Source organism: Papio anubis, chromosome 10 (genome assembly GCF_008728515.1).
Source record: "Papio anubis isolate 15944 chromosome 10, Panubis1.0, whole genome shotgun sequence".
Classification (NCBI taxonomy): Eukaryota; Metazoa; Chordata; class Mammalia; order Primates; family Cercopithecidae; genus Papio; species Papio anubis.
The window spans coordinates 78,557,399-78,629,487 of record NC_044985.1 but is presented as its reverse complement, the minus strand read 5'-3'; the positions used below and the strand labels follow the sequence as shown (position 1 = coordinate 78,629,487).

The window sequence follows — 72,089 nt, the reverse complement described above, 5'->3', positions numbered from 1 at the left end:
TTTTGTTGTTGTTGCTTGTTTGTTTCTTTTTCTTTTTATCTTCTCCTTTTTTTGTTGTTACTGTTCAGTGGTTTACGTTCATGTATATTCTGTGTATCAGTCCCTTGTCAGATGAATAGTTTGCAAATATTTTCTCTCATTCTGTAGGCTGTGAGTTTATTCTTAATTATTTCTTTTGCTATGCAGAAGATTTTTAATTTAATTATGTCCCATTTGTCTATCTTTGTCATAAGCCTTTGCCTAGGCCAATTCCCAGAGTCATTCCTAGGTTTTCTTTTAGGATTTTTCTACTTCAGGTCTTGTGTTTAAGTCTTTAATCCATCTTGAGTTAATTTTTGTATATGGAGACATATAGGAGTCCAGTTTCATTCTTCTACCTGTGGCTAGTCAATTTTCCCAACACCATTTATCAAATATGGTGTTTTTTCACCACTGTTTATTTTTATTGACTTTGTCAATGATCAGTTGGTTGTAGGCATGTGACTTTATTTTTGGGTTCTCTATTATGTTTCATTGATGATATATCTTTTTTCACCCCTTTACTTTGAGTCTGTAGTGTTTTTAGCCAATAGGTGGGTCTCTTGTAGGCAGTAGATGGGTGAGTCTTGTTTTCTTAAAATACAGTTTGCCACTTATCATTTTAGTGGCACATTTAGGCCATTTATATTCAAGGTTATTGATATGTGAGGTTTGGTTCCTGCCATAGTGTTGTGTGTTGACTTGGGGTTGTAATTGTGTAACTGCTTTATAGGAACTGTGAGTCTTGTATTTATGTGCCCTTTTATGATGGTGAGTTATCATCATTTTGTTTTCCTATTTAGAACTCCTTTGAGTATTCCTTGTGGGATCAGTCTAGTGGTGATGAATTCCTTTAGGGTTTACTTGTCTGAGAAAGACTATTTCTCCTTCATTTATGATCTTTCATGTTGACCTTGAGTTTGATGACTGTGTGCCTCAGTTGTGTTCATCGTGTATAGTATCTTCCAGGTGTTCTTTGATTTTCTTGTATTTAGATGACTACATCTCTAACAAATATTAGGGAAAATATCCTACATTATTCTCTCAAACATGTTTTTCAAATGTCTTTTCTTCTTCTCTCTCAGGAATGCCTGAAAGTTGTAGGTTTGGTTGCTTTACATGATTCCATATTTCTCAAAAGCTTTGTTTATTTTTTAAAAATTCTTTTTTCTTTATTTTTGTCTGACTAGGTTAATCTGGAAGACTGGTCTTCAAGCTCTAAAATTCTTTCTTCTGCTTCGTGTAATCTATTGTTAAAGCTTTCAGCTATGTTTTGAAGTTCTTCAAGTGAATTTTTCATTTCTAGAAGTCCTGTTTTGTTTTTTTAAGATACCTCTCTTTTCCTTCATCTCCTGCATTGTGTTTGTGCTTTGTTTGTGTTAGCTTCTAATCTTCTCTGGGATCTCATTGAGCTTCCTTGCAATCCATACTTTGAATTCTTTATCTGTCATTTCCAAATTTTCATTTTTGTTAGGGTACATTGCTATAGAGCTTGTGTGATCCTTTGGAGGTATCACAACCTTCCGATTTTTCATGGTGCCATAATTCTTATACTGGTTTCTATTCATCTGGAGAAGCTGATACTTCCTTGTTTTCAATTTACTTTCGTTTGATTTTTTTTTTTTTTTCTATTTTTATCTTATCCCCACACCTCTTGAAGGTATGACTGTAGCGTGTGCTGGGTAGAGTTATTTGGCTTTGTTTCTGTAGCCCTGTGCACTTCTATTGGCAGGTTATATTGGGTTGTGTAGTTCAACCTCTAGACCAGTAGATGGCACTTATGGGTAAGATCTGACTAGCAAAAGCAGATGGGTATGTACTTGACCTCTGTTCATTGTGAGGCGCTCTCTGTTTCAGGTGATGGGCTGGACAGTGGAATGCCTGGTGCCCTGAGCTTCCTGTTCAGCAAGGGTTCGATTAGGGTAGGGTGAGAGGGACATAGCTGGGCAGACCTGGACCACATGGCTTGCCCATGAGTACCCCAGTGATGAGTACTGGCACCAGCCCTGACTGGGCAGCTGGGACATACCTGGTGAAATATGTCGAGGTCTCTCCAGGGGGTGAGGGGGCTGCACTACATTCACAGCCTAGATAGGCAGGAACATCATTTGTTTCCCTTTTTTACCCTTGCTCTGGGGCTCATGACTCTGGATTCAGATGCACACTTTTGTCAATCTCTAGACCACAGTGTAGCTGAGAGCCTTGGAATATGCCTGTCCTGTGGCTCTGCAGGAGTGGTTTGGGAGCAGAAGCTAATCACTTAGCCCAGTACAGACAGCGTTGTAGCTCACCTGTTCTTTCATGTAGTAATGCTGCTGCTTTTGGTAGAGAGGGGGATGGGTTCTTCTTTTCAGCATGTGCTGGTAGGTGTTGGCTGGTTGGGTCAACCCAACCTTAATCCTTGGAGGGAGTAGTCAGGTGCCAACATTGGTGGACCGTGCTAGGCAATCTTCCAATCCCCAGGCTCCTAGATAGCCCACTGGATGGAGTGTATGAGTCCTAATAGGGCTGGACCAGCACCAGACCAGCTGACTTGTTCTTGGGGCCCCAGAATTCTGATGTTGACTGTGATAGGAAGAAATGGTCTGGTCCCCAGATCACCGACAGAATTCTCAGGCAGGAGTAGGCAGAATGCTCAAGTGGTTGTCCGAACACTCAGGCAGTGGGAGCCTATGGGCAGATCACAGGCCTGTGGATGGGGCTTTCAGAAGAGCTCCAGGCCACAGCTGGAATGATCAGGCAGGGGCAGGGTGGCTGTGCTGTGGGCCTTTCACTGGAGAGGGCAGTCTGCATCAGTTAGGGCAATGGAGGCTGGCAACTCTGGAGCACATGACCCACTTGCACTTCCCTCTCACAGAAGCAGTGGTGGGGTTTGTTATTGGGGGTAGCCTGGCCTTCCCCCTCCCCCCACCCACCCAACCCGAGGACGGCAGGGGCAGAGGCAGCGGTGCCTGCAACTACTGTGGGAGACGAAGGGCTTCTTTACCCTCTGCGGGCCAGCTCTCAGAAGAATATCTGGCCAACCATAGTGCTCACATGGGGCAGGGCTGCACTTGGGGCCTATCACTGAAGCAGACAAGCCTCCTTTAGTGGGGGGCAGTAGAGGCAAGGAGTCAAGCTGTGCACAGTCCGCCTACTCCTCCATACCATGGCTGTGGGATCTGTCTTTGGGGTGCATGAAAATGCCTGGCCTCCTGGCTTCCTCCCTGGCCCAGGGGCAGCAGGGAAGGAGCCAGTGGTAGTGGTGACAGTGTCTGCTGCAGGGGCGGAAGGACTTTTTGGTGGCCTCTGAGGTTTGGACTCTGAGGAGAACACTGGGCTGTGGCTGTAGTGCTCACGCAGGGGCCGGGCAGCTGTGCCGGGGGCCTGATACCAAGGTGGGCAGGTCTTGTTTAGTGAAGGGCAGTAAAGGTTGAATAATCAGTCCATTCTCCATACCACAGCTGGAATATCTGTGATTGGATGTGTGAAAGTGCCTGGTCTCTTCACTCCCTACCTAGTGGGGACGTGGCACCTGTCACTGGGCTGCTCTGGAATCAAAAGCCTGTGGAATTGCACGTGGGTTCGAGCATTATCTCCACAGAGTCTCTAAGCAGCTCTCTCTTAATCTGGAGGCCTGGGAGTATTGAGGGGGTTCTCCCGTTATTAACATTGTAAAGGTTGGTGGCAGGGGTGTGAAACCCCAGAATTCTGTCACTCACTCGCCCCTTCCCCAAGTTAGGGATTTTCTCCTGGCTCCCTTCTGCTCCTTGCTCTGCAGGTTACTTGGTGGCTTTGCTCACCTCTGTTTTCTGTGATTCCTGTCCAGATTTCTCCCCCGCCCCCAACTGTTTCTGTAAATGTAATTGGTATTTTGGTAGAGATTGCACTGACTCTGTAGATTACTCTGGATAGTATGGTCATTTTATTTTATTTTTTATTTTTATTTTTGAGACGGAGTCTCTCTCTGTCGCCCAGGCTGGAGTGCAGTGGCCGGATCTCGGCTCACTGCAAGCTCCGCCTTCTGGGTTTACGCCATTCTCCTGCCTCAGCCTCCCGAGTAGCTGGGACTACAGGCGCCCGTCACCTCGCCCGGCTAGTTTTTTTGTTGTTGTTGTTGTTTTTTTTTGTATTTTTTAGTAGAGATGGGGTTTCACCGTGTTAGCCAGGATGGTCTCGATCTCCTGACCTCGTGATCCGCCCGTCTCGGCCTCCCAAAGTGCTGGGATTACAGGCCTGAGCCACCGCGCCTGGCTAGTATGGTCATTTTAACATTTAAACTTTTGGTTAATCTTTAGGATGCTAGAATAATATTTTCTATACCAAGCAGAATAATATTTTGTATATTCTGGATAATACAAAAATGAAACAATAGATTAATTCTTCTCTTGATTACAGATCCAAAATTCTAAATAGTACCCAAATGAATTTAGCAATTAAACAAACAAGACTGTATATTTATATATTATAACTAACATTTATATCAGGAATGCAAAGATTAGTAAATATTAGTAAAGCTATATAATATTCAATACTGACAGATAAAAACATAATTAATCATATAATGCTTTTAATATAGAAAAAGCATTCATATGATATATTAGGAATTATACATCAGTGAGTAAACGATCAATTTTTAGATAAGTGTTAATGGGACGACTGGTTTTCCATATGGGAAAGGTAAAATTAGATCCTAATTTTACTCCATACAGAAAAAAAATAACCTACAGATGGCTTAAGTATCTGAATGCAAAAAACAACTTTATAATTTTTTAGAAAGCATGAACAAATATTTTAATCAATTGTAGATATAGATGAATTTCTACAAGACACACAAAGAATAAATCATATGGAAAATGAATTATAAAATTGACATCAAAATTAAAACTTTGTGTAACAAAATATATCACAACAGTAGCTTATAGATATAAAACCAGTTGGGGAAGATAATTGCATTATATATGAAATTGGCATATAGAATACATAAAAATTCTTACAAATTAATAAAAGGAAGATGAACAGCCCAATTCAAAATGGATGTAGGTTAGAAATAGGAAATTCACAGAAGAGAACAGCCAGTTAGCCAACAAACATAGCAAAAAATGCTCAACTTCAATAATAGAAGATAAGCAAAATAATTTGGAAAGCCAACACCTCCTGTACACTTTTAGGGTCCTCTGTGAGCTCCCCTTTGGTAGTTCCTTCAGCTGTTATGGCTGTGCTTTCTCCCCATGCAAACCATGTTGGTGTGGCTTTGGTCTTTCTGAGGAGCCAATGGCATTTTAGATAACATAGTAATGCCAAAAGTCTCAATTCCTTTTGCACCAACCTAATATTAATATCATGAAGCCATGTTCTCATATTTCCCAAAACTCTATGGAACTTCTACCAAATCATGCATTCCGTTTCACATGTCTATCTGGTGGTTGGTAGTGGGAGGTAAGGACTAAAGACATTTATGCATTGCCTTTTTATACTTTCTATAGTCCCTCCTTAAATAGCCCCTCCTCCCAGCAAAATAAAGGCTTTTTCTTACTTTATTTATCCATACCACCCCCATCCCATGGAGGAGGAAGAGTTTGCATTAAACTAAATAATAAATGGAAAAAGAAGGACTAGTAACTAAAAGTAAAAGAATGAATAAGTGGGGCCGGGTGCAGTGGATCACACTTGTAATTCCAGTACTTTGGGAGGCTGAGGCGGGTGGATCACCTGAGGTCAGAAGTTCGAGACCAGCCTGGCCAACATGGTGAAACCCCATCTCTATTAAAAATACAAAAACTAGCCAGGTGTGGTGGTGCATGCCTGTAGTCCTAGCTACTCAAGAGGCTGAGGCATGAGAATTGCTTGAACCCAGGAGGCAGAGGTTGCAGTGAGCTGAGATCACACAACTGCATTCCAGCCTGGGCAACAGAATGAGACTTGGTCTCAAAAAAATAAAGAAAGAAAGAAAGAATGAAGAAGTGGATTATGTAATGAAGGATATCCAATATTACATTTATGCTTTGAGAAAAGCTCAGAGCAAGAGATGATATTGCCTCTTAACCTAATTATACTAGATGCTTACAAGAGTGAAGCTGTGTCTTGCTAAGATCAGTCCTTCTGTTGGAATCTGAAAAGATTGAGTGGATACCTGCAAACCTGGGTAGTATTGCTCTGGGAGATATTTGCATCATATGATATGATGGTGGCCTAGACTAATTGTTAACAACTTAATTTGATTCTAGTAATGGGTTAGCATGTTTTGATTCTAATTTTTAGGTTACATGTACTGCTATACTGTGACATACTGCTGTAACACTGGCATTGTTGGTATGGTTCTAATACTGATATTGATGGTCAAATGTGTTGATAAGGCACAACCTCTGATATGATTTGGTTTTGGTTCCCCACGCAAATCTCACCTTGAATTATAATAATCCCCAAGTGTCAAGGGTGGGACAAAGTGGAAATAGTTAAATCATGGGAGCGATTTCCCCCATGCTGTTCTTGTGAAAGTGAGTGGGCTCTCACAAGATCCGATCATTTTATAAGGGGCTTCCCCCTTCGCTTGCCACTCATTCTCTCTCCTGCTGCCTGTGAAGAGGTGCCTTCTGCCATGATTGTAAGTTTCCTGAAGCCTCCCCAGCTATGTGGAACTGTGAGTCAATTAAACTTCTTTTCTTTACAAATTACCCAGTCTCGGGTATTTCTTCATAGCAGCGTGAAAATGAACTAATGCAGTAAATTTGTACCAGGTAGCGGGGCACTGATGTAAACATATCCGAAAAGTGTGGAAGCAACTTTGGAACTGGGTAACAGGCAGAGGTTGGAACAGTTTGGAGGAGTCAGAAGAAGACAGGAAGATGTTGGAAAGTTGGAATCTCCTAGAAACTTAGTGAATGACTTTCACCAAAATGTTGATAGTGTTATAGACAATGAAGTTAGGCTGAGGTGGTCTCAAATGGAGATGAGGAACTTGTTGAGAACTGGAATAAAGGTGACTCTTGCTGTGCTTTAGCAAAGAGACTGGTGGCATTTTCTCCCTGCCCTGGAGATCTGTGGAACTTGAACTGGAGAGAGATGATTTAGGGTATCTTTTGGAGCAAATTTCTAAGTGGCAAAGTGTTCAAGAGGAAGTAGAGCATGAAAGTATGGTAAATTTGCAGCCTGACACAATGAGATAGAAAATAAAAACTCATATTCTGGGGAGAAATTCAAGCCAGCTGCAGAAATTTGTGTAAGTAATGAGGAGCCAAATGTTTTTCACCAAGACAATGGGGAAAATGTCTCCAGTGCGTGACAGAGACCTTCACAGAAGCCCCTCTCATCACAGGCCCAAAGGCCTAGGAGGGGAAAATGGTTTTGTGAGCCAGGCCCAGAGACCCCTGCTCTATGCAGCCTCGGGACATGGTGCCCTGAGTCTCAGCTGTTTCAGCGACAGCTATGGCTAAAAAGGTCCAAAGTACAGCTTGAGACATTGCTTCAGAGGGTGCAAGCACCAAGCTTTGGCAGCTTACACATGATGCTGGGCCTTCAGGTACACGGAAGTCAAGAATTGAGTTTGGGAACCTCCACCTGTATTTCAGAGAATGTATGGAAATGCCTGGATGCCCAGGCAGAAGTTTGCTGCAGGGGCAGAGCCCTCATGGAGAACCTCTGGTTGGGCAGTGCAGAAAAGAATTGTGGGGTTGGAGCCCCCACACAGAGTCCCTACTGGGGCACCACCTAGTGGAGCTGTGAGAAGAGAGCCACCACCCTCTACACCCCAGAATGGTAGATTCACTGACAGCTTGATCCATGTGCCTGGAAAAGCTACAGACACTCAATACCAGCCCGTGATAGCAGCCAGGAAGGGGATTGAATCCTGTAAAGCCACAGGGATGGAGCTGACCAAGGCTGTGGGAGCCCACCTCTTGCATTAACATGACATGGATGTGAGACATGGAGTCAAAGGAGATCATTTTGGAACTTTAAGGTTTAATGACTTCCTTATTGGATTTTGGACTTGCTTGGGGCCTGTAGCCTCTTTGTTTTGGCCCATTTGGAGTGGGTGTATTTACCCAATGCCTGTACCCCCATTGTATCTTCCAAGTAACTAACTTGCTCTCGATTTTACAGGCTCATAGGTAGACGGTACTTGCCTTATCTCATATGAGATTTTGGACTTGGGCTTTTAGGTTAATCCTGGAATGAACTAAGACACTGGGGTACTGTTGAAAGCCATGATTGTGTTTTGAAATGTGAGAACATGAGATTTGGGAGAGACCAGGGGCAGAATGATATGATTTGGCTCTGTGTCCCCACTGAAATCTCACCTTGAATTGTAATAATTCCCATGTCAAGGACAGGGCCAGGTGGAGATAATTGAATCATGGAAGTGGTCTCCCCTGTGTTGTTCTCCTGATAGTGAGTGACTTCTCACAAGATCTGATGGTTTTATAAAGGGCATCCCCCTTCACTCGGCACTCCTTATCTCTCCCGCCACCCTGTGAAGCAGTGTCTTCTGCCATGATTGTAAGTTTTCTGGGACCTCCCAAACCATGTGAAACTATGAGTCAATTAAACCTTTTTTCTTTATAAATTACCCAGTCTTGGTTATTTCTTCATAGCAGCTTGAGAATGGACTAATACAACCTGTTTCAGATGTAATACTGATAGAAAATGACTGGCATAAAAAAGGCATGGATTTATCTAACTATCAGCTAATTTCTATGCTAAATAGTACTGCAGAAGTTTCTCATAAGGTACAAATGGTGATACATCAAGGGAATGACTTTATAAGATGAATCAGTTGTTTGTTAACTCTTTTCCTACCCTACACTGGATTCTCCAAATATTAAGTGTATTTGCAATGATTTGATGTTTCTGACATATAAATGCCATACTAAATATGGATGCCCAGAGAAATATAGTCACATAGTTGTTCCTTCCTTCCTTCCTTCCTTCTTCTCTTTCTTTCTCTCTCTCTTCCTTTCTTTCCCCTTCCCTACCCTTCCCTTCCCTTCCTTCTTTCCTTCCTTCCTTTTTTTTCTTTCTTTGAGTTTCACTCTTGTTGCCCAGGCTGGAGTGCAATGGCATGATCTTGGCTCACTGCAACCTCAGCCTCTCGGGTTCAAGCAATTCTCCTGCCTCAGCCTCCTGAGTAGCTGGGATTGCAGGCATGCACCACCACACCCAACTAATTTTTGTATTTTTGGTAGACATGGGGTTTCCCCATGTTGGTCAGGCTGGTCTTGAACTCCTGACATCAGGTGATCCACCTGCCTTGGCCTCCCAAAGTGCTGAGATTACAGGTGTGAGCCACTGCATCTGGCCACATAGTTGTTAACTTTATATGAGAGCCTTGGACAAAAATTGGGGTGTGGCCTGTGAAATAAAAAATTTGACCTTGCCCAAAGAGAAGTTTGGTCTTTACCCTGGGCTTCTGGAAAGTAACTTATGCCTTTCTGATAGAAGTGTTTTTGTTGGGAGGGCGGAGCAAGATGGCGAATAAGACAGCTCCAGTCTCCAACTCCCAGCTGGCGACACAGAGAACCCGATTTCGGCATTTTCAACTGAGGTACTGGGTTCATCTCACTGAGAGTGCCAGACAATCGGTGCTGGTCAGCTGCTGCAGCCCAACCAGCGAGCTGGAAGCAGAGGCCGAGCATCTCCCTCACCTAAGGAAGCGCAAGGGGGAAGGAATCCCTTTTCCTAGCCAGGGAACTGAGACACACACAACACCCTGGAAAATCCGGGTAACTCCCACACTTTGTACTGCGCTTTAAGTAAACAGGCACACCAGGATCATATCCCACACACACCTGGGCGGGGAGGGTCCCCACACGTACAGACCTCCCCTCATTGCTAACACAGCAGTCTGTGATCTACCGGCTAGGGCAGCAGCAAGGCTGGGGGAGGCGCCAGCCATTGCTGAGGAGGAAGCAGTAGGTGAAACAAAGCTGCTGGGAAGCTCGAACTGGGTGGAGCTCACAGCTTGGCTTGGCTGCAGACTCCACCTCTGGGGACAGGGGCACAGTAGGCAATAAGCGCAGCAGAAGCCTCTGCAGGCGCCAAACGACTCTGTCTGAGCAGCTTTGAAGAGAGCAGTGGATCTCCCCAACGCGGAGGTTGAGAGATCTGAAGGGACAGACTCGCTTGCTCAAGTGGGTCCCTGACCCTGAGCCAGCCTAACTGGGAGACATCCCCACGGGGCAGTCAGCACCCACTCACAGGGTGGAGTGCCTGAGAGGAAGCTTCAAAACAAGAATGAACAGGTACACTTTCGCTGTTCCAGCAATATTCTATCTTCTACCACAGCCTCTGCTGCTGATACCCAAACCAAACAGGGTCTGGAGTGGACCTCAAGCAATCTCCAGCAGACCACCAGCTGAGGGTCCTACGACTGTTAAGAGAAAACTATCAGGAAGGACACTTTACACAAAACCCATCAGTACATCACCATCATCAAAGACCAGAAGGATAAAACCACAAAAGATGGGAAAAAGCAGGGCAGAAAGCTGGAAATTCAAAAAATAGAGTGCATCTCCCACCAAAAGGAGGCATGGCTCATGTCGCCTTGAGGATCAACTGAATGAGGAGAATGACTTTGTGAGATGAGAGAAGGCTTCAGTCCATCAAATTTCTCAAACTAAAGGAGGAACTTCGTGCAAGCATAAAACTAAAATCTTAACGAAAAAAAGTGGAAAAGAATTGATGGCTAGAGTAATTAATGCAGAGAAGGTCTAAGCGAAATGAAAGAGATGAAAACATGAAAATACGAAATCACGTGACAAAATGCACAAGCTTCAGTAACAGAGCTTCGATCAACTGGAAGAAAGAGTATCAGCCGATTGAGGGATCAAATATATAGATAAGAAATAAAGCGAGAAGAAAGAAACAAAAGAAAAAGAAATGAAAGCCTGCAAGTATGGGATTATGTAAAAAGACAAATCTCCGTCTGATTAGGGTGCCTGTGAAAATGAGGGGAAAAGGAACAAGTTGGAAAACACTTCAGGATATCATCAGGAGAACTTCCTGGCCTAGTAGGAGCAGACCAACATTCAAATCAAGGAGAAATACAGAGAATGCACCACAATTTACTCCTCGAGAAGAGCAACTCAAGACATATTGCACCAGATTCACAAAGAAGAAGAGTTAAAGAAATGAAGGAAAAATCTTAAGGGCAGCCAGAGAGAAAGGTCAGTTACCACAAAGGGAAACCCATCAGGGCAACAGCAGATCTGGCTGAAACTCCTACAAGCCAGAAGAGTGGGGGCCAATATTCAACATTCTTAAAGAAGAAAGAATTTTAAAGCCAAATTTCATATCCAGCCAAACTAAGTTTCATAAATTGAAGGAGAAATAAAAGTCTTTGCAGATAAACAAATGTGAGAGGATTTGTCACCACTAAGCCTTGCTAAAGAGACCCTGAAGGCTTACTCAACATGGAAAGGAACAACCCGGTACCAGCCATTGCAAAAACATGCCAAAATGTAAAGACATCAGGCTGCAGGAAGAAGCCTCAACTAGCGAGCAAAATAACCAGTTAATATCATAATGGCAGGATCAAGTTTATAACAATCTTAAACTTAAATGTAAATGGACTAAATGCTCCAAATTAAAAAGACACAAACTGGCAAACTGGATAAAGAGTCAAGACCCATCAGTCTGCTGTATTCAGGAGACCCATCCTGCAGAGACATACATGAGCTCAAAATAAAAGGGATGGAGGAAGGTTACCAAGCAAATGGAGAACAAAAGGGGTTGCAATCCTAGTCTCTGATAAAACAGACTTTAAACCATCAAAGATCAAAGAGACAAAGAAGGCCATTACATAATGAGTAGGGATCAATTCAACGGGAAGAGTAGCTTTAATACAAGCCATGTACCCAATGCAGGGCACTTAGATTCATAAGAAAGCAAGTCCTTGAGGGCTTTAAAAGAGACTTAGACTCCCATACAATAATAATGTGAGACTTCAACACTCCACTGTCAAGCATTAGACAGATCAGCATTGACAAGAAGGATTAACAAGGATATCCAGAGGTGAAGACTCATCTCTGCAACCGAGCAGGGCCTAATGGTATCTAGAACTCCTCCACCCCAAATCAACAGAATATACATTCTTCTCAGCACCACATCGATACTTACTCCCAAAAGAGTGACCACGTAATTGGAGTAAAACTCCTCAGCAAATGTTACAAGAACAAGAATTACCAACGAGCTATCTCTCAGACCACAGTGCAATCAAGCTGGGAACTCAGGACTAAGAAACTCAATCAAAACGGCTCAACTACTGGAAACTGAACAACCCTGCTCCTGAATGACTAATGGGTACATAACAAAATGAGGCAGAAATAAAGTATTCTTTGAAACCAATGAGAACAAAAGATACAACATACAGAATATCTGGGACACATTAAAACAGTGTGTAGAGGGAATTTATAGCACTAAATGCCCACAGAGAGAAAGCAGGAAAGATCCTAAAATTGGCCACTCCTAACATAGCAATTAAAAGAACTAAGAAGCAAGAGCAAACACATTGAAAGCTAGCAGAGGCAAGAAATAACTAAGATCCAGAGCAGAACTGAAGGAGATAGAGACACAAAAACCATCAAAAATCAATGAAATCCAGGAGTTGGTTTTGAAAGATCAACAAAATTGACAGACCACACAAGACTAATAAAAAGAAGAAAAGAGAGAAAAGAATCAAATCGATGCAATTAAAAGTAGTAAAAGGGGATATCACACCACAGAGCCCCACAAATACAAACTACCATCAGAGAATACTATAAACACCTCACATAAAATAAACTGGAAAACCTAGAGAAATGGATAATTTCCTGGACCTGCCCACACTCTTTTAAGACTAAACCAGGAAGAAGTTAGGAACCCTAGAATATAGACCAATAGTAGGCTCTGAGGTGAGGCAATAATTAATAGCCTACCAACCAAAAACAGTCCAGGACCAGATGGATTCACAGCTGAATTTTACCAGAGGTAGGAGGAGTTAGTACCATTCCTTCTGAAACTATTCCAATCAATAGAGAAAGCGAGGAATCCTCCCTAACTCATTTTATGAGGCCAGCATCATGTCACATTACGAAAGCCACAAGCAGAGACACAACAAAAAAAGAGAATTTTAGACCAATATCCCTGATGAACATCGTTAAAAATCCTCAATAAAAATACTGTAAAACCGGATTCAGCAACACATCAAAAGCTTACATCCACCATGATCAAGTGGAGCTGCATCCCTGGGATACAGAAAGGCTGGATTTCCAGCTGATACCAAATCCAATAAACATAATCCAGACATATAAACAGAGACAAAGACAAGAACCACAGCAGTTATCTCAATAGATGCAGAAAGGCTTTTGACAAAATTCAGCAGCCTTCATTAAAAGCTCAATAAATTCGGTGATGGGCGTGCAAAATAATGAGAGCTATTTATGACAAACCCACAGCCAATATCATACTGAAGCCAAAACTGGAAAATTCCCTTTGAAAACTGGCACAGGAACGAGGGATGATGCCCTCTCTCACCCTCCCTATTCAACATAGTGTTGGAAGTTCTAGCCAGAACCCAATCCAGGCAGAGAGAAATCAAGGGTATTCAGTTAGGAAGAAGTCAAATTGTCCCACAACAGTGACATGATTGTATATTTAGAAACCCCATTGTCACAGCCCAAAATCTCCTTAAGCTGATAAGCTTAACTTCAGCAAAGTCTCTCAGGATACACACCAAAATCAAGCAAAATCACAAGCATTCTTATACACCAGTAACACACAAACACAGAGCCAAATCATGAATGAACTCCCATTCACAATTGCTTCAAAAGATAAAATACCTAGGAATCCAACTTACGAGGTGTAAGGACCCCTTCAAGGAGAACTACAAACCACTCCCTGGTGAAATAAAAGAGGACACCAAACAAATGGAAGAACATACCATACTTCATGGTGGGAAGAATAATATTGTGAAAATGGCCATACTGCCCAAGGTAATTTATAGATTCAATGCCATCCCATTAAGCTACCAATGACTTTCTTCACAAATTGGAAAAACTGCTTTAAAGTTCATGTAAGGAACCAAAAAATTGCGCATCTCCAAGACAATCCTAAGTCAAAGGCGAGCTGGAGGCATCAGCTACCTGACTTTCAAACTATACTATGAGCCTATTAACCAAGCAGCATGAAAGACACTGGTACCAAAGCAGAGATATGGAACCAATGGAACAGACAAGTCCTCAGAAATAATACCACACATCTATAGCCATCTGAGTCTTTGAGCCAAACCTGAGAACAAAGATGGGGAAAGGATTCCCTATTTAATAAATGGTGCTGGGAGAATTGGCTAGCCATAAGTAGAAAGCTGAAACTGGATCCTTTCCTTACTCCTTATCGAGAAAGTGATGAAATTCAAGATGGATTAGAGACCGTATTGAGCCTAGCCACCATAAAGTCCCTGAAGAGGAGAGGAAACTAGGTAGTACCATTCCAGGACATAGGCACATGGGCAAGGACTTCATCACAAAAACCTCCAAAACAACAGCAGCAAAGCCAAAATTGACAAATGGGATCTAATTAAACTAAGAGCTGCACAGCAAAAGAAACTACCATCAGAGTGAACAGGCAACCTACAGAATGGGGAGAAAATTTTTTTAATCTACTCATCTGACAAAGGGCTACTATCCAGAACCTACAAAGAACTCAAACAAATTTACAAGAAAAGACAAACAACCCATGGGCAAAGGGATATGAACAGACATTTCTCAAAAGAGACATTCATACAGCCAACAGACACATGAAAAATCCCTCATCATCACTGGCCATCAGAGAAATGCAAATCAAAACCACAATGAGATACCATCTGACACCAGTTAGGGTAGCAATCATTAAAAGTCAGGAAACAACGTTGCTGGAAGGTGGAATAAGGAGCGGCACACACTGTTGGTGGGATTGTAAACTAGTTCAACCATTATGGAAAACAGTATGGCGATTCCTCAAGGATCTAGAACTAGATGTACCATATGACCCAACCATCTACTGGGGATGTACTCAAAGAGGATTATAAATTGTATGCTGCTACCTGCTGACACATGCACCGCATTATGTTTGTGCAGCACTTATTCTAATATAGGCACAGGAATCAACCCCAAATCCCATCAGTGACAAGATTGGATTAAAGGCATGTGGCACATATATACACCAAAATGGAATACTATGCAGCCATCAAAAGGATGAGTTTGTGTCCTTTGTAAGGGACATGGATGCAGCTGGAAACCATCATTCTTAGCAAACTATCACAGACGAAAACCAAACACCGCGTAATTTCTCACTCCTTGGGGTGGGAACTGAACAATGAGATCCCTTGGACTCAGGAGGCCCGAACATCACACGGGGCCTATCATGGGGGGAGGGAGAGGAGGATTGGAGTGGGAGTTATACCTGATGTAAATGATGAGTTGATGGGTGCAGCACAGCAACATGGCACAAATGCATACATATGTATTAACAAACCTGCACGTTATGCACATGTACCCTACAACTTAAAGTATAATAATAATAAATAAATTAAAAAAAAAAAAAAAAAGAAAGTGTTTTTGTTTAGGGTGAAGTCTGCCACTCCAGATCCTAGGGGAAGGGAAAGCAGCTTACTCAATAGTCTTATGATAGGCCATGACAAAAAGACAAATATTATGATTTAGGGTGGGAACTCTGAGTCACTCAGTATCAGCCAACCTGGAGAATGACTCCAATCACATGATCAATCAATCAATCAATCAATCACATATACACAAGGAAGCCCCAGTAGCAACTCTACACACTGAACTCAAGGGATCTTCTGGTTGGCACTACTTCATGTGTATTTTCATACACAGATGCCAAAAGAGTAATACCTCCTAATCCCATGAGGAGGGAATACCAGAAGCTCCACACTTGGAGCCCACTTGTACTTCCCCTTCTGCATTTCTTCTCTTAGCTGTTTTTAAAATTTTAACTTTTATGAATTCATAATAGTTCTTTGGCTGATTTTAATCTATATCACTTTCTGTAATAAACTGTAACCATAAGTATCTTACCTTTCAGTAAATTCTGTGAGTTCCCCTAGTGAATTATCAAACTGAGGGTAGTTTTGGGCACCTCCCAAAATTGCAGTTAGTGTCAAAAGTGAGGGAAGTGTTACCGAGGACTGTGCCCTCAAACTTTGCAGTTTTACTAACTCTAGGCACCTGCCTCCAGTGACAATAGTAGTTTATTTTTTTATTTGTACGGGGATAATTTGCACTATTTATTTCTGCATTTCCCTGTATAATGGTTCTTTTCACCATATTTATGAGACGAGACATTTTTACTTTTTGTGTTTTGTAACTGAAAGAGGTGATGATGTATAGTGACAATAAATTATGGAGTGGTAAATCAAGTGTAAAAATGGATTCCAAACATAGGTCTCTTGACTATAGTACCTACTATTCCCCATGTTATTCCTACCCTTGGATAGCAGAATATTGTGTTCATGCACTTGATGTATTTTCCCTTCAAAGTAAGAATGGTGAAATATTGCAGAACATTCTGTTCTCAAGTGTTTAACCTAAAAAAAAAAATGCCCTTTACATGATCAGTACAAAATCTTCAATTGATGTCTCAGGTTTTCTTAGCATTTTATATCTTACCATCTACATTTTTCAGAATTATAACACGTAGTTGGAACCCAAAGATATTGAGATAAAGGAAAGTTGAACAGGAGAGCTTAACTCTCTGCCCTTAGTGAGTTTAGACCTTTTTTCCTTTCTAGGCAAAACTCATTATCATCCCTTAATTCAGAGATAGTCTAACATGACTTATTTTAAAGTTCTATTCAGCAAGAAGCATTAAGATAAAGTGAAATTTTTCTCAAATGCTATACTCTTCTTAATCATGACTGTAGTAAGATTCTTAAAAATAGACTGAATTAATACAAATATTTACTAACTTCCTTATTCAATGGATATTATTTAACTATTTCAGAGAGGGACAATAGACCACATGCCTCTTTTTATTACTTGGATGTTTCTAGCCATGTTCAGTGTTTATTTATTTAGCTTAAGAGGTATTCATAGTTCCTAAAAAGATTTACCAAAAATATGTTAATTTTACTAATTTTATAATGAAAAGTGGACATTCCGTGTTCATTGTCATCTATGGTGACCTTTTTCTTCCTGTTTGTGCCATCCCATTATGACCTGACTATGTATGTTTTGCTTTTCAGACAACACACATATTTTATGGTCCAACTTAACATAGTTCAAGAAAGCTATGTAGTGATGAGACTTTATGAAGAAATACGAGCCTTAAAGTATTCTTAGGTAAACTGATCTTATCATCGTGTGTTTATTCTCCCACGAAGCTGATTGCAGAGAAAATGTGAGACTATATCAGACACACCTGGGAGCTATTTTATTATTTACAAAACTTAGGCATGACTATTGCATCTCTTTCCACTTGAAAACCTTTGGTCTAAATAATACTTATGCAAATGTGTTAGAGAAGTTCTGAATATCTTCTATATATGAAACCTCCAAAATTACTTAATTTGCAACATTTGCTTTTCTCTTTTAGTTACCATGATAATTCTTATCATCTGTTATTATTATGCTTTGTAACCTGCTTATGGCCTTCTGCAACAGTGTAGAATTGTAGCAATTTAATGGCATTTCAAAACTTTCTTATCTTTTATATACACTGTAAGATGGATTAAATGGCAACCCAAAGAGTCTGAGAAACAATAGCATTCATTAATTATAGTACCACTGAAGAGGAAGAAAGGAGGGAAGAAACAGGAAACCAGCAACAAATAGACTCAACAGGAAGAAGCCAGAAGATATAGAGTATAGCACTAAGAAGCTAGAATGAGGAATTAGATTCCATTGATCACTGGTGACATAAACCACTCTGTGTAATTGATAGATTGTGGGACTTAGTCAGACAGGTAAGCCTTCCAGGCTTCTAGGCTTCTTTCCAATTCTGCACCTGAGGAAACTGAAAAGCCTTTATTTTAATAGCTCAGTAAATGATAGTTATCTGGTATATTAGGCTCACAGGAGAGAGTTGCTATGGAGCTAAAAAGGATTATAATGGCACCCAGAGGAGGATGAGACTTATACTGTGGTACCCAAGTAACTGAATATGGGTCTTCCCTGACAGAAGTCTTTTAAATAAAGATCTGGATGTAATTGTATCTGACTAGATTAAAATAAAACTGAAGAGAAGTTTTGAGGTTCCTTGGTTAGCAACATATTCTTTTATCTCAAAATATTAGACAATACACTGTGTATTTAGACATGCTTGTAGTATATGAATATATATATATATCCTAAAACTACAATTTAAGCTAATGTTTCAAGGTGCAAAATAATACTGCATATGTCACTTGCATTTGTGCATACTTTTTAAAAAGCAAAGCCACAAAACAGTCTAATTTAAAAACAATTGCTACCAAATGTAGTCTTTAAAGACTATTTCCTGTTAGAAATCTTTGACTTTAAAAAATAGGACATTTGTGAGAATCAACCATCTTTCATTTATTTAGGCCTATAATTAAGATGGAAACATAATTCATATATATGCAGACATTGCAATAAAATGAATATTGCAATAAAGAGATAAATTATGAGAGAGTTGCACAAACTTTTTGGCTTCCCAATGAATATAAGATTTATATTTACACCATACTCCAGTCTAGTAAGTGTGCAATAGCATTATGTCAAAAAATGTACATAGCTTAATGAAAAATACTTTATTGATGAAAAATTGCTAACAATTATCTAAGCCCAGTGAGTTGTAACCTTTTTGCTGGTGGAGGGTCTTGCCTCGAGGTTGGTGGTTGCTGACTGATCAGGGTGATGGTTGCTAAAGATTGGGGTGGCTGCGGCAATTTCTTAAAAGAACAGTAAAGTTTGCCACTAGATTGACTGTTTTCTCACGGAAAAATTTCTGTGTAGCATGCAATGCAGTTTTATTGCACTTTGCCTACAGTGGAATTTCTTTTAAAATTGAAGTTAATCCTCTCAAACCCTGCCACTCCTCTATCAACTAAGTTTATGTAATATTCTAAATTGTTTGATGTCATTTCAATAATGTTCACAGCTTCTTCACCAGAAGTACATTCCACTTTGAGAAACTACTTTCTTTACTCATCTGTGAGAAGAAACTCCTCATTCGTTCAAGTTTTATCTTGAGATTACAGCAATTTAGTCACAGTTTTCAGGATTTCCTTCTAATTCTAGCTCTCTTGCTATTTCCAGCACATCTGCAGTGACTTCCATCCCTGAAGTCTTGAACCTCTCAAAGTCATCCATGAGGGTTGGAATCAACTTTTTCCAAATTCCTGTTGATGTTGAGATTTCGAACTCCTTTCATGAATCATGAATGTTCTTAATGGCGTCTAGAATGGTGAATCATTTCCAGAAAGTTTTCAATTTTCTTTGCCCAGATCCCTTGAAGGAATCACTGTCTATGGCAAGTATAGCTTTAAGAAATTTATTTCCTAAATGATAAGACTTGAAAGTCAAAACTTCTCCTGGATCCATGGGCTGCAGGATTGATGTTTTGTCAGCATTCATGAAAACAACATTAATCTTCTGTACATCTCTATCAGAGCTGTTGGGTGGATAGATGCATTGTCAATGAACAGTAACATTTTGACAGCAATCTTTTATTTCTGAGAAGTTGGTCTCAACAATGGGATCAAAATATTCAGTAAGTCATGGTATAAACATATATACTCTTATATAGGTCTTGTTTTTCCATTTATGGAGCATAGGCAGAGTAGATTTCACATAATTCATAAGAGCCTTACGATTTTCAGAATGATGAATGAGCATTGGTTTCACCTTAAAGTTATCAGTTGTGTTAGTCCGTAACAAGAGAGTCAGCCTGTCTATTGAAGCTTTGAAATCGGACATTAGCTTCTTTCTAACTATGAAAATTTTAGATGGAATCTTCTTCTAATAGAAGGCTGTTTCATCTACATTGGAAATCTATTGTTTCGTGTAGCCAGTTTCACTGGTTGTCTTAGCGAGCTCTTCTGGATAACTTGGTGCAACTTATACATCAGCATTTGTTGCTTCACCTTGTACTTTTGTGTATGGAGATGATTTCTTCCCTTAAACCTCATAAACCAACCTCTGCTACCTTCAAATTTCTTTTCTGTAGCTTCCTCCCCTTTCTTTGCCTTCATAGAATTGAAGAGCATTAGGACCTTTCTGTGGATTAGGCTTTGGCTTAGAAGAATGTTGTAATTGGTTTGATTTTCTATTTAGACCACTAAAACTTTCTCGGTACTAGGAATGAGACTGCTTCTTATCATTCATGTGTTCATTGGAATCGCTCTTTTAATTTTCTTCAAGAACTTTTTCTTTGCATTCATAATTTTGCCAACTATTTGGCACAAGAGGCCTAAATTTTGGGTTAACTCAGCTTTTGACATATCTTTCTCACAAACTTTAATCATTTCTAGCTTTTAATTTAAAGTGAGAGACTTCAATGTACAAAACTTCCTTTAATCTGAACACTTAGAGGCTATTGTAGAGTTATTAATTGACATAATGTTAATATTGTTGTGTCACAGTGAATAGGGAGGACAAGAAGAGGGAGAGAGATGGGAAATGGCTGATCGGTGGAGCAGTAAGAATGCACAACATATTTATTAACTTTGCCATCTTATATGGAAACTGTTCGGGGTGCACCCCACAAATTACAATAGTAACATTAAGAATCACTGATTAGCTGGGCATGGTGGCTCACACCTGTAATCCCAGCACTTTGGGAGGCCAAGGTGGGTGGATCGCCTGAGGTCAGGAGTTCGAAACCAGCATGACCAACATGGAGAAACCCCATCTCTACCAAAAAAAAAAAAAAAATTAGCCAGGTGTGGTGGCACACGCCTGTAATCCCAGCTACTCAGGAGGCTGAAGCAGGAGAATCTCTTGAACCTGGGAGGTGGAGGTTGCAGTGAGCCAAGATTACGCCACTGCACTCCAGCCTGGGCAACAAGAGCAAAACTCGGTCTCAAAAAAAAAAAAAAAAAAAAGAAGAAGAATAAATAAATAATAAAAACAACTGATCACAGGTTATTATACCAGATGTAATAGTAATGGAAAAGTTGAAATATTATGAGAATTACCAAATATGACACAGAGCTTTTAGAAAACGGCACCAATAGACTTGATCAACACTGGGTTGCCGCAAACTGTCAGTTTGTATAAAATGCAATCTGTGAAGTGCAATAAAGCAAAATGCAATAAAACAAGATATGCCTGTACATATATTTTATTTATATTTACAAATGTTCTAATGGCTAAGATAATCACTGGTGACCACAGTTGGCTATCACTTGCAGACTTGAGCAAACAAAGAATTAGTGTTTTTCCTATCTCACCATTAAAGTAGCCCGAAAGGACATTTGCAGTGAGGTAAGGAAGCAGGGCCCTAATTCTCAGGACAGCAATACCTGATAGGGTGAGGGGCATTTTCAAAAAACTAACTCAACTGCTAGAGCGGAGAGGTGAGGCATAGTCTGATGGAGAAATCCTATGTTCAAATATTTCAGCATTCTCTGGGTTATTTCTAAGTTAGAAAAGGCAAGATAAAGGTGAGGACCAGGCTGAAGAAATGTAGTTTGATAGATAGGATTCAAAAGGAAAGAGGGGTGGGGAAAACAGGTTAGAAACTCTGAAATCTATGTGTTCAGTATGGGGATGCTTTCCCAGGTGTATTGGGTCCTAACCATGCAGGTATCTCAGACAGGTTGCTGTCATTCAAAGGAGGTGGAGAGAGGGAGCTGATACTGTTTTGGCATCAGGCAATACTTTTTAGGACAAGTCTGTTACATAAGAACACATTGTGTCAATGAATTTAATCAGCACAGTTGCTTTCTGAGGCAATAAGGTTCAGAGATTTATTTAGAAGAAGAGGTATTCATAGTTCCTGAAAGGATTTACATGAAGATATGTTAATTTTACTAATTTTATAACAAAAGGTGGATATTCCATGTTCATTGTTATCTGTGGTGACCTTTTTCTTCCCGTTTGTGCTATCTCATTATGACCTGGCTATGTGTGCGTTGCTCTCCAGACAACACACATAATTTATGGTCACATTTAACATAGTCCAAGGAAGCTATGTAGATTGATGGGACTTTATTAAGAAATATGAGCCCTAAAGTATCTTTAGGTAAACCGCTCTTATCATGGTTTGTCTAGTCTCCAAAGGAGCTGGTTGCAGAGAAAGTGTAAGACCATATCAGACTCACTTGAGGAGCTATTTTATTATTTACAAAACCCATGCATGAATTTATTTTCTGTATCTTTCCACTTGAAAACCTTTGGCCTAAGTAATACTTATGCAAATGTGTTAGAGAAGTTCCTGAATATTCTTCTATATATGAAGACTCCAAAATCACTTAATTTGAAACATTTGCTTTTCTCTTTTAGCTACCATGATAATTCTTGTCACCTGTTATTATTATGCTTTGTAACCTGCTTATGGCCTTCTGCAATAGTGTAGAATTGTAGTAGTTTAATGGCATTTCAAAACTTTCTTATATTTTTTTTCCTTTCTTTTCTTTTCTTTTTTTTTTTTTGAGACAGAGTCTTGCTCTGTTGCCCAGGCTGGAGTGCAGTGGCCGGATCTCAGCTCACTGCAAGCCTCCCGGGTCCAAGCCATTCTCCTGCCTCAGCCTCCTGAGTAGCTGGGACTACAGGCACCCGCCACCTCGCCCGGCTAGTTTTTTGTATTTTTTTAGTAGAGACGGGGTTTCACTGTGTTAGCCAGGATGGTCTCCATCTCCTGACCTTGTGATCCGCCCGTCTCGGCCTCCCAAAGTGCTGGGATTACAGGCTTGAGCCACCACGCCCAGCCTTATATTTTCTATACAACATAAAATGATTAAATTTACTTAAATTCACATGACCAGTGCTATCTAGATTCTGACCAAGGTGTGTCCGCTACATATTCCTTTCTCCTCACTCTTTGTATAGATGACAGCTACACAAGTTGCTAAAGTTGCACGAGGGATAATAAAAAAAACTTAGGTCTATTGATATAAACTAGAAGAGTCCAGAAAAAGAGGAAAGGATATTGGCACTTGAGGGCAAAGCAGGAGGAGCATAATTAGCAGATCAAAGGGCAGCTCCTTGGAATGAAAAACTAATGTGGGAGACCTCATGAAAATGGGCTTTGGAATCCAGTGCCAGAATTGGATTATTCCTCCTTTCAGAGCTCAGAGTTAGCTTTGAGAACAGGGAGGAGGGCTTAGATTTCAGGTGGCAGTTAGTGGTGCTAGGGTTATGTGTGTGACTGTGGAAAGGCAGGGAAACAGTGAGGGTTTGGTATCTGTAAACTGAAGGAGCACACTCAGTGCTGTAAAAGTCTCTCAGACAAAAAGTGAAATCATTACCTAAGGAACAGTATAAAATTATGCATAAGTGAATTGCCTTGGACCAGACTTTCAAGTCATTAGTTCCAAGGAGTGATTACAGTTCATAGATTAAAATATCATGTATTTGTGTATAGATAGCTTCTGGCAGTATATCATCTCTTCTGAGTCTCTTGGACGCTAAGATTTATGACCATAGCGGCTAACAAGCCACCACATATGAGTGGTTATATTGCAGATATAATGCGGTTGAGATAATGTTTTTAGGCTAAAATCTTCTCATTGATTTATTTTCCTCATTTCTTTTGTATTAATAAATTGCTCAATAAACTTGCAATAGGTTCTGAAGCATGTGCTTCTAAAATTGTTAAAGAGTTTTGAAGAAATTTGAAGTTGCTCAGGTAGAAAGCATCCATTAAGTTGTCTTTTAACTTCATTAAGGCAAGGAGATTCCACTATCTTATAACAAATGAACAGTTTTAAAAACTTTTTTTTAATGTAACATTTATAGACAAGATCTCACCTCAAACCCATACCCTCAATAACACCATTTTTATTTGTTTCTAAAAATAACTTTTTGATGCAACTTTACTGGACAGAATTTTGTAGGCAGAACTTTTGGGGCTCTGTGATGAGGATGAAACAATTCCACTTGAATTCAAGTTGTTTGAATAGGCCCCACACAAATTGTCAATGGGAAAATTCTCACGACTAAATCTTTTTTTCTTTTACTGGGTAAATACCACCAGGTCCTGAAGGGAAGGAAAAGAACAGAAAATTGACTTATACTGGTAAGAATAATCATTTACTTAGTTTGGGACTTTACTCTTTAATCGTTGGTGGATTGTTCCTGTGGGTGGCTGAGCAGCAGTACACATGCCACATTTGCAGCATGGTAACCTGCAAGCCCACCTAGAGTGTGGGCATGTGTATATCAACGTGAGGGACAGTGGAGGGTTGACAAATAGTATTTTTTTGGAACCATCAGAATTAAGACAAAGTAAAAATACCCTTTGGAATATCCGTCTCTTTCTACCTAGACTCCCATCTCTCTGCTAAGACCAACCGAGATTGCTCATAAGTTTAATTGAAATGAAAAGCACTCTGGAGATAAGAACAGTGTGAGAAAAATGTAAAAATAGTTTAAAATATTTTAGTAGAAAATTTTTAAAAAACAAGAAAAGAGAGGAGAACGTAATTCTAAATGTACAATGTGAATCTTAATTTTATTTTAGGCTTATATGTTGTGTATATTGGAAAAGAGGAATGAAAAATTCTACATAGGAATTTATCAGAGAAAGACAAGCATAGTGTTTGTCCAAAACTTTCGCTTAATTCTATGATAACAGACAGCCTCAATGTCACTTTTTTCTCAACTAATATTGTGCGTAACACAGTTAAGTTAGGTGAAATATGTATACCAGGAACTATTCTAAGGTTTGCATGCAACATTTTCTTTCACCCACTGATATGGTTTGGCTGTGTCCCCACCTAAATTTCATATTGAATTCCCACGTGTTGTGGGAGGGACCTGGTGGGAAGTAATTGAATCATTTGTGAAGGTCTTTCCCATGTTGTTCTCACAATAGTGAATACATCTCAGGAGATCTGATGTTTTTTCAAAGGACAGTTTCCCTGCACAAGCTCTCTTCTCTTGTCTGCCATCATGTGAGATGTGCCTTTCACCTTCTACCATGATTGTGAGTCCTCCCCAACCACATGAAACTGCAAGTCCAATAAACCTCTTTCTTTTGTAAATTGCCTAGTCTCAGTTATGTCTTTATTGGCAGCATGAAAATGGACTAACGTGGTAAATTCTTACGGGTACAGTGGGGTGCTGCTGAAAAGATACCTGAAAATGTGGAAGCAACTTTGGAACTGGGCAACGGGCAGAGGCTGGAACAGTTTGAAGAGCTCAGAAGAAAACAGGGAAATATGGGAAAGTTTGGAACTCCCTAGAGACTTGTTGAATACCTTTGACCAAAATGCTGATAATGATACGGACAATGAAATCCAGGCTGAGTTGGTCTCAGATGGTGATGAGGAACTTGTTGGGAAAACTGGAGCAAAGGTGACTCTTGTTATGTTTTAGCAAAGAGACTGGTGGCATTTTTCCCCTGCCCTGGAGATCTGTGGAACTTTGAACGTGAGAGAGATGATTAGGGTATCTAGTGGAAGAAATTTCTAAGCAGCAAAGCATTCAAGAGGTGACTTGGGTGCTGTTAAAGGCATTCAGTTTTATAAGGGATGCAGTGCATAACAATTTGCAGCCTGACAATGTGATAGAAAAAAATCTTATTTTCTGAGGAGAAATTAAAGCCAGCTACAGAAATTTGCATAAGTAATGAGGAGCTGAATGTTAATTGTCAAGACAATGGGAAAAAATGTCTTCAGGGAATGTCAGAGGTCTTCATAGCAGCCCCTCCCATCACAGACCTGGAGGCCTAGGAGGAAAAAGTGGTTTCATGGGCTGGTCCCAAGGTCCCCCTGCTATGTTCAGCCTAGGAACTTAGTGCCCTGTGTCTCAGCTGCTCCAGCTGTGGCTGAAAGGGGCCAACATGGAGCTCAGACTGTGGCTTCAGAAACTGCAAGCCCCAAGCCTTGGCAGCTTCCATGTGGTGTTGAGCCTGTGGGTGCACACAAGTCAAGAATTGGGGTTTGGGAACCTCTCCCTAGATTTCAGAAGATGTATGGAAACACCTGGATGCACAGGCAGAAGTTTGCTTCAGGGGCATGACCCTCATGGAAAACTTCTTCTAGGGCACTGCAGAAGAGAAATGTGGGATTGGAGCCCCCACACAGAGTCCCTACTAGTGTACTGCCTCATGGGGCTATTAAAAGATGGCCAGTGTTCTCCAGAGCCTGGAATGGTAGATCCACCGACAGCTTGTACCATGCACCTGGAAAAGCTGAAGACATTCAATGCTGGCCCATGAAGGCAGCTGGGAGGGAGAATGTACCCTGCAAAGCCACAGGAGTGGAGCTGCCCAAGACCAGGGAACCCACCTCTTGAATCAGTGTGACCTGGATATTAGATGTGGAATCAAAGGAGATCATTTTAGAGCTTTAAGATTAGATGGACTTGCTGAATTTTGGACTTGCATGAGGCCTATGGCCCCTTTGTTTTGGCCAGTTACTTCCAATTAGAATGGCTATATTTATCCAATGCCTGTACCCCCATTTTATCTAGGAAGTAACTAACTTGCTTTTGACTTTTCAGGATCATAGGCAGATGAGACTTTTAACTATGGAAGTTGAATTAATGCTGAAATGAGTTAAGACTTTGGGGCACTGTTAGGAAGGCATGATCTGTTTTGATATGTGAGGACATGAGATTTGAGAGGGGCCAGGAGCAGAATGATATGGTTTGGCTGTGTCCCCATCCAAATCTTAACTTGAATTCCCACGTGTTGTGGGAGGACACAGTGGGAGGTAATTGAATTATTGGGGCAGGTCTTTCCTGTGCTGTTCTCATGATAATGAATAAGTCTCAGGAGATCTGATGTTTTTAAAAGGGGGTTTCCCTGTACAAGCTCTCTTCTCTTGTCTGCCACCATGTGAGATGTACCTTTCACCTTCCACCATGATGGTGAGGCCTTCCCAGCCACGTGGAACTGTAAGTCCAATAAAACTGTTTATTTTGTAAATTGCCCAGTCTCAGTATGTCTTTATCAGCAGCATGGGAAAGGACTAATACACCCACTAATCAATTTCAAATGAATAGATAGATACTAATAGTATTCCCATTTTACGGATTAGAAAAATGGAGATCAGAGAGAAAGGTAAATTTCAGCGAGGCAAAAAAGAAATAGAACATTTGAATCTAGCATAAGAGTTTTTGCTTTTATTCACTAATGTGCTACAACCTTCCACTGGCTTGAAGTCACTCCTCCCTCCTCTGAACTCTATCTGAATTTCTCTTAGGTTCTGAGCACTTTGTGTAATGCATTACAATAATCTATGTGCACATTTTATCTCTCTGACAGCAGGAATAACAGCTCAATCATATTTTTAAGTCCTCTACTGTCATTCACATGCCATTCATTCAACACTTTTTGATGAATGAACAATGAAGAATTTCATTTTGTGAAAAAGTTTCTGAAGAAAAGAAAATGTAAGAAGAAAATTACAGCTAAATTAAAAAATAATTTTACAAAATGTTGAATAATAAAGTAACTGGCTCAGCTTATTGTTCATCTTAAAGTTTCCTTGCAATCTTTGTGAAAGATCATATTTGACCAAAACAACAAAACAAGCATTGTGGACATTTCTGTTTTGGATGCATAAATAATCACATAAATTCTGTGTGCTTTGATATTAAACAATAGAAATTGCTTTATTTTATAATACAGTATTTCAATGGAATGATTTGGATTGTGGAAATCTTGAAATTATTAAATTTTCTTAGAGTTATAGAAGAAAATATAAAATGATCAAATGAAGATAATTGTTCCTAAAACCTTGGTTATTCTTGATAGGCAGCATTTCTTTGGACAACCTAGTCCAGACTTTTTGCAAATAAAATAGGTAAATGTGTTTATGTACGGTATATAGGTATGCATGTATTTGTATTATATGTATCTGTCTACTTACATATATATGCACATTTTAGAAAAAAGCTGTAAAATCCAGAAAACCTAAGAAAATTAAGATTACCTGCAAATTGTATTCAAGTAAAAACTGTTGAAATCTGAATAAGGTCTGCAGTTTAATTAATAGTTTGCACAAATGTCAATGTTCTGGTTTAAAAAAATGTACTCTGATTATGTAGGATGTTTCACTGGGAGAAGTAAGATGAAGGGTACACCGGACTCTGTACTATTTTTGCAACTTCTTGTGAATCTTAAATTGTTTCTAAGAACAAGTAAATACAATAACAATTAACATTTTTTCAACCTCCTTTGAGTAATTAAAAACAATTTCTCAGAACCTCTTTCTTAGAACAACAGTCATGCATCATTGAATGATGGGCATATGTTCAGAGAAATGCATCATTAGGCGATTTCATCTTTGTGAAAACATCATAGGGTATATTTACATAAACCTAGATGGTATAGCCGACTGCACACCTAGCCTATATGGTATAAACTATTGTTCCAAGGCTACCAGGTTGTCCAGAATGTTACCATACTGAATACTGTAGGCAATTGTAACACTATGGCAAGTGTTTGCGTATGTAAACATATATTAACATAGAAAAGGTACAGAAAAAATATGGAATAAAACATAAAAATAGTACACCTATATAGGGCATTTACCATGAATGGAGTTCGCAGGACTGAAAGTTGCTTTGGGTGAGTCTGGGAGTGAGTGGTAAGTGAATGTGAAGTTATGGAACATTACTGTATGCTTCAGTAAACTCTATAAACACTGAGTAGTTAGGCTATTCTATATTTACAAAAAAAATTTGTTCAATAATAAATTAACCATAGTTTACTGTAACTTTTATACTTTATTAATTTTTTAAATCTTTTAACTTTTTTACTCTTTCATCATAACACCTAGCTTAAAATGCAAACACATTGTACAAATGTATAAAATATTTTTATATCCTTATTTTATAAGCCTTTCTCTATTTTAAAATTTTATTTATTTTACTTTTTAAACTTTTTTCTTGAATACTTAGACACAAAAAATCATTAGCCTAGGCCTACACAAAGCCAAGGTCATGACTGTCTTCCACTTTCACATATTCTCCCACTGGAAGGCCTTCAGGGGCAATAGCATGCACGGAGCTGTCATCTCCTATGATAACAAAGCCTTCTTCAGGAATATGTACTGAAAGACTTGCCTGAGGCTGTTTTACAGTTGATTTTTTTTTAATAAGTAAAAGGAGTAGACTCTAAAATACTAATGATTTAAAAAGTATCTTATAGTAAATAAATAAACCAATAACATCATTGTTTATTTTCATTAACTAGTATTACATACTGTACATAATTGTATGTCCTATACTTTTATGTGACTGGAAGCACAGTAGGTTTGTTTACACCAGCATCAACACAAACACATCAGTAAAGTGTTATGTTACGATGTTATGATGACTATGCTACCCCTAGGTGGTAGGAATTTTTCAGCTCTATTATAATCTTATAAAACCACTGTTGTAAATGCCTTTTATCTTTCACCAAAATGTTGTTATAAGGCACATGACTGTATAAAAGTTTGGATGGAGTTCCAGGATCTCATTTTAGATATATGTGTATGCATCTCTACCTACCTACCTACCTACCTACCTACCTACCTACCTACCTACCTACCTGTAGTGGAATAAGTAATTAATATTATCTGATAAAGAATGATCTGTAATAAAAATGTAAAGTTCAAATATTAAGAGTAGTTTATTTATAGACAATTCAGACTCCATATCAAATAAACTAAACTGCACTTTCGTCAGATATTTTTCTCAAGTTACATTTAACATTTAATTACATTACATTTAAGTCCACTTCAAAAAGTTATCATTTCATGCTTAATCATTTCATGCTTAATCATTTCTGTGTGTCTCCAGACCACAGGATGGTAAGTTAAGAAAGTGTTGGTTGTAATTTGCTTACAGAGAATTCCTTCCCTCCATATATTTTGTGTAAGCAAATAATTCAGTGTAATAAAAATAGAGAGGAATTGGGGAGGAAATAAATTCAATCACACAATTTTTTAGGAAAAATAATATTCTTTTCTGGAGATTCTCAGGAGAAATAGCCCCAAATGGGATTTGGGAGCCTCTGGTAAATACTTTTCTTACCCGAACATATATTAAGTCCATATTTGCTAAGTAAGGTGTTCTGGGGTTAGGTTACTGCTCAATTCCTATAAGATAACTGTCTTTCTGCAGAGAGGTATATTGAGTAACATTCACCTGTCTTGGCAGTAACATTCACTGGCACTAGGGGAGGCTGGACTCTGGAATTTGGTTTACCAGGATCTGCCAAGAAACTAAATGCTGCTGCATTTCAGATATGAGATGGGAGAGAAGGCTTTCAAACCTAATAAAATGACCAGACACCCTTTGCCTATTTTTGTACTTTGTTTAAGTCTCCCTGATTAAATTTTTCAGTAGCCTGGCTAGACCAGAACTTAAATTTATATATAATGAGTATTTCTGGCATAACTGAGTTTATAGAATGAAGATTCCTACTCAGTGAACATTTATTAAAATAAAATGACTATATATATCATGTTGCAGTGAAACACTAAACAAGTAGTCAGAAGTTATCCAGTTATCCACTGCCAAAAGAGGTAATATTTGAACTGAAAGTGAGTTAACATTGTTAGTTGAAAATAATTTCATTTTCCTTTGTAAACCCCATTATTCTGAATTCTCTGAAAACCTAAAACCTTTAGCACTTCTCATTTGTGGTCAAGGCTGTTTATATGCAATATGATAACATATATTGTTAAGATGTAATTTTCCTCTATGAGCTTGAACCTGAATTTTTGTCATCTAGCTATTTTCGCCACAAAGACAAAAGATTTGAGGTCTCTATGTGCTAGGGATTTACTACATTACATAAGGCACTGATGCTCACTATGATATGTTTAAGTAGATGTTTTTTAAAGCTTCTTTTCTGTTATAGCACTCAGAAGACATTTCCTCCTGAAGAAAACTAAAATAAAACAGGAGGATGGAAAATAAGATTGCATTTTCTTAGTCAATTATATTTTTCTTTTTATGGAAATTTATTTTAGCTAAGCCTAAGAAGGGTTCTAAATGTTAATAAATTAGTATCTACTTAAAATATAGTTTATATGTCAGTGATTATTAAAAGTTATTCTATTCACAAGAATGAAAAAGATACATTTTCATTCATTCTTAAGGAATACATTACTAAAATTATAAAAACACTCATTAATCAGTACTTAATGTCTTTAGTTTAAAAAGCAAGAAATCCTTATGAAAAATAAATAGGTGCTTTTAAAGTTACATAGTTAAGAGAGTTAGGGAATTTCTTTGAGTTTAGATAGGCTTTTAGAGTTATAGACATGTTAGCTTACTTGATCTGCATGATGACTCATCACCAAAAGTTTGGGAATATGGATAAGATTAAGTAAAATATTTTGTTTCCTTTCTATGTAACTTACATATTTTACATACAGTTACTTTTTTACAATCTCCAAAACATAACCACAATGAATACACACACACATACCCAGGTATGTATATAAATATATACATGTATAAAATATTAAGGTAAAGATTAATATCATATTGTTACTGAAACCCATTCTTAATAAGAAATAAAGATGTTAGTAGATTGTGTTAAACCCGTTTATAAAACTAAAATAGGGCCAGATAAGTAACTAAGTCAATGTGTTAGATAGTCTTCTGTCTTAGTTCTCTCTTTGTGCTCCTATCATAAAGTACTTGAGACTGGGTAATTTATAAAGAACAGGAATGTATTTTCTTACAGTTATGGAGGCTGGGAAGTCCAAGATTAAGGCACCAGCAGGTTCCCTGTCTGTGAGGGCCCAGCCTCTCTGCTTCCAAGATGATGCCTTCTTGCTGTGTCTTCACATAGCAGAAGGCAGAAGGGCAAAAAGGGCCTAACCTAGTTCTCCCAAGCGTTTTATAAGGCACTAATTCATCTATGAGGGCCTTACCAAAAGGCCTCACCTCTTAATACCAGTACAAGGAGGATTAAGAACGTTGGCAGGGAGATATGAACTTTGGAGGGGAGATGTTTATATCACATCACCCTCTCAGTCTATTGTTTTCCCCACATTTCATAGAGGAACATTTCTCCACCATTGGACAAACAATAATACAATTCAAATAATAAAAGACAACAAACACCCTGCCTATTCGCCAAGGGCAACTATGGAGAAGAAGGGTTTATGGTAAAAGGGGGAATTAATGCTGATATGTCTAACAATTGCTGATACATTTTTAAAAGTAACCAGAAATGTAGACATCTGTTTGCAATCCCTTGCTTTTTAAATACTGATGATTAATTTGAATTTAAAAAATATATTGTGTAGATCAAATGAAGCACTTCCACAGGCTGAATTCAATCTGTGCTATAGTTTTTGAAATATGATTTAGATATAGTGTCTTGATGTGTCAAGATATAGTGTCTTGATGTTACATGGTTATAATTCTTGAGACTTAAAATTCTCTCTTCTCACTTGAACAGGAAAACAAACAATATTGTTATAGTTATTATAATTTTCTCTCGCTCATGTTAAAAACCTACGATGTTTTTAAAAAACTCTACTGAAAATAAAAAATATAGAATAGTTTTTTCTTGTTTGTTTGTTTGCCTTTTAGCCTATGTTCTGAGTTTCTCTGCTTGTTTTCAGTGCCTCCAGTAAAAAGTCTTCCAAAATTCTAATTTCCAAATGCTTTTCTCAGTTCACTGTCATTCCCTGTGTTCGTAGATTATTTGGACGACTGGTCCAATGTATCTTCACCAAATGCACTTACAACATTTAGATCATTAGACTTGCAGTTTCTAAATGAATTTTGATTCGGGCATTTAACCTACCTGTGAATTTTATAACACTTTCTCCTTAAAAAGAAAAAGGGAAAACAAACTGCTGAAAGATGATCGCTAGTTTCTCAGCCACACATGGTAGTAGGCTTAAAGATTTTTATTTTCCTTGGAAACTACTACTACTTATAAAGCTCATCCATCATGTGTAATGAGAGCTGTCAGGAATATTTAGTGAGAAATAGCTGCTTGATATGCTAATAGCAGCCCCTTAGTGAATTCATTTTGTTCTGCTTCTTGACATTAATGGTTTTCATAATCTAATGAATGATGTGTGCAATAGGCCACAGGGAAAGATCATATAAAGTTAAAGTAGGGAAAATCTTTGTCAGTATTTGCATTCATTTACTAGAATGCATTTTATATATATCCATGTTTACCTTGACTTTTATTGATCTCCGTTTGAAGGTATCGTTTGGCATTAGGGATTCTAGTTTACTTACAGTTTGCCTTTCCTAATGTTGCAGTTGCTGTGGTGTCTCACTTGTTCTAGTTAGTAAAGGTGCTAGTGAGAAGTCGTTTCTTACATCCTCAGAAGTAGGTGAGAATTTTGAGTCCTTAAGATGCTACCAATTTATAAGGAAAAAAATAGTTGGGGCCATGTAAGATCTGGCGGAATCACTTATAATTTGATTGGTTAAATCAGTAGTAGTATTCTGAGCCCTTTATTTTCTAGAGCTGTGTGTATGATTAATTTATATAAACTTCCTTTACAGCATGGCTTTAAGAGTAGGATAGACATACATTTGTCAGGAACAGTTGAGTGCCATCTGAGAGTGGAGACGTAAACGACCTCTCAAGTTCTCTTCCAGTCTTGTGATTTTATGAATCTATGGTAATCAAAATGGAGTCATCCCAGAGCAAGACTCTGTCTCAAAAAAAAAAAAAAAACAAAACAAAAAGGAGTCACCCAAATAGTAATTATGAAAGGGCACTGAGAGTGCTTACAAGATTATGGATACAAACAAATCTTAAATCAAGGGAGTCCCTAACATTTCTCAGCAGGTTCCAATTTCATTTTTAGAACATGGTATTTAAAAGAAATATTATAATTCATTTGACTGTAAGTATTAAAACAAATACATTTTAAACCCTAATGACAGCAAATTCTTTTCCCATTTAATTATCTTGGCACTCTTTTTGAAAATAAATATAAAGACTTAATTCTGGATTCTCAGTTCTCTCCCACTGGTCTATGTTCATCCTTATTCCAGTACCACAGAATCTTGGGTACTGTAGCTTGGTAGTTCATTTTGAAATTAGGAAATGTGTCGGTCAAATTTGTTCTTCTCTTTCAAGATTGAATCGGCTATTATGGGTCTCTTGAATTTCCACATAAATGTTCATATAAGCTTGTCAATTTCTGCAAAAATGCCAGCTTCTATTTTCATATGGAGTGCATTGAATCTGTGCTATTGATATCTTAATAATATTTTTGGCCAGGCACGGTGGCTCATACCTGTAATCCCAGCACTTTGGGAGGCCAAGGCGGGCAGATCACAAGGTCAGAAGATTGAGACCATCCTGGCCAACATGGTGAAACCCCATCTCTACTAAAAATACAAAAAAAAAAAAAAGAAAAGAAAAAAAATTAGCTGGGCATGGTGGTGCTTGCCTGTAATCCCAGCTACTTTGGAGGCTGAGGCAGGAGAATTGCTTGAACTAAGGAGTCAAAGGTTGTAGTGAGCTGAGATTGCGCCACTGCACTCCAGCCTGGCAACAGAGTGAGACTCCCTCTCAAAAAAAAAACAATTCTTTCAATTGATAAACGTGGGATGACTTTTCATTTTTTAAGGTTTGCTTTAATTTTTTCAATATTTGTCTTTTATGGTATACATGTTTCATACCCTTTTTGTTGTTTGTTCCTAACTGCTTTATTACTTACATACTATTGTAAATAAAATATTTTTCTTAATTGAATTTTTGGATTTTTTATTGTTGGCGTGTAAAAATACAGCTGATTTTTGTTTATTGCTCCTATATCCTATAACCTTGTGGTACTCATTTAATAATTCTGATGTGTGTGTGTGTGTTTGTGCATGTTGGAGTTCGTTAGAATTTTCTATAAAAGATGATTTGTAGAGATAGTTTTTTTTCTTTTCTAATTTATATGCTCTTATTTATTAATTTTAGAAAATATAAGTATCACCAAAACTTCTGTGAGGCATAATGCATTTAACTACCAGCATTTAATGACATTGATTTTTTTAATCACTTCTTTCTTTATAAGTTACAGTAAGGGTAGAGCTATGCAAATTTCCAAATTACATGATGAAAAGAGTCAGTGAAAGAAGAAATGAGAACACAGGTGACCTTGCTAGCTTAGCTTTCTTCTTTCCCTGGAACGAATCCAGTTCCTCGATTACTTGGTCTCAGTTTCTGTGTTTAGAGAACTTGAGAGGTATGGCAGAGCTCAGTGCGCCATCATCATTTACGAAAGGTTCATAAGAGAGGGAATTTATGAGTAGGTTTGATTACTAATTTGTAGACCTTATCCATTTTGTCAACAGATTTAATTGGTGTTTCCATTTTCAATAAGAAATGCCAACTCATGTATGACAATTCAATCCATTTTTCAAATCATAATTCTTAGTCATTGCATCAACTCTATAAAATATAAATCTATCACATCTACTACAGTCACTTCATCCATTAATTATGTAATTCAATTGAGAAAGTAATTAAGTTTGCCTGACATGACTTACTTTTTCACAAATGCATCAGGCTCATTACTCATGTTTCCATTATATTTCACTCATTTGTAGTTATTTTGGTTAGTGCTTTATGAATGATGCCACATGAGAATGAAACTTGGCTTTTAGATTAGGAATTCCCAGATAAAGTTAGCAACAAGATTCTTTTGCTTATTGTTATTTTCTTAATTAACTTTTTTCAAAGAAATACTGTATCAATTATAAAAATTACATTAACTGATTTTCCTTAAAAACAGACTGGAAATTATTTAAAACTTATTGTTACATAAATATAACTTTCTGTCTATATGCATATCCATATTTATCAGTATACCTACATTAACAAATTGTTAAATGAAAAACACATCTCAGATTTGTCAGATTATGTTTCTTGCATATATTGTTTAATCCTCCTTATTCTGATATGGCAAAACAAAATCAAGTAAGGATAGTGAGTTATTGAGTAACTGTTATATGCCAAGAATTGTGTCACCTACAAAGGTATGTAGTATTTAATTTTTGCCTTTGGGAAGTTTAAATTATCAATTTAATCTTTAAAAACACTTAACATATTGTATTTCTTTATTTTACTGAATGAGATATATTATAATGTCTTGATAGTAAATGTTTATTTTGTATTATAGTAAAGTCCTAATTGAAATCAATTTTACCATTCCAAATGTATGATTTTATTTCATTCTTAAACTTTTTATTATGAACTATTTCAAGCATATACAAAAATAGAGCTTCCACGTGCCTATCACCCAGCTTCAAAAATTAGCATCTGATGGCCAGTGTTTTCTCATCTATACTTTCACTCATTTCCCTTCCTTTCATGTTACTAAAAAACTTTCTAAATCTCATGTTAATTCCTTAATAAGTATTTTAATATTTCTCAAAAATAATCAAGACACTATTTTAAGACTTAAATTATAATTTCTAATATTATTAAATATCTAGTCAATTATCACATTTTCAGTTGTCTCATGAATGCCATATTTTTTTATTGTTTGCCTAAGTATTCAAGTAAAGTTCATATGTTTGATTGGTTTGTATGTTGTTTGTATCTCTTTATCTATAGACTTCCACCCTATCTCTTTTTTTTTCTTGCAATGTATTCATTGAAATAACTAAGACATGTGATTAACAATGTTTCCTACAGTTTAAATTGTAGTGATTGTTCTCTGAATTGATTGATATGATTAATATGTTTAACATATGATCAATACGTTCCATTGTCTATATTCACTATATATTAGTAGTTGAAACTAGTTGACTGGAAAGATCAGGAAGAATTTCTTTTTCTTGGGAAAGTATACTTCATAGGTGGTGGTGTGGTCTTCCCTTAGGAAGTACAAATATTAATATTTACATATTCACACAGGTTTCTTTTCATAATGGGAGTAACTGTTGATTTTCATTGTCTGGCTATCTTGATCATTAATTTGTTAAATATTGTTCTAGGTATATATTGTAATATATATATCACTCTATATGAACTTACACATGCATGTATGTGTGTATGTGTATAAATATTGCAACATACAATAAGTAGTGTGCCATATATGTGTGTGTGTGTGTATATATATATATTACAATGCATATTAGGTTGTGTGCCATGACTTTTGGCACATAAAGTAGCATTAACAATTTCTAAATTTCTAAAATAATAGGCTAGGGAGGAATTCTTAACATTGAAATTAAACATTTATTATAGCAGGTTGCTAATATTTAAAGTTCAGTAGCTCTCTAGTGATACTCATGAGAGATGTAGCTAGCCCTAAATTATTGCTTTGTAATACATATGGAAATAAATTTTTTAAGTATCTTTCACTTCTTACTTGATAATAAGGAACATTATAAATGCTTTTATATCATCAATAGCTAAGATAAAATCAGCTAGATGTTCTGTTTTATAGATCATTTTGTGGTAATCAGATGCATATTTAGTAGTCCTTTTAATGACTTGTCTGCTAAATAAGCAAAGAAGCTGAATTATTTTTCCTTCACAGTTACGAAAAATACATAGCATGTTGCCATATTAAAATAGATATCCATGTCAGGTTATGCCCCTACCTTTATATTGACAGCAAAATATATAGAAAAGACAAACAGGTAGAATTAAACAGGGCCTTGGTTTTAGAGAGCCAAACTGTGACTTCCTGGGAAAGGAGTTATGTATTTCACATATATCCTCTCTATATGACCATTGCAGGTCTGTCTAGCTCTGAACACTAAGAAAAACAACATTTTCCAAAGGAGAAACCATAAATAAAGCAGCAGCAGATAGCAATCACACATAGAACTAGTCTGGACTTGAACAACTTGTGATACATCTGAGTGAAAAAAATATCTACTTAGCACAAAAGAAGTGTCATGTATGGTTTCAGAAAACAAACAAAAAACAAAGCTAACAGCATGGGCTATGCGCTGGTTATTGCAGTCACAGCATTCTAGTATGGTTTCCTAAACTAATTTGTTGTTACCTGATGAAAAAGAACAAGACAAAAAAAGAATCTCCAGCATGTCACCTTTCATTAAAGTTGTGTTTGTCTGCGATTTTGTTATTTGCAATTGCTCATCTGTTAAATTAGAAGTTTTAATTCTTCACAGTTTGTCACCTTTTAAATTCTGCTCTGTTGACATGCACTTTTTAATAAATCCAAAGAAAGCTGAAAATGCAATTTGAAGGTAAATGAACAGTTATGCCAGTTGCTAAAAAAGAAGCCTTATGTGTCATATGTATTAAGTATGCTTTAAAACATGAACGAGCCTTAAAAAACCATAGAATTAGCCAATGTAATGGGTTGCTAATATTTTAAAGGTATTACTCCTATTTCCTCTCTTCCATTCTATGCCAGAGGACACTGATTATTTGAAGTAAATAAAAATAAGCAACAAAGAAATCTTAATACATCAAAGGACTGCAAAATACAATAGAAAATAACAGATATATAAGAAATAAAAAATATAAAGTGAGATAATATATAATGAGTAAAGTAACAAAAGAAGAAAGAGAGTTTACTTGAGGGAGTTTACAAAATTGCAACATTACAAATTCCCAAGACACACGAAAAATATTCAACATCTCTAAATATAAAAGAAATGCAAATTAAAGCCAAATGGCTAAACTTATTTTGTATGAAAATAATTTTAAAAGTTAAGGGTCAGTGTTGCCAAGAGCACAGAAAAATGAGCTCTCCTTCAGTACTGTTGATGAAAATCTGGATTGCTGCAACTTGCAACTTTTTTTTTTTTTTTTTTTTTTTTTTGCAGTTTGTCAATACTTAAGATTATATCCCTGGAGAAATGCAATGATACATATGCATATCACATTATTTGAAATCTCAAAATTGTGTCTGTGCAGAGGAATGGTCAAATAAATTGTGATACATCTCTACCATAAATATTATGTAAACTTTTTTCTTTGGAAAATAAGTTCAGTGTGTGCATATTGCCTAGAGAAATTGCCATGATCAAGTAAGTGTAAAAGCAAGTTGCAGACACACATGCAGAGCCATTTCCATTGCTGTGAAGGAAAAAAGTTACCTGCACTTATATATAATTATCTACATGTTTAATGTGTATGTATATGTTAAGTACATATATGCTTTGTTTTTTTCCTACTTAATATATAGGCTAAAACTATGTCTTGTATTTTGATTTAACTCTTTAAGGAAATATTTTAGGTAGTCATAATTTATGGAAAAGAAGAAAGTTTAGTGGGTAATAGAGAAGTAAAGACATAGAAAGTTAGTGGCATATATATTGAATAATTAGGCTGGGCACAGTGGCTCACACTTGTAGTCCCAGCAATCTGGGGGGCGGAGGTGAGAACTTTTCGCTTGAGCCCAAAATTCAAGATTAGCCTGGGCAACATAGGGAGATCCCATCTCTATAAAAAATTTAAAAATTAGCCAGGCATGGTGGTGTGCATCTGTTAATAGCAGGTAATTGGGAGACTGAGGGGGGAGGATTACTTGAGACCAGAAGATTGAGGCTGTAGTGAGCCATGACTGCACCAATGCACTCCAGCCTGTGTGACAGAGTGAGAGCATATCTCAAAAAAAAAAAAAAAAAAAAAAAGAAGAAGAAGAAGAAAAATGTGAGGATCTTTCTCTCTTTCAAGTATGTAAGTCAAATATAAAACAACAAAAAGGGCAGCTTATTTGCCTTGTTTTTAAAAAATAATGTTTATTTTTGCAAAATCTTTGTGACAACTACTATGAATATAAAGTCCCAAGCACATTTTATAGAAGAAAAAAGAGTATCAATAAATACTCATTATTACCATGCATATTGCTTGGACTATCTCCCTGATGCAGCTGCTCCTGACACCCAGCACCAGCTGAGATTAACCTGGAATTTTCAGAAACACATATCAGAGCAGGAACTGATTTGAGATTTAATTAGTAGAAAAAGAAGTATAATTTGTGTTTAGGTTTTAGCACAGAGCAAGATGACCGTAAGTGTTGTATGTGAGAGAGTTAGGGACAGAGAGAGTTCAGTGCGTTAAATTATCTCAGAGAGATGTTATTTTAACTCCTTTGTGCATGCTCTTTTCCCATCTCATTGGCATTTTGGTGCGAACAACAGGCCATGTATGGCTCCTCACCTGACATTGCCAAGTAATATACTAAACCTATGGGATAGACAATAAAGATTTTGGCTTGTTTTAACCCAGAAGATTATTTGGAAAGCTCTCTAACAGACACTTTTGTGGAGGCTGAGAGAAATGGGGGCTTCCCTGTTGCAAATTAGTCAGCCATTAAGGTTCTATTATGAGGATACATGTTTTCTTTAAGGAAAGAGTTACTAATTCTGGGGTTCTGTTAGACCATATATCTTGACATTTGGTATGAGCCTTACCTTTCTGCTGCTCCTCTTCTCTCTTTCCATGTAGGTGACAAGCACAGGTGTAGAAGGTTCTTTTGGGCCTTCCTCCATGGGTTTTAGTTTTTCGCCCAAGATCACGATCAATACCATAAAGGATACTCTTTTAAGGACCCAAGCCTGGGGGACTCTTTCCTTCTCAGCCACAAATCTAACCCCGTGCCTGTGGGGCTCTTCCTTGGCCAGTGCTTTTAACCCTGAGAGGGGCATTTGTCTTCTTCCTTCAACATAGGTCAAATACCCCATTTTCATTATCTTTTCATTGTTACACTATAACATGCATATTTGAAATACATTGAATGTGTTAATTAATAATGTTTCTGGTTTTCTGATGACTCCTAATTTCACACAATAAAGTAATAAGGTACAACGAGGAAGGGCAAAACTGGGACACAAGTAAGGCACAAATTGCAGGATTGGATTTTGCAACTCGTGTTAGCAAATTTCCAGGTAATAGGGCTAGTTGTAAAGCCAAGCATTGAACTCCTTGTTAAAAACGTTTAAATGCATGCATTTTGCATTTAACATTTGATTTTTCATTCATGTTGGGTGCATGTTGAACCTAGGATAAATGGAAAATAAAACTAGGCTATTTCAGTTTGCTTTATTCTGCTTCAAACTATCTTTATGTGTTAGTAATTCTTTCCAGCAGGTCAAGGACCCAACCAATACATGACATTGAGTGATATTCCAGTACTATAATCATTTGGATGGAAAAGAATGTAGAAGATGTGGAGAAAATAAAGATGTTTGTCTTTGAATCTGTCTTTCTTTCTACACTTGATTTTGGCTTCTTGTTGTTACTTTTTTTTTGTATTTCTTACAAATAAGCTTACTATAACCCATTTATTGCCTTTTTAAAAAAAGATGAGGCGAGAGCAAAGTGAATTATAACCAATATTTCCTTTTATAGAAAGGGCCTCCTACCCTGCACCACTCAAATTGGAAAAAGGTGACTTGAAGAACAATAGCTCTGAACCTGAAGGTTTTCAAAGCCTTGACGCAGAATGAAGGACTTGGGAGAAAGAAAAAATTGGACCCTGAAAACCTGTCCTGCTTTTGTTCAAACAATCAGGGAGAAAGATACCAACCTTTCATGTTCTCAGCAGTATCTTTTCAACAAATAGAGACTGCTAGACTTCTGATTTTTTTAAAGTTGTTGATTTTTTTTTTTACCTCTATGAAAGATGTAAGGAGAGTAAAGTATAAGTAAGAGAAAAATCTTGAAGATAATAAGGATATCGCAGTCAGTAATGTCATCAAGGCTCTGATACCAAGGCTCTTTAAGAGCGGATTCACTGTTTCAGTAAAACAGTAAGCAAAAGTACTGTGATCTGAACTTCCTGAGTAAACATACAATACAATTTGAAGATGTATTTGAACAATTTTTAGCAAAATGAATTTTACATTGATATTAATATGTACATAGAATTTTGAATAGAAATACTACATTTTTGCTGTCAATTATTTTGCTTACAAAAAGCTATAATGGACAGTTTAAGTGTCTATAAATTGATACACCTGAAATTAGTTGCTTTTTCTTTTCCTTTCTCTTTTTTATTTGTCAGTTCAAGTACTAAATAAGAAAAAACAAATCTGCTCTGTTTGCTTTACTATCTGAGGATATGAGAAGGTTGGTAAACTCAGTCCAAGCTCAAATAATTTCCAATACAATTGCATTTTTGAGGTCTATAGTCATTCTAGTGGAAAAGTGGTTGCAGTAGGCTGAATATTTATAGGCTACAAGACTGTTAAGAACTACTAATTCTTATGTTTGTTTTTCTGACTAAATATATTCTATACATGCTGTTTTACAATTATTTATCATTTGATTTCCCTATATATGTAGAGAATACTGGGTTAAAGATTTCAATGGGTAAATGTCTATAAGCAAATAGCTTCTCTGAAGAAGCTGTTCTGTCATCGATAAAATGGAGGGGCATAACATTTTTCTATAAAAATAAAGTAAGGCTGGGAGCGGTGGCTCATGCCTATAATCACAGCACTTTGGGAGGCTGAGGCGGTTGGATCACCTGAGGTCAGGAGTTCATGACCAGCCTGGCCAACATGGCGAAACCCCATCTCTACTAAAAATACAAAAATCAGTTGGACCTGGTGGTGGGCATCTGTAATCCCATCTACACAGGAGGCTGAGGCAAGATAATCACTTGAACCCAGGAGGCAGAGATTGCAGTGAGCCAAAATCACGCCATTGCACTCCAGCCTGGGCGACAAGAGCAAGACCCCGTCTTAAAATAAATAAATAATAAATAAAAATAAAATAATACATGAAAATCTTTTAATATGAAGCATAAACATGAAACATTTTAAAGGCAGATAAAAGACCCAAAAATATATGTATTTCATTCAAAAGGATCATCTATGTTAAGATCAAGATATATATATATATGTGTGTGTGTGTGCACGCATGTCTGTATAAATGTGTGCATATGTACACACATCTATGTGTCACTTTACTCATCTGTATATCTCCATGTGTTTTAAGGAAAAGTTATATGTGTTGGGTATGTATATGTGATTGTAATTCACTTTGAGCTTAGTTTTTTTTTTTTTTTTTAATTTTCATTAAACTTTAAGTTCTGGGGTACATGTGCAGAACGTGCGGTTTTGTTACATAGGTATGCACATGCCATGGTGGTTTGCTGCACCCATCAACCTGTCACCTACATTAGGTATTTCTCCTAATGTTATCCCTCCCCTAATCCTCCACCCCCTGACAGGCCCCAGTGTGCGATGTTCCCCTCCCTATGTCCATGTTCTCTTATTGTTCAACTCCCACTTATGAGTGAGAACATGCAGTGTTTGGTTTTCTGTTCTTGTGATAGTTTGCTGAGAATGATGGTTTCCAGCTTCATCCATGTACTGCAAAGGATGTGAACCTGTCCTTTTTTATAGCTGCATAGTATTCCATGGTGTATATGTGCTGCATTTTCTTTATCCAATCTATTAATGATGGACATTTAGGTTGGTTTTAAGTCTTAAGTGCCTCAATAAACATACATGTGCATGTGTCTTTATAGGAGAATAATTTATAATCCTTTGGGTGTATACCCAGTAATGGGATTGCTGGGTCAAATGGTATTTCTAGTTCTAGATCCTTGAGGAATCACTACACTGTCTTCTACAATGGTTGAAGTAATTTACACACCCACCAACAATGTAAAACTGTTCCCATTTCTCCACATTCTCTCCAGCATCTATTGTTTCCTGACTTTTTAATGATTGCCATTCTAACTGGCATGAGATGGTATCTCATTGTGGTTTTGATTTGCATTTATCTAATGAACAGTGATGATGAGCACTTTTTCGTATGTCCGTTGGCTGCATAAATGTCTTCTTTTAAGAAGTGTCTGTTCATATCCTTTGCCCACTTTTTGATGGGGTTGTTTTTTTCTTGTAAATTTGTTTAAATTCTGTGTAGATTCTGGATATTAGCTCATTGTCAGATGGGTAGATTGCAAAAATTTTCTCCCATTCTGTAGGCTGCCTGTTCACTCTGATGACAGTTTCTTTTGCTGTGCAGAGCTCTTTAGTTTGATTAGATCCCATTTGTCAATTTTGACTTTTGTTGCCATTGCTTTTGGTGTTTTAGACATGAAGTCTTTGCCCATGGCTACGTCCTTAATGGTATTGCCCAGGTTTTCTTCTAGGATTTTTAGGTTATGGGTCTACTGTTTAAGTCTTTGATCTATCTTGATTTGATTTTTGTGTAAGGTGTGAGTTTCAGTTTTCTGCATATGGCTAGCCAGTTTTCCCAATGATATTTATTAAATAGGGAATAATTTCCCCATTGCTTGTTTGTGTCAGGTTTGTCAAAGATCAGATGGTTGTAGATGTGTGGTGTTATTTCTGAGGCCTCTGTTCCGTTCCATTGGTGTATATATCTGTTTTGGTACCACTACCATGCTGTTTTGGTTACTGTAACCTTGTAGTATAGTTTGAAGTCAGTTAGTGTGATGCCTCCAACTTTGTTCTTCTTCCCCAGGATTGTCTTGGCTGTGCAGGCTCTGTTTTGGTTCTATATGAACTTTAAAGTAGTTTTTTTGCAATTCTGTGAAGAAAGTCAGTGGTAGCTTTATGGGGATATAATTGAATCTATAAATTACTTTGGGCAGTATGGCCATTTTCACAATATTGATTCTTCCTATCCATGAGCATGGAATGTTTTTCCATTTGCTTGTGTCCTCTCTTATTTCCTTGAGCAGTGGTTTGTAGTTTTCCTTGAAGAGGTCCATCTAATGCCTTGTAAGTTTAATTCCTAGGTATTTTATTCTCTTAGTAGCAGTTGTGAATGGGAATTCACTCATAATTTGGCTCTCTGTTTGTGTATGATTGGTGAATAGGAATGTTTGTGATTTTTGTGCATTGATTTTGTATCCTGAGACTTTGCTGAAGTTGCTTATCAGCTTAAGGAAATTTGGGGCTAAGATGATGGGGTTTCTAAATATACAATCATGTCATCTGCAAACAGAGACAATTTGACTTCCTCTCTTCCTATTCGAATACCCTTTATTTCTTTCTCTTGCCTGACTGCCCTGGCCAGAACTTCCAATACTATGTTGAATGTGAGTGGTGAGAGAGGGCATCCTTGTCTTGTGCCAGTTTTCAAGGGAATGCTTCCAGATTTTGCCCATTCAGTATGATATTGGCTGTGAGTTTGTCATAAATAGCTCTTATTATTTTGAGGTACATTCCATTAATACCTAGTTAATTGAGAGTTTTTTAAATGGAGAGTTGTTGAATATTGTCAAAGGCCTTTTCTGCATCTATTGAGATAATCATTTGGTTTTGGTCATTGGTTCTGCTTATGTGTTGGATTACATTTATTGATTTGCATATGTTGAACCAGCCTTGCATCCCATAGATGAAGCTGACTTGATTGTGGTGGATAAGCTCTTTGATGTGCCGTTGTTTTCAGTTTGCCAGTATTTTATTGAGGATTTTCATGTCAATGTTCATCAGGGATATTGGCCTGAAATTTTCTTTTTTTGTTGTTGTTTCTTTGACAGGTTTTGGTATCAAGATGATGCTGGCCTCAAAAAATTTTCTTTTTTTGTTGTTGTTTCTTTGACAGGTTTTGGTATCAAGATGATGCTGGCCCTCATAAAGAGAGTTAGAAAAATGAGTTCCCTCTTTTTCTGTTGTTTGGAATCATTTCAGAAGGAATGGTACCAGATCCTCTTTGTACCTCTGGTAGAATTTGGCTGTGAATCAGTCTGGTTCTGGACTTTTTTTGGTTGGTAGGCTATTAATTACTGCCTCAGTTTCAGAACTTGTTATTGGTTTATTCAGGGATTCAACTTCTTTCTGATTTAGACTTGGGAGGGTGTATGTGTCCACTAATTTATCCATTTATTCTAGATTTTCTAGTTTATTTGCATAGAGGTGCTTATAGTATTCTCTGATGGTAGTTTGTATTTCTGTGGGATCAGTGGTGATATCCCCTATATCATTTTTTATTGTGTCTATTTGAGTCTTCTTTCTTTTCTTCTTTATTAGTCTGGCTAGGGGTCTGTTTATTTTGTTGATCTCTTCAAAAAACCAGCTCCTGGATTCCTTAATTTTTTGAAGGGATTTTTGTGTCTCTATCTCCTTCAGGTCTGCCCTGATCTTCGTTATTTCTTGTCTTCTGCTAGATTTTGAACTTTTTTGCTGTTGCTTCTCCAGTTCTTTTAATTTTGCTTTTAGAATGTCAATTTTAGATCTTTCCTGCTTTCTCTTGTGAGCATAGAGCTATAAATTTCCCTCTACACACTGCTTTAAATGTTTCCCAGAGATTGTGGTACATTGTGACACAGATTGGCAAATTGTGCCAAGACCCATCAATGTGCTGTATTCAGGAGACTCATCTCAGATGCAAAGACACACATAGGCTCAAAATAAAGGCAAGAAGGAATATGTACCAAGCAAATGGGAAGCAAAACAAAAAGCAGGAGTTGCAATCTTAATCTCTGATAAAACAGACTTTAAACCAACAAGATCAAAAGAGACAAAGAAGGGCATTACATAATGGTAAAGGGATCAATTCAGCAAGAAGAGCTAACTATCCTAAATATATATGCATCCAATACAGAGCACCCAGATTCATAAAACAAGTTCTTAGAAACCTACAAAGAGACTTAGACTCCCTCACAACAATAGTGGGAGATGTTAATACCCCACCCAATATCAGACAGATCAACGAAACAGAAAATGTACAAGGATATTCGGGACTTGAGCTCGACTTTGGACCAAGTGGACCTAATAGACACCTACAGAACTCTCCACCCTAAATCAACAGAATATACATTCTTCTCAGCACCCTATCACACTTATTCTAAAATTGACCACATAATTGGAAGTAAAACACTCCTCAGCAAATGCAAAAGATCATAACAAATAGTCTCTCGGACCACAGTGCAATCTAACTAGAACTCAGGATTAGGAAACTCACTCAAAACAGCACAACTACATGGAAACTGAACAACCTGCTCCTAAATGACTACTGGATAAATAACAAAATGAAGGCAGAAATAAAGGTCTTCTTTGAAACCAATGAGAATGAGCTTAGTTGTATAGGGGAATGTGTATTTAAATGTTCATTTGCTTTTAGGAATGTGTGTCTCTGAAACTTTAAGTATATGTTGATGTTTACAGATGCTGTGGCCTAAACATATTGATGATGGATTTTATCAAGGTGTGGATTTGAGAGACATGGTAGAAAAGGTACTAAATATGGAGTCAGAATATCTAGTTCTAGTCAGAATAGCTAAGTCAAATACATGGAGGACTTTTAAAACTTTAATCACTTTTTTGCAAAGTAGTAAATATGTTTCCTACTATACAGAATTATTGCAAAGTTTGAGTGTGATATTAATGAAAGTGTTTTATAAGACCAAAGAGGGCCATAAAACCACTAACTTTATACTATTATAGCTATGTCCGGTTTTGGGAATGGTGAGTCAGGATTATAGGTGTCATAGATTAGTACTTAAAGCAAACTAATATATTCGGGGCGTAAGGTTGGGTATGAATGGTGATACTTTAAGGAGTAAGGATTATGGGCTCCTTCTTCTGGAATATGGAGTTTCCTCACAAATTACTTGTAATTCTTCTGCATGGATATTTGTTTCTTCTGTCTGATTTATGTATTCAACAATCTATTTATACCAGCATGAACTCCAGGATATTTTATTTGGGGTTATAATCTAATTTAACCTTTTTATTTTCTTGCTCCAGTTATTCCAGTTTTGGCCAGTGGGAGCTCTTTCAGTTAATTCCTCCTTCCCTTTGGCATACAGACATTATATTGTGTGTTTTTCTTTTTCTTTTTGAAGCACTTTCTTATTTTTTGGTAATGCAAGATTGGCCCAGGCTCATCTTGCATATTTCCTGCCGTAGTCCTAGAATCATCTATTTCTCCAAGGAGTCCTTGTGCCTTTTGTTGGAGAATGTATTAGAAACCAAAATCTGGGTGCTAGGTTTACTTTTTGCTACTTGGACATGTTTGTTCCCAGGCCCTCTTGGCTGACAGTAAGAAAATATATGTGTACCTATCTATCTATCTATACATGTGCATGCATATCTAAGTATAAATATGGCTATTTATAAATATTTCAGTATATAATCATTCTATATATAACCATAAATCTGTATTGAGCTAAACATGATACTCTTCAACTCTAATCCCTTACTGCATAAATTGTTCTAGCCTTCTCCCTAGCTTATTTGCAAACTCCAACTCCAACATGAGAAACCTCACACTCATCATCCACCTTTAGTTTACTTAGTAGTTTACTTAGTAGTTTACTTAGTTCACTGTACATGTATAAAGCATCAAAACTGTTGATTTCTGTTATTTTCTCCGCCACTAAATAAAGATGTTTGGATTTCTCATAATTTTTAGTATTTAATGCTCTTATAATTTTCTCACATCTTTTTGCTTTACCACATTATTTTGCTTCTCTGAAAAGCCCTCAAAATGTTCTTTCTTCTCATTGATGTGTAATTTCTCCAATTAATGTTTTAGTCTTATAGTATGTATATTAAACTGTTTCAATTCCTTTCTGAATATGTCCAGGTTACAAGGAGTAATTTATTTAATTAACATTAGTCAAAGAGAAGTTATTAAGAAAACTTTAAAAAATCAGATCTGATATGGTTTGGTTCTATGTCTCCACCCAAATCTCATGTAGAATTGTAATCCCATGGGGAAGGAGGTTGGAAGGTAATTGAATCATAAGGGTGAACTACACCCTTGCTATTCTCATGATAGTGAGTTATCAGGAGGTCTGCTTGTTTGAAACTGTGTGGCACTTCTCCCTTAGCTCTTTCTCTCTCTCTCCTGCTCTGCCATGGTAAAATGTACTTACTTCCCCTTTGCCTTCCGCCATGATTGTAAGTTTACTGAGGCCTCCCAGTCATGCTTCCTAAGTTTGTGGAATTGTGAGTCAATTAAACTTCTTTTCTTCATAAATTACCCAATCTCAGGTGTTTCTTTATAGCAGTATGAGAAAGGACTAATACAAGATCAATGATTAATTTTGAACTATTGGATGCTCTTAGGATTTAAATAGGTAAATTGTTATATTAAAGAAATAACATAATTCATCTTAAAATATACTTGAATTATTTTATGTCCCTTCATTATATAAGATTTTTTATTTTATTATATTTTTATTTTATATACTCTGGGTACAAACTTCTGTTTGCCAATAATAGAAAAATTAGCATCTTTGTCATCGAGAAGAGTAATAACCTCCATTATTGAATAATAGACTGTATAAAATGAACTACAATCTAATTTAATATTTTATTCCTATGGAAATGGGGAACACAAGGTAGCTTTTGGAATACCTGAAAAAATATCGTTACATAACTTTAGGGAAAACAGTAGAAATACAAAACATTTATTGCATAATCTATGCAAAATACTACAGAATCTATATTCTAGGTGTGATGAAGATGCTGTGCTATTGAAAAGAAAGCTGATAATGACAGTGAAATAACTGGACATTTCTCTAGAAATATATATTTATATGAGATGAGTATAGGTATTGCACATATTCATTTATTGATTCCCACCAAGGTTACATACCAAATTATTTCTGTGTATGAATTTCTATGTTCCTGTTTTTAAGGCATTTGTATGTAAATCACTGGTTCTCAAGACACTCAATATTTAGCAGCATCTCCTTATAATGTGATAGCCCTTAACACAAACAAAAAGGAATTGTCTAGCTCCAAATATCAATAATGCTGAGGTTGCAACTCTGATCTAAATAATGGTGTGCAATACTTATTTATACTGTTGGAGATAGTAATTATATGCAGATATACATTTAATTAGAGCAGTAGTTTCTGACACTAACAGAGTTAGACTGAACTTTGTAAGTTAAGGGCATTGTCCTCCACAAGGGCATTGTCCTCACTTCAGACACCAGTCACAAGCTCCACAGTCCCAATGCCACCTACACCTCTGGCCAATTGGCCACAAAACCTGATGTTTCCCTTACCCCCACCTCATAATTCACTAGAACAACTCACAGAAGATTATTAAAATTTTCTTACAGCCAAAGCATATATATTAGAACCACTCAAAGAAGAAACACGTAGGGTGAGGTCTGGGAGGTTTTTCGTACATGAAGTTTCCATGTCCTCCCCTGTGAAGTCAGTACACATTAATTTCCTGACATCTTGGTGTGATAACTGGTGTGATATTAGTGTGATAATATGCAGAATATTGCCAATGAGGGACGCTCACCTCACCTTCTATGTCCAAGGTTTTTATTGGGGTTTCATTACATAAGCATAATTTATTGAATCATTGGTTACATGATTGAACTCAACCTTCAGCACCCTCTGTTCTCAGAGGTAAGACTGGTATAAAGTGTCTTAAAACCCCAACACTCTAATTATAGGTTGGTCTTTCAGTCATGGCCAGCCCCTATACTGAATCATCTCTTTAGCATAAACTATCAGGGCTCACCATGAATAATAATAACACTCCTATCATGTGGGAAATTCCAAGGATTTAGAGGCCACTTCCCAAGAACCAAGGACAAAGGCCAAATTTTTTATTGCACAGTAATTGGCTTTCTAGGTAGATGTAGCTACCATGGTAAAATAACATTGTCATAACCTGGGTATTTATCAAATATTCTTTCTAACACTGAATTTTACAAATACAGACAGAAAACAGTCAATTAAATGCATTAAAAATCACATAAAAATCTAATAGGAAAAATAATCATAACTTCAATTTAGAGGAAAGAATGAGTGGAGAATGGAACCAAAAATACATTAATTTTAATATTAACTTGGAACTTTTTATATCAGGTTAAAATGAGGTTAAAAAATGAAGAAGCTTAAATGTAATTTGGATAACTTAGATTTGTTAGAAGAATATTTTTCTGATGGTAGGTACAGATTATTGAAATTAAAATTTGAGATAAATGATTTTGAAAGCCACATAAACATATTTTAGACTGCATATAAATGCAATAAAAGGACATTTTAAAAATATACAAAATGAAAGATGTAGAATGAACCAAGGAGTTAGTAAATTCTCTTTACCAAACATCAAGGTGTATAAAACTCAGGTATTAACAGTGAATATACACAGATTATGGAAAAGTACATTTGCTAAAGTACACAAAGATAAAGGAAAAACAGCATACCTAACTCCAGAGAGCTTATTTGGATTAACGTAAAATGGATGAGACAATTATCAAAATAATGTAAATAGAAGGTAGAATGAAAGGCAGCTTCAGAGAGATGCATGCAAAAATTGTGTGAGAGCAGAAAGCAGCAAGAGAATAAATTATAAATACACAGAACCTTAAATAACATACTTCTAATGCAGGCTTACTGAAAACTGCTAGGATAACAAATCAAACAACTTCCTAAGAAAAAGGCCATTAAGGCAAGAAGATGGTTCTGTCATATCTGGAAAACATCGTATCTTAAAGTGCCATACTCAGTTGCCCAAGATTTTGAGAAACAATAGTTTTCTCTCGTAGCTATGGTTACAAAATATGTGGGGGCTTTTGTTAAAGTTGAAAGAGGAAGATAAGCAAATAAATCCTTGGGCATAGTGCTGAAAGATATGAAAAGAAAAGTCGATCTTTTAAAGGAAGAAGAAAATCGGTAACATGATCAATGAAAAAAATAAAAATGTTTATTATTTTTGATTTTTAAAATTCTTATTAGTTTAACAGAGGGAAATAGTAATGTGTTTTAAAAATAAAATGTCTATACTTATTTTAAGAGTACATTAAATGACGCTTCCAGTATGATCCAGTTTGAATACTTCAAAAGTAAATGTCTCAAGCGTCTTTTCAACTGATACTAGGAGTTTAACCACCATGAGTTTTCTTCATAGCCATCAAATATTTCATGGCCTGTACACAGAGAAGTGTGAGGATTCTTTGAGAAAATATGATACACTACTCTTCACAAAAGAGTAATGTATTTTTCCAAAGAACTCTCAGTCATTGGTGTCATGATTCATGAAATTTTTTGATATATTGCACATCACTGACTTTTAGTTTGGTTCACAGGTATGATGCAAAAGAAAAACAGTCATAATTTGTTGCTTTATAGCTTATAGTGTAATTACAATTGAACTTACTTTTATATGGATTTCTTAAAGTATTAGTACAACATGGTAGTTAATAGATTAAAAGATGTTATGCAAATAGATCTACAAATCCTAGTTTGCATTTGCTATTTTATTAACATTTGATAAATATTATCTTAGCTCTGGTTCCCATAAGCCAAACACAGCCTGTAATGAACTGAGCACTACATTGAACCCTGCACTACCTTTACCCAGACACTCACTATCTGTACCATATCCTGGGACTGAGAGCATACCTCTCTCCAAATATATGAAAAAAAATTATCATTATTAAGTCTTTGCAGGATTACTCTCTGCTGCCATTTAAAAAATGCTATAGTTTGTACATTTGAATAAGTTCACCTACCATAAGGATATCTAAAGCAATTTGAAGCAATGGCTAAATATAAAAATATTACTGTGGAAAAATAATGTAGCAATCCATTAACACATATTAAGATAATTTCAGAGACGGTCTTTTGATAAACGACAAATTTTATCACGAGTGTGGAGAAGGTAACAAATGAAATAGGTAGCCCAGAGCTTCCTATGAGTAGTATTAAGTAGGGAATCAGAGAGTTGGGAAAGACTAAGGAAAATCTAATATTACTATTCCCTTATCTGATTATTGACTAGTCACATTAAACTCTATATAGCCCTATAGGAATACTAGAGTTAAAGAGGACCTTAGAAGTCATCCTAGCACAAACCTCACTTTCCAGATGAGTGCCTGTCAAAGGTAATTATTTAAAAGACGTTTGTTCAATGAACAAATAAATGAGGTAACAGAGGCTTCAAGAATCTAAGTGTAGCAGAATTTTATGGCTGGTTACTAAGCAAATCAGAATCCATATGTTCTGAACTTAATTTAGTATTTTTTCAATCACATCATTCTTTCTTGAATTCATAGTAAATTTCATAGTAATTGGTGGTGGACATACATCTGTTGAATTATTAACTGAAAATGTAGAACTACTATCTTTGAGATGAAGAAATTCAGCTTTGTTGTTTCCAGTATTTTATTATTATAACCAATAAACATAATTGCATATACTCATTTTGGCATAGTATTAAAAAATTATAGATAATCGTAATTTTTCTTACTATTCATCTACCATTTTGTAATATTCCCCAACAAACACATACCAAATTCAAAATTTAAGTAACATTATGTAAGAATAAAAAACTTTGATATTTATTGTTACATAACATGACCATTGTAATGATTTAGTAAAAAAGAGAGTGCTAAAAACATTACATGTAGGAATATCAATAATATATAATAATAAATAATTTACATTTATTTTGATCTTCATAATTTCTGAAGTCTTTCCTATACATCTTCACATTTAAATTAAAAGCTAATCAAAGTATAATTTTTCTCATAGAAGTTTTTTTTTTTATTTTATATATTTATTTATTTTTTGAAACAGTGTCTCACTCTGTTGCCCATACTGGAGTGCAGTGGCACAATCTCAATTCATTGCAACCTCTACCACCCGGGTTCCAGAGATTCTCTGACCTCAGCCTTCTGAGTAGCTGGGACTACAGGCATATGCCACCACGCCCAACTAATTTTCTTGTATTTTTAGTAGAGATGAGGTTTCACCATGTTGACCAGGCTGGTCTCAAACTCCTGACCTCAAATGATCCCCCCACCGCGGCTTCCCAAAGTGCTGTGATTACAGGTGTAGCCACCGTGATGGTAGGCTTAGTGGTTGTAAAAAAACTAAGTCACAAAATGCTGTTGTCCTGAGCCATTGATAGCATACAATTTTGCAAATTAATAATACTAATATTAATTTGTTCGCCTTGGTGCCAGTATATATTTTATGAATTTATGCTTGAATGTCTTCACCAATTAATATTTAACTCTTAATTCAGGGTTAAATAGACAACTTTGCCGGGCGCAGTGGCTCAAGCCTGTAATCCCAGCACTCTGGGAGGCCGAGGCGGGTGGATCACGAGGTCAGGAGATCGAGATCATCCTGGGTAACATGGTGAAACCCCGTCTCTACTAAAAATACAAAAAACTAGCCGGGCGTGGTGGCGGGCGCCTGTAATCCCAGCTACTCGGAGGCTGAGGCGGGAGAATGGCGTGAACCCGGGAGGTGGAGCTTGCAGTGAGCCGAGATCCGGCCACTGCACTCCAGCCTGGGCAACACAGCGAGACTCCGTCTCAAAAAAAAAAAAATAAAAAAAAAATAAAAATAATAAATAAATAGACGACTTTACCTATATGAATACATTATGACTCAGCCATTGTAAAACAAAAAGATATCATATTGTATTACTTTTGTTCAATTCACAAAGTACAGCTTTTTCTTCTTACTTTTTAGATTTACGATTTGGTTTTTTAGAATGAGTTGTTGAAGCCTTCTAGGGAATTAAATTATATTGCAACTACAGCAGAAGATGTCTGAAATTGCTCAAAACTATGAATAATGGGGACCTCTTCTTAGTTACTTTTAAATTTCATTATTGTTCTATTCTATTCGTTTTATTAAAGTCTTATGGGAAATCCAGTTTGGAGTCCAGACTTGCTTTTCCTATCCCTGCCCCTTTCAATCACTCCATATTCCTCCGGGCTATTGTGCCTCTGGACTCAAAAATGGTATCATTAGAATTTGGCTGCTGACATTAAGAACCAAGGTTGGTGTAGACCATGAGTGCAATTGATGTTTAATTCCTGTTACTCACTATTATGTCTGTGCTCAGTAAAGAATTTTCCTTCCGGCTGGGCGCAGTGCCTCACACCTGTAATCCCAACACTTTAGGAGGCTGATCACGGGTCAGGAGTTTGAGACCAACCTGGCCAACATGGTGAAACCCGTCTCCATTAAAAATAGAAAAAATTAGCTGGGCGTGGTGGTGGGCACCTGTAATCCCAGCTACTCGGGAGGCTGAAGCAGGCAAATCGCTTGAACCTGGGAAGTGGAGGTTGCAGTGAGCTGAGATTGCGCCACTGCACTTCAGCCCAGGCGACAGGGCGAGACACTGTCTCAAAAGAAAAAAGAAATTTCCTTTCAAATCTTATTGTTCACTATACTTAAAAATAACAATAAACATATAAATTATCAATTAGAAAAACCTAAACCACATAGCTAATTAATACCACCCTCAAGTTGTTGGGAGAGATTTTGGTTTGATCATCTACTTCTAGAGCAATTCACAGATATTAATATAGTCATGCGTTTTAATTTTTTTTTCCTGAGAGAACCGTACTGAATTCACCATACCAATTTTGAAGGTAAACATAAGCCATTTCTCCACTGAAGAAATAAGAACAACCACTTCTGATATTTTTCTCTCAGCAGTTCTTTACTACAGGACTTAATTCATAAGGAAAGCTGTATAAGTATTAGTGAGTCTCCAATCTGCTTTAAGTATCCCTAATTTTACTTTTCTTTTCAATGTATGTTTGTGAATTAAAAAGATATTACCCAGAACTATTTTACTCATATTTGTGAATTTTGTTCACAAAGAGAATTCTTATTAGTGAATTATTATTATTATTATTATTTTCAGAATCTTCCTCTATCACCTAGGCTGGAATGCAGTGGTGAGATCTCAGCTCACTGCAATCTCTACCTCCCAGATTCAAGTGATTCTCCTGTCTCAGCCTACTGAGTCGCTGGGATTACAGGCACACGCCACGCCACCTGACTAATGTTTTTTTTTTTGTATTTTTATTACAGATGGGGTTTCACTATGTTGGCCAGGCTGGTCTCAAACTCCTGACCTCAAGTGATCCACCCATCTCGGGCTCCCAAAGTGCTGGAATTATAGGCGTTAGCCACTGTGCCTGGCCTCTATTTGTAGATTTTGTTCACAAAGAGCATTCAACTTAATTTGGCCAAAATATACAAAAACCATGCGACTTTCTCTACTTCTACTGAAAGAAAAAAGGTCCTGGAGATGAAGGTGAATTTAGCATGTACTGTGATGCAAAAGTAAAATGATCCAAAACAAAACACTGCATTGTCATTCAAAATTTGGTACTAACTAGATTTATAAGCACTGCCATTTTGTTTGACAGATAATTTTTGAAACTAGAATGCAGGTACAAAAATTTTGATTGGTATTCCTCTTTAGCAGAAATGATTTTGTTACCACCTTTAACAGAATCTCATTACTGAATGCCTTTAGGGAAGGGGTAGCACAGATATGAATAAAATGAAGAGAATAGGAACATTTTCAAAAAGTAATACAAGGAGTGGATGTTAAAGTTATTTATTCTATTAAAACGTTATTTTGGGGGTATCTAAAACATTTATAACATGCACGTTTACATTCCTTTTTGATAAAATATTAAACAGGTTATTTCATTCAAGTGATTAAATTACATGCATCAAATTGTCATACTAATTTTTAGAGAAAAAAAGCAGTGCTAGAGATACAAAAAACTTTACTAAGATTATTAGGCTAAGAGAATTGCTTAAGCCCAGGAGTTTGAGACCAGCCTAGGCAAAATGGTGAATCTCCGTATCTACAAAAAATAAAAATAAAAGACTTAGCCAGATGTGGCCTATAGTCTCAGCTACTCAGGAGGCTGAGTTGGGAGGATTGCTTGAGCCTAGGGGGTTGAGGGTATAATGAGCCATGATCATGCCATTGTACTCCAGCCTGGGTGATGGAACGAGAGCTTGTCTCAAAATAAATAAATAAAAAGTAAAAATAAATAAATTTGAAAAGACTGATTTGGTGGTGAATGATTTACAAGGCTTTACTGAATATTTGAAAGTTAGATTTAAATGTTGTGTACTATATTAAACAATAAAAATTACTGTAATAAAGTAACCTTACTGAGAACCTAGTAGTAGTGTTTATTTATAACAAATTACATGTTGTGTAATTGCAGAGCTGTGTGGAGTTACTGGTTTACGCACAGTTAATTAAGTGCTGGTTGTTTCACAAAATAAATATCCAATTCAAAAATGGCCAAAACAGATAATGATAAACATATGATATGTAAATCTCTACAAATCAACAGAAAATTTTATGCAGCTTGTGCAAGACTTAGTATTTTCCTGGAGTATTTAGAGAAAAATATAATATAGATTAGTAATGCATTTCAAACTCTGTGTCACATAAATTGAATATTTATAATTAGGACAGAGAGAAATCCAAGGTTAAAATGTCTTTCAAAAAAGTTAAAAAATCAATTTTTAAGGTTTTGTTGGTAGGCAATATATAAAGCATAGATATAGAAATAAATACGAGACTGTTCTTTCAGCTTATGTTGTAAAATCTCTTAAATGCATTAAATGTAGCACACATGCACAAGCAAATAATAGTCATAAAATATTATGTTACAATTAAATAAAACAAATTATATCAAGAGAAGCATATGTGACATGTGTCCAACAAATTATAAAAATAGATTACTGAATTGAAATTTACATATTATTACATGAAAAAGCATTGTGCTGCAATTCTGCAAATATATAAAGTGAAATGTAGTAATCAGAGAATAACTGAGTAGTATAGTCTCATTTTTATTGTTGTCTTTTTGAAATAGGAATAGTATTGTCTAAGGAACACTAGCTCCCGTTAAGTAGTAAAGCCCAACATTTCAGTGATTTAGCACAATAGATTTAGCACGTTTCTCAAACATGTAACAGCACAATGTGGGTGTTCCTAGTCAGGGTCAGTTTCCATCTTATGATCTGTCCACCCGCTAGGGCCTCTGGGTACTCTAAAGGTGAAAAGTAAAGGGAAGAACATATAGTGGGAAGCTATGCCTGCTTCTTAATTCACTCAGCCTACAAACAATATGTAACTCACTTTCTCTCGCATGACTTTGGTGAGGATTTGAAAATGTACCCCTAGGATTGGCAGCTGCTTCCCAGTGAGGACTTGGTAGTGCCAGATATTTGTTTCCACGAAAAATTCATGTATTGAAATCTAATAACCAGTTGACACTATTAGTAGGTGTGGCCTTTGGGAGGTGATTAAGTCATGAGGGTAGAGCCCTCATGAATAGGATTAGTGCCTTCAAAAAAGAGGCGCCAGAGAGCTGCCTTGCCCCTTCCATCCTGTGAGAACACAGTGAGAAGGCACCATCTGTGAAAGAGGAAACTGGCCCTCACCAGATAGTGAATCCGCAGGTACCTTGATCTTGATCTTCCAGCCTTCAGAACTTGAGAAATAATTTTCTGTTGTTTATAAACTACTCAGTTTATGGTGCTTTGTACTAGCAGCCCAAACAGATCAAGGCACTGATCTATGGCAGGGGAAGTACAAGTTTTTGTGGACAGTCATCTCTGCCATTAGAAGGAAATATACCTATGTTTATTTTCTATTTGGAGGTAATTAGGATTAAAATTTCAAACCAGGTTTTTAAGGCAAAGCTAGAAGTAGTTATTCATTCATTAAACACACACATACACGGACACATTTTACACACACACACACACACACACAGATATCCGATTATGTGCCTCTGCTGGTAGGGTTAATTACAACAGGCCTGGAATTAGCCAGAACTGATCCATTGAAATGAGAAATGCACCTGCATAACTCTAATCCCTAGGCTTGGAGTGAAATGTGCTGAAAGTAATGTTGTTTTGTAACTACAGAGCTCAGGAGTTTCAAGGCAGTTTGTACCAGCTTATCAGCATTGTTTATTGCTAACAGTGAGACTGATGATTTGCACATGGTTTCTGTGTGACACCCAGAGGGCTCTGCTGTTGGGAATGGTTACATAGTAAAAATATGCCTCAGTGCCCAGCATGATATAAGAAACCCCTACGTAGACTCCCTTTTGAGCTTCCTGGTTCTGAGAAATTCTATACATACATCAGTGGTTCCTGATCTGCAAGAAAAAACTGTATCCTTGAAACCCTTACAGAGGGAGGATAAGTGAAACTCTAGTCTGGCCTTCTCAGACCTACTGTGAGACAGCCTTTTGCTAAGATTCATATCCTACTTTGATAGTTTTACTATCTTGAATCCTTTTCTGGTAATGATCTGCAAATCTGTAAGCATTCTCATTTTGGCTCTTGAAAGTATTATTCAGTAATCCTTATTTAACTGTCACCTATGAGCAAAGTGCCACATAATTCTAGTCACCACAGAAATAATAATGACAAATTTTAAAAAATTTTTTAAAAAGACAAATTAAAAAAAAAACAAAAAACAATCATTTATAATAAACCCTGCTGTTTATTAGACACAATGACTAATAATATAATTTCAGAAAGTGGTAAAACTACATGAAGGAAATAAATTAGGGTAGCAGAATTGGAAATTACTAGGAAGGGGGAGAATCTATGTGCTCAGTTAAAGCTTCAAGTAAGAAAAGTGATTGGACTAATTATAAAGGTATTTAAGAAGATAAAACAACAATGTGAAGATCTGGGAGAGAAGTGTCCCTGATGCAGGAAATTGCAGGAGAAGAGAGTGATTTTGTACCTATATCTAGCACTCAGAAAATTCAAACTGGAAACGTTTTACCTCTGCTGATCAAAGAACCTAATAAAGTTAGAAAGAAAGTCACTGTGGCTGAAGGAGAGTGAGCAAGAGGAAAACTGGTGATTGGCCAGGACAGCCTTGAAGTGACCAGAACATTTGGGGCCTCCCAATCCTTGGTAAGGATATTACATGTTATTTTAATTGCTAAGGGAATGTTTGGGTGATTTTCATCCTTGAATAATACGGTATTATTTAGATTTTGAGAAGAAATTAGACTAAGAAACTTAAGTTTCTGCCATATAAATATTTGTTAATATATAGCAATTTAAATTAATTTGGTCTTTACTTTGAAAAGAGAAGTCTTTTGACATCATAGTAGCTAACTATCAGTTTCTTTGATCAACTTGAATGAATTTTCAATTGTCTGAGAGCTAAGTATAGATATAAAGTCAATGATTTGACTTTGTTATTGTAACTTAGATTTTGTAAAATTGTATTTGTAGTTTTACCTAGCACAACAGGAGCCACTCATCATCAGAATCTTCAGACATTAGATATTATATTTTGAAGAGAATTATACCACTTTTTCATTTTCTAAATGACAGGATTAGGAGTTTTAGCTGAATATAAATGTTTTAAGGTTGATACCAAGGAGTAGTTGACCTTATTTAAAATACTGTTTTTAAGTCTTTTCAAACAGTAAGAATATTATAATGGCTCCTTGAGAAAGTGGCTTTGCAAAAAAACTTGTTGTTAAGAGGTGTTACAGAGTTCAAAGAAAACTGTTTCAGTTTTTTCTTCCTCCAATTATATGTATGCATATTTGTCCATTGTTCTAAGTAGCACATTTTCCCCACAGTTTAACATCTTTGAAATAGGGATGCATCTTTCAGTTAATTGTATTATTTTGTTTAAGTGGAGATGTTTTTTCTTTACTCATGGTGCATAAAATAATGGTGTTTTTACATTCAAAGATGTCTTTAAAGAAATTTGGTGTCTTTTTTCTTTTTTTTTAAGTGGAAAATGACGCACTTCAAAAAAGTCTTAAAGGATACGAGAAGCATAATTTACAGCTTGATTCCACACTAGACTAATGGACATCTCTCTATTCCCTAAGCATTAAAGATTTTTATAATCAGCAAGTTTTTGTTGTGTTTTGTTTCTTTTAGTATCATGGCTATAAAAAGACTCTAGAAACCACTTAGTAGAATGCCTTCATTTTATAAAGTAGAAAGTTTGTTTTATATAAAAATAAGATGACTAATTACAATTTTGCATTCCTGTCAGTTTTGTTTTGTTGTTTTAATATGAAAATGGTAGAGGAGAAATTGTTATGAGCTAGATATCATTTTTATTTGAACATGCCCAAACTCCCATTTAACAGTTAGATGAATTAAGTCTGTAAAAATTTGATTTGTCTAAAATTACACAAGGGAACAATAGATACTGTGGCCTACTTGAGGGTAGACGGTGAGAGGATGATGAGGATTGAAAAACTACTATCAGGTATTATGCCGATTACCCGGTTTACAAAATTATTTGTACACCAAACCCCGACAACACACCGTTTACCCAGATAACAAACGTATACATGTACCCCTTGAACTTAAGATACAAGTCGGGAAGAAAAAAAGATTATATAAGAATTCAATGGTAGAGCCATGTTTCTTGATGAGGCCAGTGCTCTTTTCCTTTAAAAGATTTGACAGCTCTTTGCCACAGCATCTTTAACAAGGTCGTAGGCAGAGTTAGTAGTAAAAACACACCTACCTTTTAAAAGTTCAGAATACTTAAACTACATGTAATGAAACATTGATCCGTTGGGATTTTAATAGAAAATTTGAAAAAAATAATTCCTCTGAACAGATAAATTTGTCAAATGCCAAAGTTTTAAAATTTAATTTGTTGCTATAACTTTATGTTTGAAGATTTTCTTTTAATACATAGGTGGGCAGACATTACTTCTTATTTAATGTTAAAACACTTAAACTATAAAACACCTGTACCTTAGAATATGTATTTATAATTTGAGATATTGATATTCTACTAAATATTATTTATGGAGTACTGGTCATTGTTTTTCCCCAAAAGTTTATTCAATTTCCTACATAATGAGGGATTATGTATATTACCTTATTTGTAGTTAACCTGTTCATATTCATGTTCTTATGGCACATTATTTGAAAACCCTAAGTATATTTTGAATAGCATCAGAGTTGTTAGAAGTTCTTCAAGTCCTCCTCTTCCAGGAGGTATTTAAGGGTGTCTTTTTTTTCCAATTGTTGAACCATCTATCTTGCTTAATAATTCCTATGATAGATGCTCAACCCAGAATGTTAAAATCCAGAATGCATTCAAATGCATTGTTCAACATGAATAAACCTTCACCTCTTTCTTATACAGAATGATTATAATTTTAGTTAATAATATCAAAATGACTCTTTAAAAGGTGGACTGTGAATATATCCAAACTTACCTGCTTCTGTGTCTCTATGTTTAATCTATCCATGTATTTTCAATTCTTCTACATAAAGAAATGGGAGAAAAGGATTGCTTGCTGAATTTATCAAATGTGGCCATGAGTTGAAGTTTTGTTCTGCTATAGCTTATTTCATGGGCGTTATATCTTATTCTAGGAAGATTTTAGTAAAATTCTGCAATATATTAGATTATCTGTATGCTCACTCTTCCTTGAGTACTCTCTGCTCATTTTTCAATAGGACCAGATTCCCTGAAGCTATGTTTCTGTAGGATGACCTCATCTCTTCTGCCTATGACTAGTAATCTAACACAAAAACTAGACAGTTATTGATTATCCTATTATGTTTTGTTATATAGAGAAGGTGAAAGGCCAAAGGTCAGACTGGTTGAGGAAGAGAGAGAAAATATAAGAGGAGAAAATGCAGGAACCGTGCAGTGGCCTCTGGAACAAATAATTATTTTATACTGTGACCAGCCATATGACAATCACTGAGAGCTATAAATTTTAATCAGTAGTCACAAACTAGTTTGGGGTCTTTCTAGAACGGGGATTAAAATTCAGATGCATACTCACTGATTGAGTAACTTTGCATTATTAAAATGTAACTTTCTAAAACATAAATATTAGCTACAGATAGAACTTGTTTGGAAACAAAACAAAATCAAATTTACAAAGTAGTGTTGGCACTACTCTGTAATTCGATTGTAGAATATATTGTTAGCTTAGTTATGTTCTTTAAAACTCACATTATGAAATAAAATTAACCATAGCTGAAAATTTCATAAGAAATATGAAACTGCTTTTTTATGCTTATTAAATAGTAGGCGATGGTCATTTATAAAACAGGAATACCTCATATTAAGCCAATGATTATGAATGACAGTGGAAATGTAATTGACATTAATTTCTGACTTTGTTAATAATTCTCTTTCCATAATAATATAGGAGTTAAAAAGACATTATTTTAGGCAGTTAGTGACAGTAAAAGAGTTCTCAGTGGAATTTTCCTTCAATAAAAAGCAGCCCCCAAACCATTTCTTTTCTAACAAAGAACAGCCTGAAAAATCGAGCTGCAAGCAAGCATAGATAAGCAAGCTGGAAGCTTGCATATGTAAATGCCAGCAGCTGTACCTGGAAGCCAGGTACATTTCAACATGGATTCCTCCCTCCCTTTTCTTTGTAGCCAGTGCAGGGGTGTTACGGTGCTGTCCAGGCAGAGGCCACCTTTGCATAATAAAAGATTAGGGTCAAACCAATCCCCTGGGCCCCATATAAATCAATCACTGCCTCCTTAAGCCTCTCTGCAAAATCAATCGCATCCCTCCCCAAATCCAGAAACCCTCTTGGGCAGCCCGCTTTCTCTGTAGGAGAAAGCCCCCTCTCTCTCTCATTTTTTTTTTTTTTTTGTCTATTAAACCTTCTGCTCCTTAATCTGCTCTATGTGTATATGTCTGTGTCATTAATCTTTTTGGCGTGAGATGACGAACCCTGGATATTGCCCCAGACAATGAAGTCACATCAATAATATTTCCATCTTATATACCTAGTTAGTTTTTAAGCTTTGTTGGAATAGCAGTTTGAGAGTGAAGTTTTAAATTTTCTGAGATGTATAAATGCTTAGGAAATTCAGTGTTTAGGGAAGACAATTTTTTTTCCTTTGGTGTTTGTAAGAAACATCTTCCCATATCATGGAACTTGATGTTCAGTAAGTAAAATATGATTATGCTTCATTTCAGAAACAAGAAAGATTTTACATGATGTTGACTAATTAGATTGGAAAAATGCAATATATATATATTGGAGGCAAATATATGTTCATTTTTTATTCTTTTTCTCTCCCTTCCTATCTTGCTTTCAGTAAGATGTTTTAATTAGCCATTGCTGACGTGCAGTACCTATCTGATATAATTTCTTGATACAAAAAGGTCAGGCCTAAATGGAGAAGAGGGTGAACCTAACGTGAATCTCATTCTAAAAATGTCAAGAGATGTTTCTGAAGTGCTTATAATTGTCCTTCCACATATTTTCCCTGTTAAAGATTTATTACTATTATATAGAACCACCACAGCAAAATGTGGCAGCATTATGGCAAAAAGCTCAAAAACTAATTCACAAAGAAAGCCCCTATTCTTTGGCAACTTTAAAATCAGATATGCTAGGAAAAAACACTTTCATACCTTAGATAATTATTACTTGCTTTTGTATTGCTCCGTTTAAACTACTGCTTATTTTGAATTAGGGGATGAATGAAAAGCCAGTTTATTCCCTTAATCTTTCTTAATGCTATTACCTATGAAATCATGCAGTTAGGAGGAATCTCCAATATCTGCCTCTTCAATTCATTGTAATTCACATTCTTTCAGTTCAGTATGGTTTGGCTTAAAGAAGCTCAATTTCCCAGTAACATATTATATTAGAAGCCATGTGGAAATGAAAAATGAGTAAATGGAATACAATGAAGAAAAATATTCCTGATACTGTATTTCAGCTACATGGAGTGGACATTGATTTTTGCAGTCCAGCTTCCATGACCCTTGTCCTAGTAATTATACCCATTTTTCCCTTCAGAAGATCATACATTCCTCCCACTTGTCTCAAGTGTTTCTAGTGGCAGTTACTCCACATAGACCGAATCCACAAAGTATATTAAGTTGTTTAGGCGACTATGTTGGGATTAGGGATGGCCACCTACATTATATGGAGCAATGAAATAAAATGAGTTTGGTTCCAAATGAGGGGAAATAATCTCACTATTTCTGGTTGACTCTGAACCTAGGCACTTTTGGCAGCCCTCTTAAAATCTGTTGGAGAATGACATCACATAGAGAAAATGAAGTAGATAGAGAGAGAAACCAGCTTCCCATGACAGTTTGAACTCTGAGTTGAGATCAAGGTTTTAGAGCTGAAGTTTTAGATAAATGGATTCCAAGGTCTGGAATGTTCACTTCACTGCTTAAACCAGTTTGAATTGGGTTTCTATTATTCACAATGCAAAGTATTTTAAAGAATGTGCCAGATATAAAAATATTGAAATAATTAATGAGATAAAAGTAAATATTAAGAAAGACGAATAAGTACTTTTTCCTTGAATAACAAAAATTTTCAGCTTAACCGTTTATCTTTCTTATAATCAATGTATAGTTGAGTCGCATTTGTTTGTTTGTTTTTTTTTTTTTTTTGAGACGGAGTCTCGCTCTGTAGCCCAGGCTGGAGTGCAGTGGCCGATCTCAGCTCACTGCAAGCTCCGCCTCCCGGGTTCACGCCATTCTCCGGCCTCAGCCTGCCGAGTAGCTGGGACTACAGGCGCCCGCCACCTCGCCCGGCTATTTTTTGTATTTCTTAGTAGAGACGGGGTTTCACCGTGTTAGCCAGGATGGTCTCGATCTCGTGACCTCGTGATCCGCCCATCTCGGCCTCCCAAAGTGCTGGGATTACAGGCTTGAGCCACCGCGCCCGGCCTCATTTGTTTTTTTAAATCAACATTGGCAGTCTCTATCTTTTAATTGGTATATTCATATTATTCACATTTAAAGTGATTATATAGTTGGATTTATTTCTACCATATTTATAACTGTAAATCAGATAAAAGGAACTAAGGTATACGAGCCTTAGTGTAATATTTATATTTATCTCGTTAGGATTTAGGCTTTATTTGTTGTTAGTTGTGGCTGTGATGTAAGAACCTAAAATTTCCTATTTCTCTTTGTTTCTGGCTCTTCTGTTATCTTAGTCCTGTGTCATTATACTGGAGCCCTCTTGATGTGTTGACATGATATGGGAATGAGAAGTGTTCTACAGCTCTATTATTAATATTAGGTGTTAGTTTCCCTTTCCCCCATTGAATTTGTTACATATATAATAGTTCAGTCCACATTGTCACAAATGACAGGATTTCCGTCTTTTTCAAGGCTTAATCATATTCCATTGTGCACAGTTTCTTTGTTAGGTTGATTCCATATTTGACTATTGTGAATTTAATTCTGCAATAAACACGGGAGTGCAGATGTCTCTTCACTGTACGGTAAGCCCTCACTTAATGTTGTTGATAGGTTTTTGGAAATTGCAACTTTAAAGAAAACAACATATAACAAAACCAATTTTACCATGGGCTAATTGGTATAAATGAGTTAAGTTTCTATGGCATATTTCTGGTCATAAAAAATTCACCAAACTTCTAAATAAAAACCCCAAACACTTTTAATATTAAACATTGAAATAAATGTAAGATTTATTTAAAAATCTTAAAAATATTAATTAAAACGTGTTAGCTGATTATTTACCCAATTATTCCAGTTCAGGGTAGTTGGTGGCCAGAGCCTTTCCCAGCAGCTCGGGGCAGAAGGTGGGAGCCAACTCCAGACAGGACGTTGTCCAATGACAGGGCACACTCACACACAGCCGCACTCACTCACACTGGTACCATTTAGACACACCAATGAACATAATATGCACATCTTGGGATGTGGGAATGAATCAGAATACCTGGAAAAAACTCAGGCAGCCATGGGAAGAACGTGCAAACTCCACACGGACAGTGTCCCCTTTTCAATAAAATGAAGTTGAACAAAATGGTGTTATATGAGGATTAGCTGTACTAATTTTTTTTTTCTTTTGGATATATACCTAGAAGTGGGATTGCTGGATCATACGGTAGTTCTATTTTTAATTTTTGAGGAACTTCCATACTGTTTTTCATATTGACTCTACTGATTTACATTCCCACCCATAGGGTGTAAGATTCCCTTTTCTCCACATTCCTGCCAATGCTTATTTTTTTATCTTTTTGATAATGACCATTCAAACATGAGTGAGATGATAGCTCATTGTGGTTTTGATTTGCATTTCTCTGATGACTAGTTGGTGTCAGTTATTAAGTGAACTTGAGTTGGATGTTTTTCTTCCCCCAGGTTAGTCTTTGGTAAAACCCCATTGGGTTAGCCTCTAGTTAAAAACAAAACAAAACAATCCCTTAGGGCAAGCCCTTTTAAGAACAAAGAACCCTGGGTACATTTTATTAACTTAAAAAAATCACATATTTTATACATTTGGAAAGGATGCTTTATTTCTGACAAAGGGTTATAGCCTGAAGGCTGGCAGTCCTAAAAGGCTGGAAAGCATAGCCTCTGGCAGACTGTTAGGCAGCACTTTGAGGGAGAAGGGGGTAAAATAGGAATTTAAGCTGAACAGGTTGGTCAAGTATACTATATCCAACATGTTACAGAAAGAGCTATGAGTATTCATGAAGGCAGTCCTGATGCATGAGTACTGAACTAACACATGTAACATACGACCATGTTCAATTTGGGGGGATGACTTAATATGTAAATGTCACAATTAGGCCCTATACATCAAAAGGTGAAGCAGGGACAGGAAGGCATTCTGGCCTCTGTAAACTGGCCAAATCCATGCTTTTCTGTGTCTGCCTGTCTATGTCACTAGTTTTGGAGTCAGAAGTTTGCTCTGTAACCTCAGTTCTTGGATGGGTCTATGAAGAGTTGTTGATTCCGTTTGTTCAGTGGTTTTCTTTTGAGTAGAAAGTTACTGCAATTAGTCTCTTGTCCAATCAAAGCTGTATTAGTATTTGCAAAAATTGCAATTACTTTTGCAACAACCTAATAGTTATTGTCAGGCCTCTGAGCCCAAGCTAAGCCATCATATCCCCTTTGACATGCATGTATATACATCCAGATGGCCTGAAGTAACTGAAGAATCACAAAAGAAGTGAAAATGGCCTGTTCCTGCCTTAACTGATGATATTACCTTGGGAAATTCCTTCTCTTGGCTCATCCTGGCTCAAAAGCTCCCCCACTGAGCACCTCGTGACCCCCACCCCTGCAAGCCAGAGAACAAACCCTTGACTGTAATTTTCCTTTACCTATCCAAATCCTATAAAACGGCCCCAACCCTAACTCCCTTCGCTAACTCTCTTTGTGGACTCAGCCTGCTGGCACCCAGGTGAAATAAACAGCCTTGTTGCTCACACAAAGCCTGCTTGGTGGTCTCTTCACAAGGACGCGAGTGAAATTACGGCTTGCGGAAGAAGGGGGTCAATTAGCCAGCATCTCCTGGTGAGCTACAATTGTTTTAAGATTGCTTATCTCAAGGCCAGCGCTTGTTTGACTGCAAGAGAAACAGAAAAACCTTGCGACAGTTAGAGCATAGTTTATTCCTTAAGTGTAGGGATGGGTGACATAACCCTTGCCTGTCATGGCCTTGGATCTTGTTTATAATTCAGCATCTTATTGCGACAAAGAGTTTGTGCTGTCAGTATTGTGATTTCTATTTTAATATTAATGGCGGTCAGTTGTTGTGTCTAAACTACAAAAGGGAGGGGTTATAATGAGGTGTGTGAGACTTTCCATTTTATTATGTCTAGAAACTCAGTTTCCAACATTTCTCTGGGGTTCTCTTGGCCAAGAGGGGTTTTGATCAGTGGTTGGGTGACTGAGGATTTTATTTTTTAGTTTACAATTTCAAAATAATTACTTTACCTCTATTCCTGCCAGGGTATGAGGGGATTTTTCTTCAGTCTTCACAGAGAGAGCCTGGTAAGATTCCTGGAGGTAAAACTCACATGAGTGTGCCCCCTCCACTCCAGTACTGGGGCTTTTTCAGAGTATTTTAACTTTCAAGTTAGTGTAAACTGAATCTAGAGCAGTTCCTCAATTATAACTTAAGGTGATCAGACTGATATTAGCTCCAGCCGCAGGCTACCGCTCCTGGGCTTTTCATCCTAGGAATCTGTGCTTTTCCGTATCTACTTGTGTATATCACCAGTTTTGGAGTCAGAAGTTTGCTCTATAACCTCCGTTTTCTGATAGGTCTAAGAAGAGTTGTTGATTCAGTTTGTTCAGCTTTTATCTTGTGAGACAGGAGGGAAAACTTCGAAGTTCTTTACCTCTTAGACCAGAAACCAGAAGTCCTCAACCACTTATCCTTACATTAAATAAAATTCTCCTAATTATTTTCAGAAACTAAGAAGGAGAAATGATCAAACTGGTCATAAAAATCTCCATGAAAGATTATGTTATTCAAAGAAGCTTTGATTTGTATGAGTCTTGAAGGTAATTTAAATCCAGATTCATCAAACATTATCATGTGCCAGGAAATGTGAGAGATATTTTCACATATGTTTTGTTGTCTAAATTTTGTGCTACTAATATGAGGCTGCATAGAGCATAAAAGAATAGATTCCAGGGCCAGATTTACTGAGTTGGAATCCCAGCTCCAGTAGTTAGTACAAGGTTGGCCTTTGGCAGGTTGCTTAGCTTCTCTCTATCTCAATGTTTTTATCTGTGGAAATAGGAACAGTAGTAACTGTTATGAGAATTAAATTAAATGATAGTGTTGTCATTATTATTATAATTTAGTGTCTCTTAATTTTTGCTTTGTTTCTGCCATCTTACAACTAATTTTTTATTAGTTCAAATATTTTCTTTATGAAGGTTTTTGAAGGTTTTGCCACTCTGGAAGCAGCTCAAAAATTCTGCTGATTCCAAACAATACTATAACATAATTTAAATAACAACCAGCAATTAACTAGATTCAAAATATATACTACTAGTGAAATTTTAGTTTAGTATACAAAAACTTTACCAATTTTTATAAAAGGGTATCCAAGAAAAAAAATTCCTATATTGGTAGAGAAAGTTGTTTTGATATCATAGTAATGATATGGTCATTGCATATCATAGTTAGTAGAGTTTTTGTGACTTTACAGCAGATCAGACATTTTTAAAAGCCATAAATTAACATGCCAGTGACTATTCATTGTTGTCAAACAGGATCAATGCTACACTGATAAGCAGACAATCCACTGGCCATCACACCAAAGGAGTTGAATTAATCAGCAACTTTTGGTGCAAAATTCTGATGAACAGTAAAAGTAATGGATATTTCTAAGGAAAACTAGTTTATTAAGTGCACAGATATACTTTTAAAATGTCTTTATTGATCCTTACATTTTATATAACATACAATTTATCAGTTCATGTAATAAAAATTGCAATGAGTCTAAAGTGGTATTTTCATGATAAATAAAGAAAACTTTATTCGTTTCAAAATCAAGCTATTGCCAAAAAAGGAAAGAGGTAGAGATACCCTGTTAAAATAATCTTTCAAGGCAAGTATGTCATGTTGTTGAGCTATAGAGAGAGAGAGGTACTGAGAAACTGTGTGAATGTGTGTTTTCCATTAGCTGATTCATAAGTGAAGTGATTGTGCTTCAGTATCTTAAAATTATATTTCAATATCTTAAAACACCACAATTATCTAAAATTTTCTCCAGTCAGCCTCTGTTTTATAGAAGAGAGAAAATATAATTCTTTCACTGCAACCTCTGCGTCCTGGGTTCAAGTGATTCTTGTGCTCTGCCTCCTGAGTAGCTGGCACCACAGGCACACACCGCCATGCCAAGCTAATTTTTGTATTTTTAGTAGAGATGGGGTTTCACCATGTTGGCCAGGCTGATCTTAAACTCCTGACCTCAAGTGATTTGCCTGCCTCAGCCTCCCAAAATGCTAAAATTCATTTTTAGTGTGTGATTTATATTCGTTCTTTATATGTATTTTCACAACAGACAATAAGTATTGTTAGTCACGTTTTAAAAACTAGGAAATTGAGGTTCATGGATTTCAGGTTTATACAGCTAGTAAATGACAAACCAGATACAAAATTCATATCATATTACTTAAAATTTCTTGTTGTTTCTTCCACATTACAGTGCCTGATGCAAAGCATCATATAATGTCATGGTTTTCAGAACTTTTTAAGATCATCTGGTCCAAGATCTCAGCCAGATAGTCTCTTATTCCAACTATTGTCAAAGTAACCCTGATGTCCAGAGATGGCTATCTCTGGAGAAATATCACTCATAAAGCAAGACAAAGAAAACAGTTATTTTTTTTTTTTTCCATATACAGTGAAGGGCATTAGCTGTGTTTTCCACTAGGTTATATAATTTTCCTACTGATAGAAAACTCTCAAAGCAGGTAATATTATTAAGGTTTTATTTATTTATTTATTTGGAGACAAGGGAAAAAGATTAATTAAAATAAAGCAATTCTAAAACTCTAGTATAAAAGACAGTTTTTTTTCCTTTTGTCAAAACATCTTATAAACTTTGTAACTTCAGAAATGCTTACCTAAGCAAAAAAGAGAACATCATAAGGCAAACTGCTACAAAACTAACCAAGAAGTAAATACTAATATGTAGAGTAATATGTTAAAATGAATTATTTGCTTTGTTAGCATACTCAGCTCTCTTTTTCCCCTCTTTTATGCAGTTCTTAAAATCCCACATTCTCCACTAATTCTTTTCTCAACTCTAAGATGATAAAACACATCCTACTTAGCTGTCAAATTATGATTTCTTCTTGCCTACTATATTCCACCAACCTCTCTCTTAACAGCTATAAAGTGTAAATATAATCATATTTTTAATGTTTACCCATTCATTATTTATTTGTTTTTTATTCATTTGGGGTCTGTCAGTGGTGCTTATTTTATATTCTAACATTTTAAAGATGGTGAATGTTTCTATGTTAAGAGTTTTGAAACTTATCCTATAATGGCTAGATGCAATAAATTATTCATGCAGACTGTGGACAAGAAACACAGTCCAGGGAAAGGCTCAAGCTTGGGCTATTATGGCAACTTTTTAAGCAGGCAAAGGCAGATTGATGTTTGATTCCCATAGGATAATAAGTACTTGCACTGCTGATCAGAAAATGGGGCACTAGAACTAAGATAACTGCTAAAAAGCAAGAATGGTAGTGGTAGGGCTGGAGGCAATAAACAAACAAGCAAATCAAACTCTTATGGCGTTGACTAAACAATGTCCCGTACAAAATTGTATACCTTAGAGGAGGCGAGTGACAAGGTCCTGTTATCTATCCTCAATGTCATCATAGGTTTGGACTAAGTGACAGGGAGCCAGGTGAAAGCAATTCCAAAATGGGTACAATGAAAGCAGATGAGAGAATAGGAAAAACAAAGAATTTCAAATCAAAGGTAAGACATTTACAAAATGCGTGAAGAAATGTAATTCTAAGAAATGTAATTGATAAAGGTCAAAAAACAGAAAAATGACTTCATTCCTCATAAACTTGATTTA

General features: G+C 36.6%; 1 long non-coding RNA gene across 2 annotated transcripts; it reads right to left on the bottom strand.

The window, feature by feature from the left end:
• Positions 1-33,508: 33,508 nt before the first annotated feature.
• LOC103876407 lies at positions 33,509-53,147 on the bottom strand. 2 transcript variants are annotated; one of them, XR_002516215.2, is made up of 4 exons: positions 52,788-53,147; positions 40,434-40,678; positions 39,856-39,923; positions 33,509-33,739 (listed from the first exon to the last, which is right to left on the bottom strand). It is a non-coding gene; the product is annotated as an uncharacterized LOC103876407 (long non-coding RNA). The 2 variants fall into 2 exon arrangements; XR_002516214.2 differs by having other exon boundaries at positions 39,856-40,678.
• Between the last annotated feature and the right edge of the window lie 18,942 nt (positions 53,148-72,089).